Here is a 72,089-nt window from a genome sequence, read left to right on the forward strand (position 1 = left end):
AATGGGCTCCAAAAAGCCAGTTCATGAACCAGGAATAGATCCTAGTCCTACTGCCAGGGGCCCCACAAATAGACCAAGCTACACAACTGTAACCCACATTCAGAGAGCCTAGTTTGGTCCCATGGAGGCTTCCCAGCTGTCAATTGAGAGTCCGTGAGCTCCACTAACTCAGGTCAGCTGTTTCTGTGGGTTTCCCCATCATGATCTTGACACTCCTTATTCCTACAATCCATCCTTCCTCTCTTTAACTGCTCTCCAGGAGCTCAGTCAAGTGCTTGCCTGTGGGTTTCTACATCTGCTTCCATCAGTTACTGAATGAAGGTTCTATTATGACAGAACATAAGGTAGTCACTAATCTGACCACAGGAGAAGGCTAGTTCAGGCACCTTCTCCACTATTGCTAGGAGTCTTAGCTGGGGTCATCCTTATAGATTTCTGGGAGTTTACATGGCACCAGGTTTTTCCCTAATCCATAATGGCTCCTTCTGTCAAGATATCTCATTCATTGCTCTCCCCTTCCATCCCTCCCCCAATTCAACTATCCCATTCCCTCATATTCTCATCCCTTATCCTCTTGTCTCATTACCCCCAAATTTACCCAGGAGGTCTTATCTATTTCCCCTTCCTAAAGCAATCCATACGTGTCCTTCTTAGGGTCCTCCTTGTTACCTTGCTTCTCTGGGGCTATGGATTTTAGCCTGGTTATCCTTTGCTTTACATCTAATATTCACTTATAAGTGAGTACATACCATGTTTGTCTTTCTGGGTCTGGGTTACCTCACCCAGGAAGATTCTTTCCAGCTCCATCCATTTGCCTGCAAATTTCATGATATCAGGGGTTTTTTTTAAACCACTGTTGTATAAATGTACCACATTTTCTTTAACCATGCTTCAGTTGAGGGGCATTGAGACTGTTTCAAGGTTCTAGCTATTACAAATAATGCTGCTATGAACATTGTTGAACAAGTGTCCCTATGGTATGATTAATCATCCTTTGGGTATATGGACCATAGCAATTTTACAAAAGAAAATCATTTAATTGGGGTGGCTTACATTTTTAGAGATTTAGTTTATCATCATCCTGGTGGGGAACATGGCAGCATGCAGGCAGATCTGGTGCTAGGGAAGATGCTGCTACATGTTGATATGCAGGCAACAGGAAGTAGACTGAGACACTGGGCAGTAGCTTGAGCATGTATAAGACCTCAAAGCCCACCTCCATAGTGACATACTTCCTCCAACAAGGCCACACCTACACCAACAAGGCCATGCCTCCTAATAGTGTCACTCATTCTTGGGGGTAATTTTCTTTCAAACTACTATGTAACCAAGAGCAATGTCAATAGCCTGTAATGTTTGACAGGGATCTAAGGTGTCACAGTGACATAAAACTCAAAGTTAACCCACAATTGACTATGGCCTTTTTATTTGGAAAGAAGAAAGTCAGCTTCCATGTGGAATTTTCAAAAATCGTTATTCCATCCCATCCTCCCTTTGGTGTGCTGACCTATCATACATACCCTGCTCCATTTAGCCCTTCCTGGTCCATTCTTCCCCATTCCCCCTCCATACTGCTTGAATTCTATCCCTTGGTCAGGTGGATAGCTGGTGATGGTTTTTACTATTCTGTGGGCTTACAGTTCACTTCAATAGTAGTATCCTTTGCTATACAGGAGCTTTTCCATTTCATGAGTCCCATTTGTCAATTATTAGTATTAGTATCTGTATTACCATGGATCTGCTCAGAAATCCTTTTCTATGCCAATAAACTGAAGCTATTTCCCACTTTGTCTTCTGTGATATTCAGGGTATCATGTCTTATGTTGAGGTCCTTGTTCTGTTTCAAAAATTGATTTTAGTGAAGAATGAGAGATGAGAATGTAGTTTGATCCTTTTACATGCAGTTATCCTGTTTTACCAACTCCATTCACTTTTTTCCAGTGAATATTTGTGACCTCTTTATAAAAAATTTACATGAGATAGGAGCATGGACTTATATCCTGGTCCTCAATTTTATTCCACTGATCAGTGTGTCTTTTTTATGTCAGTAATGTACTATTTTTTTATTACTGTAGCTCTGCAATATAACTTGAAACAGGGGATGGTGATACTTTCAGCAGTGTTGCTGTCCTGAGATTGTTTTGACTATATTCATTATTTTGTTATTCCATATGATTTTTTTCAATTCTTTGAAAAAATGCATTATAATTTTGATAGGGATTACATTGAATCTATAAGTTGCTTTTGGCATGATGGCAATTTTCACAAAAGGGATCCTCCTAATGAGCACAGGAGGTATTTACATCTTCGGATATTGTCATAGTTTGCTTTCTAATGATGTGATAGCACACTTGCCAAAAGAAAATTGAAGAGGAAAGGGTTTATTTTAGCTTTCAGCTTACAAGTTATCATCCATTATGAAGGGAAGTCAGGGTAGGAATCTGGAAGCATAAACTAAAGCAGAAATGATGACAAAACATTGCTTGCTGGTTTTATTTCCATGGCTTGCTCAGGTTGCTTTCACATATGTGTTCAGAGCTGGCACTGTCCACAGTAGGTTGAGTGGTCTCACATCAGTCATTGATCAAAATGTGCCCACACACTTGCCTACAGGTAATCTGATGCAGGCAACCCCTCAGTTAAGGTTCTCTTTTACCACATGACTCTAGTTTATATCAAGTTGACAAAACTAACCAATATGCCTGAATCCTTGCTAACTTGACAAACACATCATTACTAAGCTACTACCTTCCCTTTCTTGTTCATCACCAAGATCATATATCAATATCACAACATAAAACATAATATAACTTTAAAAATTCCACATTTTTTTAAAATTTCAAGATCCTAAAAGTTAAGTCTTCTTTAAAAACCTTGTCTCTTTAAAAGTCCAAAGTCTCTCAATTATGGGTTTTTATAAATAAAAAAAAACTAGTTAATTATTTTCTCAACTAGCAGAAAGAACATGGCACAGTCACAATCAAGCCAAAGCAAAACCAACATCCAACAGTATAAACCAAATCCTGTAGTCCAATATCTTGCAGCTGGGATTCACTCATAGTCTTCTGGGCTCCAAAGGGCTTGGACAGCTCCACTTTCCCAGCTCTACCATCTGCAGGACACAGAGACTGTCTTATAGGTTCAGACTCACTCTACTTTATATCTGCCTTTATCCTTCACAGACATCACATGTTCCTGACATTGCCAGTAAGTATGCTGGGGTTTCCACTACAACTAGGCTTCATATTCCCTAGTGACATCTCTTCAGGGACTCCAACCTCATCAGATGGTAACATGCTTCAGCTTCTTTTTTGACCTTTTTACTCCTGGATTTTCTACCTCAACTGAGGCTGCACCTTCAACAATGACTTCTCCTGGCCTCTCATTATGCCAAGCATAATGTCTTTCCATGAACCCTGCAAGACTGCCATTCTTATGGTGCCCAGACCAGTAACACAGGGGAGACTCAAACTCATTACCAGCTTGACTGTTAGCTTAAGACACAACCTTGACCTCTTCTGGATCATAAACCTTCATGCTGACCTTGAAGAAATAAGATTTCACCATAATGTGTGACTGGCTAACACCTGTCTGCAACTTTAGCTCCCATGGAATCTGATGCCTCTGGTCCCAAGGGTACTTATGTGCACATACTCATACACAGGCATATACATGCAAAATTTTCAAATAATAAAACACCTTTAAAATAAAAATTAAAACTTTACATATAGAATAAGTACCACTGATGGATTAAGCATAAAGGCTCCTGTAAGCCAGTCTGGGTTTTTATTTAAATGCATGGCTCTCTAATTTCCCTCACAAAAAGTTTTAAGGTATTTGAAATTGAAAGTATGAGACTCCCTAGTTAGATACTGCCAGTCCATTGCAGTTTCAGAGACTTTATTAATGATGAGTCATTGACAGCTTTCAAGTAGACAACAAATGAAATCATTCTGTCTATGCTGAGTTGACTACTATCTTCTAATGTCTGGGTAACTGCTAATCCCACAACAAATCCTGAAGCTAGCAGCAAACACTTCCCGGCCTCCATAGTCAGCTTCTCTATCGACAGAATACCACCTTCAGAAATGAACTATTTAATGACTATGTGATTCTAAAGCACACCTCTAGTCCCTGTCTTCCTAATCATGCCCTGTAAGTCATAATGAGTCATATTTATTTCAGAGAACCACACTTCTGGATTGATCGGTACTGCTTGGGGGACTCCACCAACACACTAATTGTGAAGTTCCATCGACACAGAGTAAGTTATACATATTTTCCACAAGTCGGATACATTGGGGGGAATGTAGAAGCAATGACCTGTGGCTATGATCTCTTGCCTACTGTGGACATTGAACAGTCATGTGCATGCAATCAGATTTTCATAAGCAGCTCTTATATTTTTCAAACTGAAACATTGACCTCATCAAGAATTTATTTCACCAGGATTGGTGAAGAAAAGGAAAATATATGTGTTTCCGTCTCAACCATGTCACCTGTAAAACTGGATACTTTTTTAAAGAAGAGATTGACTCTAATTCTTCAAGTGTAGCTAAACTACATGGTTAAATGTGAATTTGGCCTGGAATGTAAGAGAAAATGAAAATTCAGTATTTCAAGTCTAAACTGTTAATTCTAGGAAACCAACTATCTTCATGTTCAAACTTCATGTTTGACCTGTCACATGACATCAATTTATCAGGCTCTTGTTGGGTATTGCATTGTTTGACATGATTTCAGTCCAAATAGTTCAGTGCAGCTGAAGACAGTCATATGTTCAAATACAATACAAATTTAAAAAAACCATAAAACACCAATTCACGAGTTTCAAAGTCATATTCAAATATGCACTTAAATATAAGCTGCAAGACTAGATAGACATTTACACACCTTTTGTAAAAATTAAGGTCATTTGTTTGTCTGTACATTAGCTTTCTGTCATTAAAACAAATATCCTAGATAATCAGTATGTAAAGAAAAATAATTGAGTAGTTGTGGTTTATAACTAGTCAGTCACATTGCTTCAAACCTCTAGTGGGGGTAGCAGAACATGGCTGGATCCTGTGGTGTATCAAATCTGCTCATCCTGATAGGAAAGAAATATAGTCAGTGAAGGGGCTAATGAATCTCTACTCTTCTCAAGGGAATGCCCCAGTTATAAAAAACCTGCAACTAGGCCACACTGTTTTAAAGTTCTACATCTCCCATTTGCTCTAAGATGTGGGCCAAGGCTTACATATGTGGGCCTATAGGAAACGTTTTACACCCAAACTATACCAGTCAGGAAGACCATATTTCTTATATGTCAGGAAGGTTGGTTCATTAAGAAAAGATTTAGGAGACCTAAGTAGGATGACTTAAGTAGGATGTGCCAGGTGTGGAGAGGAGCAAACAAAACAGGCAAAAAGTGGTTACAGATTTCTGAGAGGAAGTTATTGACTTAGAAGACATTGGATGTAGAGAGTGTATGACAAAGGATATCTCATACCCTTTTAAGTATGCAAAGCAGTTATATATGCAGTAGTTCATTTATGCTGCTCTAAGAAAACATCATGAGCTGGGCAGCTTTCATAATCTTTTATTGCTCACTGTTTTAGAAGCCGGGAAGTCCAGGATTGTGGCAATGAACATTCACCAACTGGCAAGGCCATTTTCTTGCTGTCAATAATTAACACAAGAGGAAGAGGCTCTCTAGAGATCTGTAGAGGTTTTAATCTTATTAGTAAGTGCTCCTCCATCATTTCCTAAATGCCCCCCTAAAGCTCTCTTTCCTTCTAACCCTCCTAACAGAATATTCTGACATTATAATGAATTCTTGGGGCCTCAAATATTCAGTCCAGAAATGTCTTCAAATGTAAGTGGAAAAAGTTATGGTGGTACCTCTCTTGATTTGTTTGATTTCAGAATATCATAAAGGCTTCACTTAGTGAATTAGTGGTTGTGAGTTTATGAATTGAATTACCTGTATTTGGGTTAAACCAACTCTGACAAAAAGAACAAATCAAAGTCATTCCGTCACAGAAACCTTGAATACAAAAGAATGCACTCCTGTTTTCTGAGCCATGTGGGTGTTTCCTGATATCAGTAGGTAGTGGAGTCAATGATAATCACTCAGGTCTGTAAGATGATGGACAAAGACCTGTAGACCTGTGATAAAGATATCTTAAAGCTGGATGAAATGGTGCTCACATCTGTAATCACTAGACTTGGGAGGATGAGGGAGAAGGATTGCTATGAAATTGAGTCCAATTTGGACTGCATAGTGAGACTCTGTCTCAACAAATAATGGAAATACAGTGAAGAAAAGAAAGAGAAGGAAGGGAGAGAGGGAGGAATGGAAAGATCAAAAAGGATGGAAGTAAAGAAGGAAGGCAGAAAGAAAGAAGGAAGGAAGGAAGGAAGGAAGGAAGGAAGGAAGGAAGGAAGGAAGGAAGGAAGGAAGGAAAAAGGAAAAGTTTTTTCCAGTGTTGCCAGAGTTCATTTATGTTATTTTTAGCTGATGCTGATGCTTCCTTCTTTCTGTGCTTTCCACTATGATGGACTCTATCACCTTGGAACAGTGAGCCTAGTAAGTCAGCATTGTGAATGCAGGCCTTCCCCTCCTGTCCCTGTGTCCTGATCAGAGAATAGACTCAGCCATTCCCACCACACATTTCCCTCCAAAGTGAACTGCGTTCCCTCTCACCTTAAATTACTTCTTGTCAAGTGTTTGGTCAAAACACAGATACAAAATTACATCCATTTCAAAGTTTATGAATTTTGAAATTATGATCTGGAAATGTGTTGTCTTTACTCTGTGTAAATTAGGTCTCAAAATGTTTCTTGAAGTTTCTTTGAGATTTGAGTGGCTTTTTAAATATTAAAAAGATTAAAAAGCACATGGAAGTTCTTTTGAAGTTAAAAGATCTTATATTTATTCTTTATTGCTGTATGACAAATTAACAGCTTGTTTCTTGAAACAAGACTCATTTATCTCACATTTTGGACAGGTTTAACAAGTTATTCTGGTGTGGTCTCCCACAGCCACATCATAATTTTAGCCATCCTGAGGCTAGAGTAGGGTCCATATCTACTTCCAAACCCACCCAAGATATTGATAGAATTAGCTTCCCATTGGTGGAGGGCTGGAGTTTACATTACCTGAGAAGCACACACAGTCCTTGATTCCCTTTGAATCTCTGTGTTTTACTTTGTACTTCCTCTTCTGCTATTAAGGGGCTATGTGACAGCACTGGACCCACCAAAAATAATTCTGATAGCTTATCAATGCACTTTCAGATACCTCCTTATTCTCCCAGATATCTCATTTTCTAATAGTGCTGGGTATCCTAGCTCATTATCACCTCTGAATGGATTTTAGGAAGCAGTACCTGGACTTGCATGTCCTAAAGAATGATTTCCTTTGTGGAACCTTACCAGAGGGGACATGATCTTCCCAGATGTACATGTATACTGCACTGCAAAGTCCCAGTACAGATTAGCGACTAACAGGAAAGTACCTAGGTACTTAACTAGACACACCTTGCTCATGGTGAACACTTCAGACTACTATTAAAATGAATACATAAATAATAATATGGAAATCATTTCTAAGACTTGCAGTATTAAACAAACAGTCTTTTCTTAAGCAAATTGAGAACTCACAAATGATGCTACACAAATGCTTTCTACTATGTCTTTCTTGACTTGCTAGTTTCCAGTCCTACAAATGTCCCTTCAAATGCCCATAGATTGATATACCACTGCAAATTACCCAGAGCTGGAGAATGAGTCTTGTCCACCCAGCTATTAGACAGCATTGTTCTCGGGGGGGGGGTGTTGGCTGGTAGCATTTATTTTAGTGAGAGATCATTTTGAAGAGACAGTAGGTTCCTGGGATAATGCACCAAGCAATCCCTGTCATTTCCCCAGCAACACAGCCAAGAAATTCAAAGGTGAGCACTCCAGATGCTTTCAATAACATCAGTATAGTGACCTGCTGGTATTAGCATAAAGTTTGACTTAATGAAGAAACAGTGAAAGTATTGATACAAATTTTAACTCTATTAAGACTCATCAAGTATGAAACAGTCTTAAAGAAGTGAAAGTCAGCATTTTCTTGGTATGCACAGGCCTTGCTTTCAAATCCCAGCTTGGACAAAAGGAAAGGAAGTTCAAGTTCTCATGAGTTTTTGCTCACAGATGAGAATATGTGGAATTCTCCAAATTTTAATACTACAAATGCTGATTCCCGTTTCCTGTTCAAAAATGCCCACAGTCTGACAGTCATAGGTTTTCTATTGATGTCTGTTCTGAATGAATTCAAGTCCTCAGTGCATGTCATGATCTATGGGTTACCTTTGGAGATCCAGCCTTTACTTTTTTTTAATGCATATTGATGTTTTTGCCATGGATGCTGGGTTCCCTCGAACTGGAGTTACAGACAGTTGTGAGCTGCCATGTGGGTGATGGAAACCCAGGTCCTTTGGAAGAATAGTCAATGCTCTTAACCACTGAACCATCTCTCTAGCCCTGTCCATCCTTTAAATATCTATAGATTGGCCAGAGAAGAGGCTTACAAGCCTAGTAGTGGTGAAATCTTGGTAAAGCATGGAAAGTTTATTACAAAGATATGGAGGAGGTGTATGGCCACTTTCCTAGTTCTCATTAGTAGGTTACAGCATCCTGGTATTTTGTTGGGAAAGGGAGAGTACCTACTGTCCCTGTGGTAGCTATGGAAACAGCACAGTTATCATAAGTCTTGTCAGAGAAGCTTACGGTGCAGCCTATGTAGACTTCAGTCCCACAATCCCATTGGATTTATAATTGGGTTCATGAAGTTTTAGAGAAACCAATGTCTTCTTTACTCATACTACTGACATGTTCATCTAATAGCTACTTACTACAGGCCACAACTTCATTTCCAACTTTTTAGGTTACATGTGAATTGTAAGAATCCTACTTTGATAAACCTTAAGAATTAGTTTATGGTGATATTTTATTTGTGCTGAAATGTGATTTTATTTGTATGTTAATAAATAAAGTTGCCTGGGAATCAGAGCTAAGAGCAAGCCATTTAGCAGAAGTTCAGCAGTGGTAGCACATGCCCTTAATCCCGATCACATGACAGGCAGAATCTCTGTGTGTTCAAGGACACAGCCAGGCAGTGACCTGAACCTTTAATCTCAGTACAAACCATAGAGACCTGGAGGTCTATGTAAACAGGCAGTGACAAGGAAGTCATATGCTTGGGTTTAGAACCAATGAGAAGGCAGAACAGAAAGGCAATAAAAAGATAGGACACAGGAAGAAGGTCTCTCTCTCAGGGGAAGGATGGCAGTGTGTGGTAAGATAAGGTGGTCTTAGCTCTTGGCTGCTGCTCGATCTCTGGGCTCTTTATTTGGCTCTGTGTTTCTTATTTAATAAAACCATTTAGAATTACATCTACATTAGTTTACCTACTGGTCACTTGATTGTGAAAAAAAAAATGTCTTGACTATATTAACACCAGTGAGGGCTGAGTGTGCACTTTGGGGAAAAGCTAGTTTGAAAGAAAGCTTTTCCTTAGTGCCCCACTCCCTTTAAGGACTCCACTGCAGATAGAAATCCCTCCCTCTGTGGTGTCCCACACAGGGCTCCACACAGAGATGCCTTGGAGAACCAGAAGGCAACATTTTTTCCTTCTCATTGCACATTTTCCTATCTGATTTCTGTTAATACAAATCCAAATTTGGGCTTGTTAAACTTCAGAAGTATAGACAAAGGCTAGACAAATGCACATAAAGACATTGATTAAAATAAATTTACATATTGGAATAGAGAATGTACAACATCAGGTAATTCACAGTTTAGTGCTGAGTGTTTGAAAGTTAATGCTCCTTGGCAAGAGGATAAATAAAGAGGATTTCATAGAAATATCAAAAGACCTATTTGAAGAAGTGTAATTTCTGATGGACAGAGATGAAATGTATCCAGAAATCCTGATGTTCAATGTTTGGTGGACTCTTGGTTTTAAAAAGAGGCTATCATCACAATATCTGAGCAAAAGACAAAATGACCACTAATAGCAGAGAATATTCAACTCAAACAACTGACTAAACTTAACTCCAAGCTTCTATCATTATTGCTATAAAATAAATTAGTAAAATTGAATTTAAATAATGCAGACAACCAAGCTCTCTGTTCCTTTTATTAAAGCAATTCCATATTTATAATACACTACAGTTGAACATCAATTCTATGATGTCATTTCCCAAAGAGCTTCTAAGTGCCTTCATCATAAAAGGTTCATGTTAAGAAAACACTTCCATCAAGTCAAGGTCTAAGTTATTTATCATGGCAACATTCCAAAGAATAGCAAGTCAAGGTAACCCCAAATTAAAGGAAACATTATAGCATTAATAGTCATTTAAATATAGCTTTTGTATTTAGAAAAATATCCATCTCAAGGTTTCTTGAACTTTAGAGAGTTCCAAGATCATTTCATGCACAGTAAAATTGCTGTCCAACACAAATGAACCACAATCTTTTGTTGTTGTGTTATCAGCTGACCTGATCTAAGTTAAGCATTCACACTTACTTGATTTACTCTTAGAAAGCCCTAAGGGCCACCGGGCTGTGGTGGTGCACGCCTTTAATCCCAGCACTCGGGAGGCAGAGCCAGGTGGATCTCTGTGATTTCGAGGCCAGCCTGGACAACCAAGTGAGTTCCAGGAAAGGAGAAAAGCTACACAGAGAAACCCTGTCTCAAAAAACAAAAAACAAAAAAACAAAAAAACAAAAACAAAAAAAAAGGAAGTCATAAGGGAAGGCAGCCCTGAGTCTGTTCATCTCAAGCAACTAAAAATTACAAATAGAAATTTCAATTTTATCTTAAATTTGATTAGAGGCCTGCAATTTGTTTCTGAAATGGAAGAAGTATGGATTTTAATTTTTCACAAAATGTGGTGGGTGGTCTGAATTATACTAGTGTGCTGACAAAACATGCCTCAGATAAATATACCCTGACAAAGATTTGCTGACAAGCTGCACACAATTTATGTAGATCTCTTTAGTCCAATTAGATTTTAGGAAACAAAGGAAATTTTTTTTCAAATGTTGCTCAATGGCTAAGAGATGCTTGTCTACTGTAAGCACTTGCCTATTTTTAATTTCAACAGGCTCCAATATTGACCCTACATTTTTTTTTTTTTTCACTTTACGGGAAAATGGCCGATATGGTCTGGTTGAAATAAGCAATTATCTCATCTGTATGTGCCATCAAGAGTCGTCCAATGTGTGCTGTCTTCCTGGATGCCTGGGCACACTCATTAATGTGTTTACCATCAGTCAAAGCTGTTTCCTAAGACACCTCACATGCCCATGGATTATGTCATTAACAACTGACAGCCACACCTACTCCCTGGCTTTTGCTTCAATTCAACTCCGAAATGTAGGGGGGAAATTCTATGATTTTATGGGAAAAAAAATCACAATATATTCAGTCCTTCTCATTTGCTTCTACTATCTCAGAGTTGCTCACTTTCTAGATTTAAGGTGGTCATTTCATATTGGTTAACAGTTCTCAGTTTTCTTTAGGGAGGCAAAGTCCCTGGTTCTTGGTTCTGGTTTCAAACAGCTTTGTAATTATTTCTACAAATAAAACTGTAAAAGAAAACCAGGCACTTCAACACTGGAACTATTTCATTTGGGGTTGTTCCTTATTCTTGGCAGTATTTTTCTATTTTCAGTTTGAAAAGGACATTATGTTTTCAATAAACTCCTGTGATTTCCCAGCCGTTGCTCTCTGAAGGTTCATGTTGAGATAGCCTGTTCATTTAGGTCTAAATTCAAACAGAGCACCCCATCTGTTAATGAGTAAAGCAGAAAGTACTGCAGTACTACAGATGTATAATGATTCTTTTATTTTTTAAAAAAACAGAGCCAGAACTGGTAAAACATTAGTTTTAATGGGATATATTTTTAAAAAGCAAGCTTGGGTTATACCCCGCACTTAAGTGGGAACCCATTTCCATATAAGAGGATGTAACTTTAATTAACAAACTTAAAATTTGACAGTGGCTTTTTGCAAATTTGACTGACAACCTCCACCTCCAAAGAGTGAGACAGAAGATGAAAGAGAGAGAGAGAGAGAGAGAGAGAGAGAGAGAGAGAGAGAGAGAGAGGAAGAGAGAGAGAGAGAGAGAGAGAGAGGTTCTCAGCAACACAGTTCAAGTCTAACTGTTCAGACTCACTTCTGGTGGTCAATTAGTCCTGAAGAAAATTCTCACACTTCGGCAAAAAGCCACTGTGACAGTTGTTTGAATGACACCTATTTCCCTCCAGCACTTCCACAGACCTCCTTGAAGACCCTAAATCCCGTCCAAAACATCTACATAATATGCACACCTTATTCTTAGACTTCTGAATATTTACATCGCAATCTTGAGGGACTGTGAACCAAAAAGACAATGACAAGTGGAAATTAAAAACCCCAACCTGGCAATCAACAGTCTGCAGAGCGCTAGGTTGGAACTCTGCAACTTGGACTGCAGGGGCTGGGCAGCCAGGGCTGGCAGTTCCAGCCACAAGCTTTTCTAGTCTGACTGCTCAACCTCCAGAGCAGGAGCCAATCTGCAGCAGGCCCAGCGGTTGCCATGGCTCCTCTGTGTGCAGGGGCCTCATTTATGTCTCGCGTGCCCGCCCCCGGGAGCCAATTGGTGGCCCTCTAAGGCGTTGCCATGGCCACACTATCTGTTAGGGCCGCAAATGCCAAGGAGTCTGCACCAGGCCTTTTCAGCCTGGAGCTTGTTAAGGGACCTGGCTCCAGATGACACTGAGACCTAATTATATGAGCACCCACCATGAACCGAAAGAAGCTACAGAAGTTGACGGACACCTTAACTAAAAGTTGCAAGCATTGTAAGTAAGAACCGAATGCTGGAGGACCCAGGACTTCTGGGCCAGGTCTCTTTCCTACCTAGTGCCTCCTTCCGGCTTCCACCACAAGGGCCCCTCCACACTACCCCTCAAGAGAAATCTGGAAGAGAATCCTTTTCTGGGATGTCAGCTACTCATCCAGTCCCAGGATCTTTAGAACTCAACCATATGGCAAGCGTCTAGTGTGTGCTGCCTACGCTCCCTCACACACACTCACTAAATTCAAAGACTCTTTTTTTTATGTGTTTATGTCAAAGAAGTGAGATGCTATGTGCCTGGGAGGTATGTGTCTTTAGCTTTAGACAGGTTGAAAAAGTTCTAGAAAAACACTAGAATCAAGAAAGTAGTACACTGTAGCTCTTACTAAGGGCTGCATAAGGGAAAACAGTCATCCATTCCTGGACACCTTTAAGAAAGAGACTTGAAGTGCTACAGACAATGTCTTGGGAAGAGGTAGTCTATTTGAAAACTGTATTGCTGAGTAAATTCAAGATGGTAAAGAATCTGTCCCCAGTTTCAGACACTCAATTTCCAATTACTAGTGGGTTTCAAAGGTGAAGGAGCTCCTCCAAATGACCAGACACCAGTGCATGGTACTCAGACTGAAAAACAGAGTTGTCCTTGTCCCAGAGTTTTCTAGGAGAATACCTGATATTTCTAAAATGAATACAAACATGTCTGACCAGTACAGAACAGATGCTCAATTGATTGAGTCTGTTTAATAAGTTCACACTGCTTCACTAACAAACACTGAGAACAATTGAAAAATTAGTGGTTTTTCCTTTGTATTTTAATCGCAGTACTAAGGACTAAACATGCTATGCAAGCCATCTACCACTGAGCTAAACTCTAAACTTTGTATAGATTTAAATTATGAGTAAAAACATGTCTGGAAAAAAATCTCTTGATTTTTTATCTTAAGTAAAAATTTTTACATAAATCCTTGAAACTTTAGTGATTATTAGTGAAATCTAAGTGGTATGTTCTGTTTAAACAGCTACAGCTCATGGACATTATGATCATTTAAAATGTCTTTAAATAGCAGATTATGACACAGTAAATGAGACAGATTCATTGTGTTGAACCAGAGAAGAAAGGGTCTTAGGTAGGCAGCTTGTTAATCCACCAGCTTCTTTCAGTTTTTTAATGTGTGTGCATGCTGAAGTAGAATCATTGGATCACACTATTTATTTTTAGGGACTGGCATGCTGTTTTCCACAGTAACTTACAGCTCATTTAAAAATCTTAACAATTATATTGTTTTATACTATCTAATTACTATTTTTTCCTTTTCCAAAGTTTTAAGCTTTCTCTTAAAATGTGATTCTTAAAACCAGGAACCACTCTCTATCTGTTGTGGCATGTAAAATAATGTGCAATTTCTCTATTTTCTCTCACACATAGACGTCCTTATGTATGAAAGTGTTCACCTATTTTCTTTTTGGTTTTAAATAAAATTTTACCCTCTCCACTCATATCTCACATTTAAATTAACTTAAGTTCTTTTTGCTAAACTGAATTTTAAAATGTTTTATCTGTTATTGTTGATGGTGCTAGTGTTGTTGCTGTTGCATAAGTTGTGTGTGTGTGTGTGTGTGTGTATTTTTAAACTTAAATCACTAGGCCTTCTTGGCAAGGCAAGTGTTTGTTTTTTACCAGCTGAGCTATGTTACCAGCTTTCACTTATGTTCTTAATGCCAGTAAGTATTCATTCTCATTCTCTCTCATTCCCTCTCTCTCATATTCTCTCTCTGTCTCTCTCTCACTCTTTCCTCTTTCTCTTGTGTGTGTGTGTGTGTGTGTGTGTGTGTGTGTGTGTGTGTGTGAGAGAGAGAGAGAGAGAGAGAGAGAGAGAGAGAGAGAGAGAGAGAGAGAGAGAGAGAGAGTTTTAAACTAAAAAGAAATTCTTCTACCAAAGTAATCCTGAACAGTTTATTGTTAATGTTCACACAACTTGGAGAAGAACCATGCTGGTTAGTAGAACTTGCTTAAAATTCCTTTATTAGAAAATAATTCTGATTTCAAGGTTCTGCCTTATAAATTCACTAGGCCTAAACTAAAGTGAAAATGAGTACATAGATATTTAGGAGCCTAAACTTCCAGGGAAATGCTCATTTGTAGCTGCCATAAACACCTACCATCAAATGCTGGCTGTTGCTAGCAGTCTCAAACAACACAACTGTGACGTGCCCTCTGTCTGTACTGTGAAGTCTCGAATCTGACACCACAGTCATTTGGATCACATTGCTGCCATCATCTTTCATCCTAAATGCAATGTAATCTATTTCTACTTAGCATTTGGTTCCACGAATAACTTACCTTCTATTAGTGTATAATGTGACGTTGGCATCATCTTTTAACTCTGAGGCTATGGCTCAGGATATGGGAGACTTGAAAGTGGCGACCAAGCCACTTTCATTCATTAGATGCTTTTGATTTTGAACATATAAACTCATTAATACAGTATTTGAATAGAGCCTAAGATTTTAAAGTATACTTTTGTTATGTGTCCATTTTGATCTTTTACAGTTAATAAATTTGAAGTGAACTGTCTTATTACGCTTTTCTATAACTTGGTGGGAGATGTAGCAGAAAGACCAGGAGTAGTCATTGGACTAGATCGTAATGCATTTCGGAACATCCTGCATGTGACATTTGGAATGACAGATGACATGATTATGGACAGAGGTAAGATGCACATTTGAGAGAGATTGCCAAATTAAACTGTAATTAACAAAGGTTTAAGTTTGGTTATGCTCTTAAGAAGAATCTCATGTTCTACATTTCCCAATTTCATTTGAATATATTTTAATCTTCCAAAATGTTTGGAGATGGAATTAGTCTCCTATTCCTTTTGTTGTTTAGAAAGAGAACAAAATTTTATTGGGTAGCTAGGTTTCGTACTCATACAAAAAGCCCCAAAGTGTTCTACTTCTACTTAAATTTTCTTACATGCTAGAAAATACTACATACCAGTTAAGATGCACTCTCAACATGTAACAACATAGCTTATCTTGAGGAATGAAAACATAAAATATTTTTTATTAAGAAGCTTAAATATCTAATGACTAGCATGTTTAATGTGCCAGTATATTATCATTTTACCCATATTTTATATATAAAGAACATTAGCTATTCCTACAACATATGAAGAGGAAGTTGAATATATAACTAAAAGAGTTTTCTCAGGTTATGTGTTTCAGTTTCTTTTGTCAAATGAGGGCATGGTGACCTTGGGGCTTGAAACAGCTGTGAAATGGAGAGTGAAGTTAAGTTTGATATATTATGCAGGATTAAAATTCAACACAACTATTACATTGTGTCATTTTTAGTATTTCGAGGTTTTGATAAAGACAATGATGGCTGTGTAAATGTATCTGAGTGGATTCATGGATTATCACTGTTTCTTCGAGGGACTTTAGAAGAAAAAATGAAATGTAAGCTTGCAGATGACCTGCTAGTTTATACATTAAGATAAACATAGCAAAAGCTTTTTATTTTTATAGTATTTTTATTTTATAATTAACTTAATTTCACATATCAGCCACAGATTCCCTCATCCTCCCTTCTCCCACCCCCCCACCCCCTCCACACCCCACCCCCGCCATCCCCCCAATCGACACCCCCATCCCCACCTCCTCCAAGGCAAAGTCTCCCCTGGGGAGTCAGCCCAGCCTGGTAGACTCAGCCAAGGCAGGTCCATTCCCCACCTTCCTACAGCAAGGCTGAGCAAAGTGTCCCAGCATAGGCCCCAGGCTCCAAAAAGCCAGCGCATGTACCAAGGACAGGTCCTGGCTCCACTGCCTGGGGGCCTCCCAAACAGTTCAAGGTAATCAACTGCCAACATTTTATTGAGCATTTTTTGCATCAATGTTCATGAGGGAGATTAGCCTGTAGTTCTCTTTCTTTCATTGTTTGGCTTGGGAATGGGGTAATTGTAGCCTCATAGAAGGAGTTTGGTAATGTTCCTTCTGTTTCTATTGTATGGAACAATTTAAAAGAGTATTGGTATTATCTCTTCTTTGAATATCTGGTAGAATTCTGTGCTGAAACCATCTGGTCCTAGGCTTTTTTTGGTTGCGAGAATTTTAATGACTGTTTCTATTTCCTTAGGGATTATTGGTCTATTTAAGTAGTTTATCTGGTCTTGATTTAACTTAGGTATGTGGTACCTATCCAGAAAATTATCCATTTCTTTTAGATTTTCCAGTTTTGTGGAATACAGGTTTTTGAAGTATGACCTGATGGTTCTCTGGATTTCCTCAATGTTAGTTGTTATGTCTCCCTTTTCATTTCTGAATTTGCTAATTTGGATGCGCTCTCTCTCTCTCTCTGCCTTTTGGTTAGTCTGGATAAGGGTTTGTCTCTCTTGTTGATTTTCTCAAAGAACCAACTCTTTGTTTCATTGATTCTTTGTATTGTTCTCTTTGTTTCTATTTTATTGATTTCAGCTCTATATTTGATTATTTCCTGACATCTATTCCTCCTGGGTGACTTTGCTTCTTGTTCTAGAGTTTTCAGGTGTGCTATTAAGTCACTAGTGTGAGATTTCTCCAACTTCTTTATGTGGGCATTTAGTGTGATGAATTTTCCTCTTAGCACTGCTTTCATAGTGTCCCATAAGTTTGGGTATGTGGTATCTTCATTTTTGTTGATCTTTAGGAAGTCTTTAATTTCTTTCTTTATTTCTTCCTTAACCCATTGGTGATTCAGTTGAGCATTATTCAGTTTCCATGAGATTGTAGGCTTTCTGTATTTTTTGTTGTTGTTGAAATCTAACTTTAAACCATGGTAGTCTGATAGAACACAGGAGGTTATTCCATTTTTTTGTATCTGTTGAGATTTGCTTTGTGGTTGAGTATGTGGTCGATTTTAGAGAAGGTTCCATGGAGTGCTGAGAAGAAGGTCTATTCTTTTTTGTTAGGATGAAATGTTCTGTAGATATTGATTCATTCCATTTGAGTCATAACATCAGTTAAGTCCCTTATTTCTCTGTTACGTTTCGATTTTGCAGATCTGTCCAGTGGTGAGAGTGGGGAATTGAAGTCCCTCACTATTAATGTGTGGGGTTTTATGTGTGATTTAGTAATGTTTCTTTTACATAATGACCTTGTGTTTGGGGCATAAATGTTCAGAATTGCAACTTCACCTTGATGGATATTTCCTGTGATGAGTATGTAATGTCCTTCTTGATCTCTTTTGATTGATTTTAGTTTGAAGTCTATTTTGCTGGATGTTAGGATGGCTACACTCACTTGCTTCTTAAGACCATTTGATTCGAAAGACGTTTCCCAGTCTTTTATTCTGAGGTAGTGTCTGTTTTTGAAATTGAGGTGTGTTTCTTGTATGCAGCAGAAAAGATGGGTCCTGCTTTTGTATCCATTTTGTTAGTCTGTGTCTTTTTATAGGTGAATTAAGTCCATTGATATTAAGGGATATTAATGACCAGTGATTGTTAGCTCCTTTTGGTGGTAGTGTGTGTACTTCTCTTTTTTGGGGTTTACTGCTCTGGGGTTATCTATTGCCTGTGTTTTTGTGGGTGTATCTGACTTCCTTAGGTTGGAATTTTCCTTCCAGTGCTTTCTGTAGGGCTGGATTTGTGGATAGATATTTTTAAATCTGGTTTTGTCTTGGAATGTCTTATGCACTCCGTCTATGATGACTGAAAGTTTTGCTAGGTATATTAGTTTAGGCTGGCATCCACGGTCTCTTAGTGTCTGCATTACATGTGTCCAGGTCCTTCTGGCTTTCAAAGTCTCCATTGAGAAATCAGGTGTTATTCTGATGAGTTTGCCTTTATAAGTCACTTGGCCTTTTTCCCTTGCTGTTTTTAATATCCTTTCTTTATTCTATAAGTTCAATTGTTTAATTATTATGTGATTAGGGGACTTTTTGGTGGTGTCTAGTCTGTTTGGTGTTCTATATAGGCTTCATGTATCTTCATAGGTATTTCCTCCTTTAAGTTGGGAAAGTTTTCTTCCTTTATCTTGTTAAATATATTTTCTGTGCCTTTGAGTTGGTATTCTTCTTCCTCTATCCCTATTATTCTTAGGTTTGGTCTTTTCATGGTGTCCCAGAGTTCTTGGACATTTTGTGTTATGACATTTTTGGCTTTGGTATTTTCTTTGACTGATGAATCCTCTATTGTATCCTCAATACCAGAGATCCTCTCTTCTATCTCTTGTGTTCTGTTGGTTATCTTATTTGTTTACTCAGATTTTCTGTTTCCAGCATTCCCTCTGTTTGTATCTTCTTCATTGTTTCTATTTCCCTTTTCAGGTCTTGAACTGTTTCCCTCACCTGTTTGATTGCTTTTTCATGGTTTTCTTTAAGGGCTTTATTGCTTTCTTCCAATTTTTTTGTCTTTTCCTCTATTTATTCCAATTTTTGTTTGTCTTTTTCTCAATTTCTTTATTGGTTTCATCCACTTTTTGTTCATCTTTTCCTCAATTTCATTTTTCATGAAAGGCCTCTAACATCTTCATGATGCTATTATTTTTTTATGATGTTATTCTTAAGGTCTCTTTCTTCTGCTTTTTCTGTCTTGTGATTTTCAGGTCTTGCTGTTGGAGGAGGGCTAGGTTCTGGTGATGCTGTATTGCTCTTTATGTTGTTGTATATACTTGATATCAGCCCATCTCCTTCTCTAATGGGTATATGAGATGCCTGTGTCTGAGTGAGTTGCTGTTGGCCCACTCTGTGCTTGTTGTGTCTGTGTCTCAGGGGGCCCTTCTAGGTCTAATCTTAGCTCTTGGTCTAATTGGACCAGGTAGATTCTGTGTCTCAGGGAGCTGCTCTTGGTTCAACCCAAGCTAGTTGATTCTGTGAGTCACAGATGCTTTCTTGGTCTTCTCAGGACTCTTGGTCCAGGCAGAACTGGCTGATTCTATGTTTCAGGAAGCCTCTCTTGTTCCATGAGAGGTGGGAGATTTTACTTCTCAGAAAGCCACTCCTGGTCTAATGAGGGCTAGCAGATTCCCTGTCTGCTGAGGTTACCCTTGGTGCAATGACAGCCCTTTGTCCAATGAGAGCTTTCTCTATAGGCCCGAATAGAGCTGGGGGTTGGTTTCCAAGCCATAGGAAGTAGCTGGGGTCTTGGGCAGATGGGAATGGGGGCAAGGCATGTAGATTGCAGGGTGTGTTGCTGAGGGGTATTGGTGAACAGGGAGCCTTCCAGTAGGAGCCCTGCCTGCTGGATGGGAACTGGGGCCAAGTTGGCCAGGTGTTCCCAGGGAACTACTGGAACCAGGGATGGATCCTAGGTTGACCCTCACCAGGTATGAACATAGTCACTCACCTCTAGGTTCAAATATGGCTGAGGGTTAGTTTTCAAGTCTCAGAAAGTGGCTGGGTTCTCAGGCAGATGGGCATGGAGGCAGGGCGTGTAGACTGCAGGGTCTGCTGCTGAGGGGTCTTGGTGAACAAGGAGCCTTCCAGGAGGAGCCCTGCCTTTTGGCCAGCAACTGGGGCCAAGTTGGCCGGGTGTTCCTGGGGAACAGCTGGGACCCAGGGATCAGCAAAAGCTTTTTAAACTACTGTTTCCAACCCACCAATAAAGTAGGGTTTGATTGGTTGGTTGATTGGTTAGTTGGTGAATCTTCATTGGCCTTTTTTATGGAGAAAATTTAAGTGAATAAATAATGGGAGTATATTAATTAACAGGAAAATCAAGCCATTAAAAGAATGTCATGAAAGGAAGCACCACAGGTTGTGATCTACAGTCCAACCATGCAACAGTACATTCATGTTCTAAGTAGTTTACATTGATAACAAACATTAAACTAGAAAACACAATTTAAGTTTTCTACTTCTTAATTCTTAACTGATGGAGTCATACTTCATTTAATATAATTAATATAAACATGTAATTGCTTTTCCATGTTTCCAGTCAATAATGCTCAGGTTAGTGCTCCTAGGAGTTTCTTTTAGTAGTCAGTTAAAGAAACATGTAAAGAGGAATGGGAATATTTCCCATGAAAGTCGACTAGCATCAAGCTAGTAGCCAAATAATGAAACAATAAGATATGACTCCCTTCTGACTGCTTTATCAGAAGAAAATGCCACCTTAGTGATAATCACAATCACACACACACACACACACACACACACACACACACACACACACACGCTGTGTGTATATACATATATAATATATGTAATTTTCTCTAGATTGTTTTGAAGTGTTTGATCTGAATGGTGACGGCTTCATTTCAAAGGAAGAGATGTTCCACATGCTGAAGAACAGTCTTCTCAAGCAGCCCTCTGAGGAGGACCCTGATGAAGGAATTAAAGATTTGGTTGAAATTACTCTTAAGAAAATGGTAAGTCTTACTAAAAGTTGATATGCCGTGATTTGTTGATATCCATGGGAGGTCTGCCCTTTTCTGAATAGAAACAGAGGAGGGGTAGATGAAGGAGGCAGAGGGGAGGCATGGGGGGCACTATTAAGAGTGGAAGGAGGGAACTGTTGTAAGGATATAAAGCATCTCCCTTTGTCTTAAGGCTGGACAAGGCAACTCAATATGAGGAATAGGGTCCCTAAATCCATTGAATGAGTCAGAGGCAGCCTCTGTGTTTTGCTGCCTGGGGGACCAGCCTCCAGCAGCCCAGGGCTCCAAAGGAATCCATGAAGTCAGCATAATATGACTTTTCTATCTGAAGGGGTAAAGGGAAAAGACACTTATACACTCTTGATGGGTTTCTTCTTTATTCTTCTTCTGTATTCTCTGATCCTTTATTTTTCCTCTACAGCTTATATACCAAACAAAATCCGGCAATATAGAAATTACAATGTGATTACATCTATTTTCCAAGTGAATGATCATAATGAATGTAAAAACATATTTTCTCAATAATTTTTTTCTTAATTAAAAAAAGAAAAATAAATAAATAAATAAAATTAAAAGAATTCGAAAAAAAGAAAATGGTAAGTATGAGTAACATAAAATTTTTATATTGCAACTTATAAGCAATGTGTGGGACAGAAGTAAGAATTCAGTGATGATGATTTTCAGTATTCTGCTTAGTTAAATGAGTCAACTTTTGTTTGTTAGTAGAGTGATTTCTTAGAGCTGCAGGTGTGGATCAGTGACAGAGCACTTGCCTAGCATGTGAGAGGCTCTTGATTCCATTAATAACATCTTGTCCCCCCCACAACTACAAACTTTATTTTTCAACTTGCCAACCGAATCTCTCATTCTCCTACTAACACCTGACTGTGAAAGAGAGTGTGCATTTGCAGCAAGAGTGCCATGTGCTCACTGACCCAGGATGTTCACCTCTCAGGACCAAGACCATGATGGGAAGTTGTCCTTTGCAGACTATGAGAATGCTGTGAGAGAAGAGACCCTTCTGCTGGAAGCCTTTGGGCCATGCCTGCCTGATCCAAAGGTAACAATATTCTTTTTTCCTTCAATAAAATATAGTTTGGAACAGTCAACCCAGGACTTCTCAGCATGGTGTATGGTAGCCAGAAGAATATGAGCATAGAAAGACCCCCATAGAAGTGACAATTTGTTTCAGGCTACTGATACAGCCCACTGCTATGTTTTCTTCATTCTTAAATGCATTAATCCATGTTAGAAAGAATTAATGAGGTTTAATGTGTGCCAGAAGCCCAGAGGAAAGGCTTAGTGGCTCCACTGGAAGGCAAAAAGCAACATGAAAATTGTTACAGAACATTGCAATAGGTATTATATCATCATAATAATATTTAAGGAGTTACATGGTACTTCTACTATGCCAGGCAATGTCATAAACACAATATCTCATATCACCTAGTTTATAGATGAGGAGTCAAACTTAAAGGATTATTGCATTTTATCAAAGCTAACTTAACTAATTAGTGGAGTACCAGGACGAATATGCTGGTGCTATTGTCCATAGAGAACTGGGTAGAGTGTGGTGACAGGCAGGAAAAAGAACATCCAGACCATCTATACCACAAGAAGACAGGAAGGCTTATCCAAAGAACCAAGTTTCAAAGAAAAACAGTCCAGTAAAAGTGGAAAAATAATCCAGGCAAAGGAAATGACACATGTATGAAAGAAATGGAGGAAGGGAGAAATCAGAGAGTGTATGACAAAAGGACCTGGTGTATACATAGCTAGAGATAAAGTAGCAAGTGCCTAGAAAGACTATGTCCTTCACAGCCTGCGTTTGTCTGGAAAATGGTAAGGGTGTGTTGGGGATTTAACAGGCAAGTAATGCAGTTTATGAATGTCCATATCCCCTGAGCTCTAGTTTGTATCTCCAGTTATCAACTCAAGTGTCTAGTAAGATATCTTCTAAAAATTCCTGGTTCCTATAATCTCTCCTGTTTCTCCAGTGTCATCAAATGGTGTCCTTTTTCCAGAAGTTTCAGTAACCTGAGAGCCATGTTTGGTTTCTCTGGCACTCTGAGCTACTCCTTCGGCATTTAGCTTTAAATATGGCCCATGCCATTGGCCACCATCATCTGTCTTATCTGAATTATCAGCTTTCTTATTCCTACTGTTTTCCCCCTACTGCCTTTCTCCTGCTACACCCACTGTATTTTAAAATACAGATTGCATCATGCCCCACCTTTGTCCACACCCTCCAGTGAGATCTCCAGATGCAGATTCTGTATCCTGTCTCTCCAGAAACATCTCTTCCCCTTCCACATTCTCTCACGACATTGGAATGGGGGCAGTAAACTCTATGTTCTTCCCTTTCTGCCCTTCTACCTGCTGTGTCCTTCCCATCTCTTCCCCAATTCTTCACAAGCCTCAGGATACTAGTCACCCAAGATCACTAGACTTACTACATCAAACAGACAACCTTTGCCTCCTGACCCCTGCTTCTCTGTGCTCAAGCTTCCTTTTTTCCTTTGTACTATTTCTTACACAGTACTTATTTATATGCACACTGTCTGTCTCACCACATAAATGTGAGTTTCTTAAAGTCAGGAAATAGATTCATTTGACCATGTTTTTGCACAGCTTACATATTGAGTGCACAGAATGGATGCCTAGAAAAACATGCATAGATGGATAGAGACATGGATGGATGGATAGAGGAATGAATGCATGACCTTAGAGGTCCTTGGTAGAAAGCTCTGGGTCTGTCTCCCTCCTCTATTCAAGAACTAGTTATTTTCTTCCCAACATCCTCAAGTTATTTCCTAGCTAGGAAAACCTTCTGGTTAGGATTCTAACAGCTTAAAAATGTTTCCATCTTAAAAACAAAACAAGAAGCTGGAGAAATGTCTTAGCAATTAAGTACATGTGCTTATCTTATAGATGACTCCAGTTTGGTTCCCAGTGCCCAATCTGCCTGTAACTCCTGCTACAGGAAAATTTGGTGCCTCTGACCTTTGCAGGTACCCATACTCCTATGAATGTACCCCACACAGAATCTACATTCTCTCTCTCTCTCTCTCTCTCTCTCTCTCTCTCTCTCCACACATGCACACACAGTTAAATATAAACCTTTTAAAAAGCAAGTGGAGCCGGGCGGTCGTGGCGCACGCCTTTAATCCCAGCACTCGGGAGGCGGAGGCAGGCAGATCTCTGGGAGTTGGAGGCCAGCCTGGTCTCCAAAGCGAGTTCCAGGAAAGGTGCAAAGCTACACAGAGAAACCCTGTCTCGAAAAACCAAAAAAAAAAAAAAAAAAAAAAGCAAGTGGAAACAGAAGAAAGAAAGGAGACAGAGAGGGAAAGTAGGTATTCACATGAATTTCATAACTACTTCTACTTGTAAATTTACATGTCTTGAAAAAATGTCCAATTTAAGACTATGTCATTCTTCATCTCCTAGAATCTTGTTGCTGAGATCATTCTGTTCCTCCCTGCATCCAGATATAAAATCTCATGAATGTCCTTGGGTCCTTGGCTGTGCCTGAGTCACTAGATGTCCAGAGTTCAATGTTGTTGATCCCCACTGAAGCCTCATACCAGAACTATACTCCCAATTCCTGACCTCCAATAAGTTGGATTCTACTGCAGAGCAATCTGAGAGTCAAAAACATATGAAGAAATTCTCAATGCCCATAGTGTTAGTCAGAATTCTCTAGAGCACAGGCTCTCAACCTGTGCATCATGACCGCTTGGGGCTTGAATGACCCTTCCACGGGGGTCACCTAAGACCTTCAGAAAACACACATTTACATTATGATTCCTAACGGTAGCAAAATTGCAGCTATGAAGTAGCAAAGAAAATAATTTTATTGTTGGAGGTCACCACAACATGAGGAACTGTATTAAAGCATCACAGCATTAGGAAGGTTGAGACTCACTGTGATAGAGAAACAAAATTGGTAAAACAAAAGAAGTGCACACACACACATGCATACACACACACACACTGCATACACAGGATTTTTTGTAATGGCTTATACTCTGTGGTCCAACTATCCTAATGATTGTCTCTTGACAGAAAGGCCAAGAATTCACAAAGCAGGATATATTATCTGATCTTCAATATACATTGGAATCCTGAAAAAGTAGGTTCTAATCTCAGTGAAGAAATCAACTAGCCAGGGAGAGTGAGTGCAAGTAGACAAAGAGAAAATTCTTCCTTCTTTCATGTTTTTTATATAGGCTGCCACCAAAAAGTGTGTTTAAGAATTAAGGTAGGTTTTCCCACCTCAAACAATCCAATCAAGAAAAATCCCTCACAAGTATGCCTAGAAGCTTGGGTTTTAGTTACTTCCAGATGTAGTCAAGTTGACAACCAAGAATAGCTGTCACAAGTCCACCCCTTGTCAACTTAAAATACAATTATATTTCCTATGCCATGTTTAATTTTCAACCAGCTAAAGCCATATGACTAGTTACAAAAATGAGGATTATAATTGACATAAGGGGTTTTGTAAAGAACATATTTGTGATTTCTTTCCTTGATTTTTTAAAACAATAACCAGGTCATAATAACACCTAACATGATGTAAATATCCCACATACAAGTACAAATACATATATTTTAGAATAGGTGGTAATCCCTTGAGGGACATCTTTTAGTAACTCAAATCTTACATGTGATAATCATTGATATTATCTCAATTGATTTTACATTACATGATAAAAAATCAAGGAAAGAAATCATAAATATGTTATTTACAAAACCCCTTATGTCAATTATAATCCTCATTTTTGTGACTAGTCACATGGCCTTAGCTGGTATTTTCCTCTACCTGTTTTGTATTTCCTCTATCCTGAGCAAGCACATCAGCAGGCTTTGATTCTTTTCCATTATTATGTCAGACCAGCTACTTGAGAATGGTGAGAAACAGGATAAGACCAATGTATTACATGAGCATAGGTCCACTGTGACACTTTTCTGGCTGTGAAGTGAGTTCCTTAGTCAGAAGCAATGCTGTGTAGAATACCATGATTGTGGATAATGCATTCTATAAGTCCATGGGTAGTGTTTTGGCAAAAACATTACATGCATGAAAGGCAAACCTACAACCAGAATGAGTATATATCACAAAAGGACAAAGTGCTGTCCTTTCCCTGAAGGAAGTGGTTCAACGTAGTCAGCCTGCCACTAGGTCACTGACTGGTAACCCCAATGAATAGTGCTATATTGAGGGTTCAGTGTTAGTTTCTGCTATTGGCAGATTTGTCACTCAGCAGCAGCTATAGTCATGTCAGTCTTGGTGAGTTGAAGTCCATGTTGTTGATCCCATGCATAATCCCCATCTCTGTCACCATGGCTATTTTGTTCTTTGGCCCACTGAGCAATGACAAAAATGGCTGGGAAAACAGGCTGACTGTCCACAGAATGGGTCATTATATCTATTTGATTGTTAAACTCTTCCTTAGCTGAAGTCAACCTTTTGATGAGCATATACATGGGAAATAAGTATCTTCCCATGCTGTGTGAAAGATCTATGAACATACTTCTTCCCTAGATGTCTTTCTTACCAATTTTCCAATCATGCTCTTTCCAAGTCCCTGGTCATCCAGCCAATGAATTGTCTATGACCCGTGAATTGGTGAACAATCACACATTTGGCCCCTTATCCTTCCAAACAAAATGTATGAATGTGTGATACCTGAATTCTGCCCAATATAAAGATTTCCATTTGCCAGTATCTGTTAGGATACTCATACACAGGATTGTAATTCTCTAACTGTTTACCTTTAGGTGGTACCTCTATACCATCAGTAAACCAGGCCGTAGTTTCTTCTTCTTCAGTCAAGTCATCATGGGACACACCACATGAGTCTACAGGTGCATGCTAGGGGGCAGATGGCACTGTAAGAGGAGTAGAAACCACAGGCATTTAAGCAACGTCTTCATGTAACTTGCTTGTACCTGCAGGACCTGCTTGGTCTGATCGTGTATATACCACTTCCAGTTCATAATGGATTGCTGCTGTGAATGTTCTGCTTTGTGGCTTGGTGTATCAGATAACACCCAGATTATGATTGGCAGCTCAGGACTCAGGGTAATTTGATGGCCCACTGGCAAATGTTCAGTTTCCACTAAGTCCCTATAGAAGGCCAAGAGCTATCCCTCAAAGGGACAGTAGTTGTCTGCAGATGATGGTAGAGCCTTCCTACAAAACTGTAAAGGGCTCCTCTGTGATTTCCCTCTAGAGACCTGCTTAAGGCTCCAAACAGCATCAGTATCTGCCACTGACATCTCAAGTACCATTGGGTCTGTTGGTTCTATGCTTCAGATAGTAGCGCAGACTGCATAGTGGTCTAGACCTGTTGAAGAGCCCTCTCCTTCTCCAGCCCCCACTCAAAACTAGCAGATTTTCAAGTCACTTGGTATATATTCTCGAGTAACACATCCAAGTGAGGAATGTTCTGTCTCCAGAATCCAAATCGCCTCTAAATGCTGGCCTTCTTTTTTGGTGGTGGGAGCAGCCAAATGCAGTAATATATCCTTCACCTTTGAAGGAATACCTCTGCATGCCCCACACTACTGCATCACTAAACTTTTCACTGAGGTAGAAGGCCCTTGAGTTTTGGTTAGAGTTATTTCCCATTCTCTGATGTGCATATGTGTTTTCAACAAGCCCAAAGTGGTTGCTACCTCCTGTTCACTTGGTCTAGTCTGCATAAAATCATTAATATAGTGGAACAGTGTGGTATTTTGTGGAAGAGACAAGTGATCAAGATTCTTTCAAACTAAGTTCTGACACAGAGCTAATGAGTTAATATATCTTTGAAGTAAAACTAAAGGTAATACTACTAGTCTTGCCAACTGAAAGCAAAAGGTTTTTGGTTGTCTTTATGGACAGTTTACCAAGAAAAAGGCATTTGCTAAGTCAGTAGCTATATACCATATACCAGGAGATGTGTTAATCTGCTCAAGTAAGGACACTACATCTGGCAAAGCAACTGAATCACTACTTGTTTAAATTTTTGAAAATCAACTGTCATTCTCCATAAACCATCTGTCTTTTGCCCTGGCCAGATAGGAGAGGTAAGGGAAGAATTAAACCCCTGCACCTTTCAAGTCCTTGATGGTGGCACTAATTTATGCAGTTCTTGAGATACAATGCTGTCTTTAGCTCACTGTTGTCCCTGGCAGAGGCAACTCCAATGGCTTCCATTTGGAATTTCCAACCATAATAGCCCTTACTCTACAGGTCAGAGAACCAATGTGAGAATTCTACCAACTTCTAAGTATTTCTATCCCAATTATACATTCTGGAACTGGGGAGATAACTGTAGGATGAGTTTGGCAATGTACTAGACCTATTATGAATTGTACTTCAGCCAAAACTCTGTTAATCATTTAACCTCCATAATCCGTCATGGATGGCCACAATGCTTCTTGAGGTCTCCCAGAATCACTGTTAATTCTGAACCAGTATCCAATACACCCTGGAAGTCTGATTGTCTCCCTATTCCCAGTGTAAAAAGGTCATAAGTCCCTCTGGGGAAGCATTCAAGAAAGGCTAACAGTAAAACTCTTAGTTATTTTAACAAAGACCTGGCTGTGCCTTCATTCAAGTCAGGTAATTGGCTCACAGGCCTCTTGCCACAATCCAATGTAGCTTTTCTTTCATTTGTTTGAGAAAATTTTTGCATATACAGATCAAACAAAAATGCAGTGGGCTTCTTATCTACTTTATGACTGGAAACATCATGAACAATTAACCAGTATCAAATATCCATACAAGTTATTCCACCATAAAAATCAATTTGCCCATGCTACTCACTATAGAACAGGCATTATGGTCATTGCTTTGCCTATGCTATCTATTACAATAACTAACATCACCTTGTCTTTGGTGATTCAATACTGCCTACTTTCAAGCTCAGTTAAACCCATTAATTTAAATTCATCCAACTGCATAGCAATGTCTCTGACCCCAAGGTCTGGCACAAGGAAAAGGGTGAAGACAATGCTCTTTGAATGTGTTAGTGCCCTTCTCATCATTTTGCGTCTTATAGGAAGGACCAGTGAAGGGCGTGTCTTCTGGGACTTCTCATTATGGAGAATTAGGTTTTACACAGCATACCCACTCTAGCATTGTAATTTCCCTGAGCCTTTAAATACCTTCATCATCACTAAGCTTAAGGGATATCAGACATCTCCAACTCCTTTTCAGGAGGCCATCTTTGACAAATGCTTCAAGCAACTATTCAAGCAGACTTTTGGCACCTTTTTTTTTTTAATTCTGTGATCTTCCATACCAAACCTAGAATCTCCATTCAGTGGGCCTATATCAATAAACTCAGCTTGATCTATTTCTGTGTCCCTCCCACCATTATCCTACATCCTTAAAATCCATTCTCATACACATTCTCCAGACTTTTACTTAAATGAATTAGCAAACTCACTAAGCTCTTCAGTGGTGTAGCACATGCCTCATGGACTACACTTTCTAGCTTTCATTTAGGAGCCTGTTTAGCCTTAAGTCTGGTCATGGGTCGAGAGGCATCTATTGGCCGGACCTGAGAGACATCAGTACTGTCTTGCCTGGCATCTCCTTCTGGGAAATTCAGTGTTGGATTGAAATATAATAAAGGACTAATGTCCTTATGAGGAAAATACAGTACTTTAGGGAGTAAGGGTAGGGATACATCATCTGCTAAGTGTTGAGAGACTTCTTCCTCAAGGGAAATAAATCTTCAAGAATCTGAGGGGTCAAAGTTCTAAGCCCCAGTATGATACTCTCACACATCTGCATTCCAAGTTATAGGATCCTGTTCTTTACTAATTAATGCCCTTACTATAAACCCCAAACCCTTCATGGCTAGGACTTGAATTTTCCCTGTAATTCAGCCAAGCCAGTCTTACAATGAGGGCTTTGGCTTGATTTTCTTCAAATTGAGCTCTGTGGCTGCTGGAGAAAAGATTCTCTTCCAGGGAACACTTAGACACCTTTAGACTATTAATGCAGTCAATTTTATCCCTCAGTTTACTGCTATCCTTCACCGTATTTCGAGATGCTAGAAGTTGCTTAATTTATCACACTGTTTTTTCTTTTCCTTGGTCAATTCATCTATAGATGCTAAGAGCAACCAGTCAGCATCATTATTTTCCTTATTTTTCCACAAATTGTCAGAAGTTTAATAGACAGAATTACTAAATATTTTGCTTCTCACAATAGGTAAATCAGAATAATCAAAAGCATTTATTTTAATGAGTTTGTTAAATAGTTTACACTATTAGTTTTCAGAGCTCTCCAAGCTTCTAGCAAAGGTTTCAGTAACTGTAGGTGCTGGCAAATTGAAAAGCCTATTTCAAGTACTTATATAATTCATCCTTACACTTCTGTTGCTCTAGAACCACTCCTGGCACCAAAATTTGTATTAATCAGGGTTCTCAAGAGAAACAGAACTGATTAGATATATATGGTATTTATTAGAATGGCTTAAGGTTTGTAGTCCCACTATCTATTAATGACTGTCCTCTAAAAGAAAGTCCAAGAATCCAATAGTTGTTTATTTTACAAGCCTGGATATCTCAGCTGGTCTTCAGTATTGATTGGCATCCCAAAGAAGTAGGTTTGAATCTCAGTAAAGCTATCAACTGGCCAGGGAAAGTGGGAGCAAGAACACAAAGAGCAAAAGCTCCTTTCTCCCATGTCCTTTTATAGGCTACTACCAGAAAGTGTGTCCCAGATTTAAGGTGGGTTGTCCCACCTCAAATAGTCCAATCAAGAAAAAGTCTTTTACCCAGCAGCTTAGTGTTAGTTAATATCAGATATAATCAAGGTAATAACCAAGAACAGCTACCATACCTACCTTCCCTGTGAAAATGTCTCTACAGACATTAGAGAGGCACAGAGTGCTTTTTTTTGGTTCTGTCTCTTTTTTAACTCTATACTAAGTTCAGTAATTTTATCTTACAGAGCCAGATGGAATTTGAAGCTCAAGTATTCAAAGACCCAAATGATTTCAATGATATGTGAATTCGTAAATGTACTGTTTTGAGGAAGTACAAAAGAAGCACATTAAGTTCATCTGTTCTTCTCAGTTCAGGAGATGCTATGGTGAGATTCGGATCATTTGTATGTATTCTAGTTCAGGCCTTCTTCAGAGATGCTAGATTTGGCAAGAGACGTTGACATTGCTAGAGCATTTTACCACATGGACTCTCTTAAGACACATACCTGTCATAAACCTCCAGATTAATCAAAGCAATGAACAAATTATGTGGTCATCACTTACGGATACAAATAGTCTTCATGTAGAAATAGTTTGAGTATACACTGAAATATTGTTGAAACTACAGAGCTTCCTTCATAGCAGTAAATGATGAGGATGGTTCTCACAGAATAAGAGCATGGCAGACACTAGGGGCTATAGCAATATGAAAGACAATGGAGCCTATTTATTATGCTTTCTTCTGTTATATAAGGCTTTACTTCACTAGCTCATAGGCATTGCAGGACAAATATTTTGTCACACACACCTCATGGCCACCATGGCAGTTAGCCTTTTGCATGTAATGGGCCCTCAATAAATACTTCAGATCGGATTGAAAACAGTAACGTTCCATACAGTTGCCTCCTGTCCAGCAGAGAGAGAGGTCTGCTGAGTCCAGGGGCCCAGTATTCAGTTATTCTCTGGATGAGCAGAGAGAGAAGTCTGCTCTCTCCATGGGCCTAGCTTTCAGTTAATCTCTAGAGGCATGCTTGACCCCTGCATTGCAGTCAGATGCCAAGGCCCTCTCTGCTATGACGTCTAGTGTCACACCACTCTAACCTTGCTGCAGCCCCTTTACTACCACCATATGCAATACAGTGTCATAGTTCCACACTGCCTGGATTTCCAGTGTACAACCCCTTAATAGGGATCATATCATATTATATCCTAATGATGCCTGCCAGCTGTGGCATTTTGAAGACTCCTGTGGGTGCTGTGGGCATCATGGGGCACTGAAATAGCTCCCCTCCCCAGGTCTCTGTAAACTTCCTTATGCCCCTTGGTACTCACAGGAGAGCAACTGAGAGGGACAACAATGTGGGACCTACTTCTGAATATACAGGCTCTAGAGAACATGTTGAAAAGCATTTCCCCTTTCTTGTTATATATGCATTATTAAGTTTGTGCAAAGGTTATATTGTATACAGAAATTGACTATTACTAATAAGTAGAATAAGCAATTTTATAAAATTAACTATATTGATATAAGGGTCTTTACATAGACATTCTGTATGAGAGTTATAAATAATAAAACACAATGTTCTTTATATTTCTGTCTTCATTCATTCATTGGGAAATGTTAGCCAAAATAATGTATAATTAGGGTGTACATAATGTATATATGTGTATACGACTAAAAATCACTACTAAAAGTTAAGTAACACACCTGTCTAGTATGTTTAGTGTGATTGCACTAAAATTGCATCTCTTCCAGATGCTGCCTTGGGAACACTTTTCAGGTTGTTTAGGGTATGTCCTAAGTCTGACTTGTCTTGCCTTCCATGTGTCAGTGCCACAGCAAGCATCGGGTCACACTGATCATTGTGTACATTTAAGTTATTCTAGTGTTTGCTATTATAATGACTAACAATGAGCACCCTGCATGCTCATCTCACATGCCTCACCTTTGATTCTCTTGGAATGGATTCAAAAGGTAAATTGTTGTATTGAGGTCATGTGTGGTCCTATGGTTCTCACAAAGCTGCTCCTGGACTATGAGAACATCAGTCTCATCACTGATAAGAGCTGTCTTTTTACCTCCTCTCCAAAACCATAAATGATTTGTATCATTTATCACTGTAGCTGTTCTCTGCATTTCCTAGTTTGCTTTCTCCTGCTGTGGCAAAGATCATGACGAAAATCAACTTGGAGAAGAAAGGGTTTATTTCATGTTATATTTCCAGGTAACCATCCATCAGCTAGGGAAAACAGGATAAGAACTCAAGCAGAACAGGAATCTGGAGGGAAAACTGAAGCAGAAGCCATGGAAGAACGCTGCTTGCTTACTTGCTCGTCATGGCTTGCTCAACCCAATTTCTTATATTACCCCAAAACACCTGCCCAGGGGTAGCACTGCCCACAGTGGGTTGGGCCCTCCCACATCAACCATTAATCAAAAAAGTGTCTCACAGACTTGCCTGTTTTATGGAAGCATTTCTCCAATCCTAATTCCAGATGACACTGGTTTGTGTCAAGTAGACCAAACCTAAACAACATACTGCATTGAAATTTGTATTGATTGTATATGTGAATAACCCTCCTTTTTATATAAAATGATTTAAATCTAAAAACAATATGAATAAAAAGTCCTAAATAAAGTCAGTAAACCTTCAGATGATGCTGGCACATGACTCAAAGAACACATATGCCTTTTCCATTGGCTTCCCAATATGCATGGAAGCATACTCTCTGTTAAGATCACCAGGTGAATGAAACTTTTCCTTGTTACTATGTTAAATTTATGGGAATCTCTTAATTTCATTGCTGTGGCAACTCCAATGATTTTAACCAACATCTCCTCCCCTGATACCAGGCATATCTAAACACACAAAGTTCTTTGGAGGACCAGCTTTCTCCCTACTAGCTCATCCCGAGCCATCATTCCTCGCTACTCAGTTTGGCTTGACTTACTATCGAAGCATAACCAGCATTCAAGCTAGTCCCCTGTCAGCCCTAGGGTGACTGAGTTGGAATAATGGAAAGCATTTACAACTGGACAGGTTGGGGTACCATTCTTTTCATGGGCCCCTTAAAGTTTTTGCTTTCCCTTTCCTACTCTGTTCTTTAGAACCACCAAAAAGCCACTCTGGGCCCTTCTAGGATAGATACACACTACCGTGAAAGCAGCACAGAGACTCTGTTTGGAAAAGTACTTTTTGGTACCTACAGGATTTGAAAACCACCACTGAAAACTAGTAGCCCTGCATTCTTCCTCACAGGTATCTCTGTGTACAAGACAGTACTTGTAGGAAACTAGCTTGCAATTGCTCATACCATGAAGTCATCCAACATGCGTTATGTTACCACTTTGAGTGATACAGTGAGAGTTGATGTGGTCTAAATCCATTTTCTGGCCTCTCATCTTTTGTGTAAATGATGACCTCATACCAGGCATTGGCTGTATCATTACCTGTCATGGGGTTCATGCGTGATGACCCCTCCCTTCCAATACATACAGGCACATCTGTTTAAACCTAATGTTGATAAGAGGAATAAAAATCAATTATGATACAAGCACGGCGAATAACTTCAGCCACAGCTGAGATCTTAGTGGCTCCTCAGGAATCAGCATAACTCTTGCCAGAGCTAATGGTCAAATCTCACCAACTTTGACCAAAAGAAGTTTGGGGATTATGCTGTGGGTGGTGCAGAGAGGAGAGAGAGAGAGAGAGAGAGAGAGAGAGAGAGAGAGAGAGAGAGAGAGAGAGAGAGGAGAGAGGAGAGAGGAGGAGAGGAGAGAAGAGGAGAGGAGGAGAATAAAAGAGTCAGAGATATGAGTGTATTATTCATAGTTTGAAAAGCTGTGACTTTGATGTCATGTTGCCTTCCCAGTTAGTGAGGCAGGTAGTCACTGGAGAGATCTTCCAACCTGTGTTATTACACAGTTACCAACCCAATTGCATATGGAGCACATTTCAGGAAACATGCTTATTTCATAGGGAATATGAAAGCTATCACAATTGAGATGCTTTGGCCAGGGTAGCATCACCCTTGGTTGTAATTTATAGCCTTCTCTGTATCTCTTGCTTCCTACATAGTTTTCCAAGAAAGTATTATCCCCCTAAGACACACATTCTCTTGTTTACTTTTACTTTCCTCCTGCCTGCTCAATTCCAGACTGGCCCTTTTATGTGGCCCTGGACAGGCAGGCTCACTGGAGTGGAGGCTTGTCAGCTTAATAAGTAATAAGTATATGAATGAAATACAATCTGTTTTCCCCTTAAAGTGAGATGCAGCTTCCTACCTTCCGTCCATAAGTGGATGGATACTGAGGCCTTTGCAGCTAGGAATTGCATCACATGGAATCTGGAACAACAAATGGCCCATGAGGCAAAAGGCAGAGAATACAGAAATCCCCTTGGGAGCTATAACCTTCTGGGAGAAGCTATCTGCTACTTCCACCAGCAGGGAAGTACAGAACAGACAAGGACACACAAACCATTGGGGAAATGTTTCTTGGTGAACGCTTCATAAATATGCCAGAAAAAGTCAGAAATGAATTAGAAGCAGTCTCTCAGCCCCAACTCATTATCTCATCAGTTTCACACAACTAACAGATATTAACATTATTCATTGTTTTCAGCCACAGATTGAGGAAGCTGGACTTCAGATAATCTAGAAATTGGATATTTGTCCATTACTGGCAATAAATATGCCCAAGATTTAGACTTTGTCTGTCTAGTTCTAGCACTATGAAATGGGATTACCATTTCATAATTGCTTATTACAGCTAGCACAGTGGAGACCCTGGCAACAAAAGTAGCTACCACAGTTAGTTAATCTTCCATTCTATTGGGCATGATAAATTTAATTCAGTAGTTATAAAAATCTCAATTGGCTTTGAAAATTATAAATTTATAAACTCAAGTTCCAATTGCTTTTGGGATACTATCTTACAAGGACTGCAACGTACAGTATGGCTCATTAAGGAAGGGAATGGTTCAGTTGCTTTTAGCCTACTGGCTATGGGTGAGATAGGACCTCTGTTGGTCTTTTCTGTGTCTAACAAACAGATTGCAAGCCCAGTGCCACTTTGAGATCTTTGGCAACAGTTAACACTGCAGCTCACGCATGATTGAGCCTGTATGATAATGAGTATTCAGAAACGGGTAATGCCTGGGGGGCACCCACCTACCTAAGACAGAGCACCTGTGTGGCCTGGGCAGGCATCTCCATGATGGGTAAGGTGACCTACTGACATCCCACGTAACCCAAGTCAGAAGCTCATTTTTTAGTAAAAGGGGGACCCCCGTTTTGGGTAACTGTTGCCTTGTTTGCGGACCTTGACCTTGATATCCTCCCTATGCTAATTCCCTGTCAGGTTCTACCCTCCTGAATGCTTAAGGGAAGTTCCTTGTCTGTGTATCCTGAATAATAGGCATTCGCAGCTTAGATGCAAGATTGTAAAACATCAGTAGCGAACTTCTGCCCTCCGGGGTTCTCCCATTGTGCTGTAAGCCTGTATTTAAGACCTCCTCCCTCCTTCAATAAATGACATTCGGCATTTAAAATTTAATTCAAATATATATATATTTGAATGAATACTGCGAATGTAATCTATGAATACCACAAATGTGATTAATATCATGAGTGTAATTAATTAATATCATGAGTGTAATTTAAATGAAACTCAGAAAAACAAAAACAAACAAACAAAAAGATTTATCTGAAGTAGCATCTGCTCCTTGTAGCCTCATGCCTCCTAGTTGTGATCACTGAATATTCTGTATTCCTAAAGAATTTTCAAATATACCCTCAAGGCTGCAGTTTGTGGCTGCACTAAAATATACATGGAATGGGAGTCATTGCCTCTTCTTACCTTAGCACCCCTTAAGATTGCCTATTAGGAACCAGACATGAAGCTGGGCCAGTGCCTTACCAGGCTTCCAGATGAGGTAACTTCCATGCAGTAGTCACCAGGCTGTCACCACCTTGGTGAATTCAAAGCCATGAAAAGAGATAATAGGCTGGGTCATTGTTGGATTATGAAAAGAATAGAGAAATTAAGTTGTGCTCCTCCATTGAAGGATAGGGAATATGCCTCTATGGCTAATCATTGGTGATAACACAGGGATTCTATCTGGAGAGGAAGGTGAAAAAAACAAGAGACTTTGTATACTAACTGACAAACACAAGAAACTATGGTAAGGTGTTTGCTACATGCCAGTAAGAAGCCAAAGATACTACTAATGAATACAGTTTAAAAACCCAAATTCAAACTTTAGTGTATCACTGAGGATGTAGCTCAGTGGTAGAGCACTTCCCTAGCATGTAGGAGGCCTTAGGTTTGATTCTCACTATAACAAAAACAAAATAGGTCAAGTGATTAAATGTGCTTTTTGCACTGACTCCAGTGTATATTACAGAGAAAGAAATATAATGTATGATTTGTACAAAAGCATATAAACCTAAAACCCCACATGTACTTGTACACAAGTTAGTGAATGCCAATGATCCAAATCTGGGCTGCAGTCTCTTTGCTTAGTCTTAATGAGGTAGTATGCATTTGATCAAGTGAAATGCAAGCCACTGTACTCCATGGATTTCTAATTACGTGGTGTTGTATTTTAGTCATTTAAATGTAGAGGAGAGCCCAACAGCCCTGAAACACTCTCTGTTATATACCAGGAAGTGAGCAGACTCCCTATTTCCAGGTTCCTGGAATCATGTCTGAATTTCCACATGATATGTGCTCACTGCAACTGTAGACAATACTAAATGGAAAAAGCATGTACAAAAAGTTTTCTTCTTGCTTTTAAGGAATGCAGCACAGGAAATCACTGTGGTGGTTGTCTTATAAAAGGAGGGGAAGGTAAGAGCAGAAAGGGTAAAGGTGAACAACGATGAGGTAAGGAGTAAGAGAAAAAGATTAGTAAGCAAATGACATGATTTTCTTACATGACTTTTCTTCTAAAGAGCATGGGAGAGAGGAGTAGGAGAGCTAAGGCTGCTGCTTTTCTGTTCCTTCTGTGGGTTCATGATTAGAGGACATCAGGTGGCTGGCATGACAGACTGGCCTCTCAAGACTGTTGAGCAGGGCGCAGGAGGTGGAATGGAGCAGCAGGATGTGGAGCAGGCCAGGGCCTGTACAAGTCCCAGGTATGTGCTGAGAGGCAGGCGCTGGCCCGCAGCAGGTGCAGCACAGCCAGTGCCGAGCAGCCTCAGGAAAGGAAAACCTGCAGGTGCAGTCAGGACATGCCCTAAGCCTCCACAGCCATGCGATTTTTCTGAATAGCTGCCCCATCCTCATTGTCTGTCTTCAAGATTATGGTTTTCAGTGGGAGGAGATGCAAGAGAGGGAGTGGTTTGGTGGAGTCTCCAGTTCTGGCAACTTTGATGACACACAGGTTGCTACAGAAGTTGGAGGTGCCTGAGGGGGTGGAGCAGCCTCAGACTCTTTGACAAGTTGGGTGGCTTAGGCCACAGCAATGGAGATATCCCATATTATCCCCCATGCAAAACTCCCCTCTCATTAACCCATGGCTGTGAAACACAGGACAAAAATGACATCTTTCTCTGACCTGGAGGTCACTGTCTTCCACACCATAGACTCTGTCTTGTAACCTCATCTCAGTAACCACAATGCTGGGATTTTCCTGTGGCTTCCTAAACACTGTTAATCCAAGGAAGAACTAGGTCTAGCAGCAGATGGAGAGTGCTGAGCATTTTGTCAATCTACATCTCAGTCCTCATGACCTACAATCAGAGGTAGTTTTACAAATAAGTGGTCATTTTCTACAGCTGGAAACAGGAGGGCATATGAAAAGGGGTCTGGGGACTCAGGAGATGAGGGAACTCAAATATAATCATTGTTGTAGCATTGATGTGACCAGCTCAAGGTGGTAGAAAGAACAGAAACTAAGACCTTCTACCTCTGGAGAAGCTGGAGCTGGGGTGGGGGTACAGAAAAGGAAGTGTTAGGTCATGAAGCAGGTTCCAGATCAAAAGACAGAGAATGCAGTGAGCGAGTGCGTTCTTTCAAAATGATGCCTGAAAGAAAAATGCAGATCCTGGAAAATCCCAAAAGATACAGCCTGGAGAGAAGCCAGAGGGAACTGCTGGAGGGACAAGTTGCTGAGGAAGCACTTGTGGGTGGGGGAAGCTGCATAGATGCTACCTGGTAGAAGAGGTGAATGGAGGCTTGATAAGAAAGGAGAAGCTAAGGCCAATACCCTGTAGGTGCAGATGTCTGGGAAGTGACACTTGACATCTAGGCAGCACCAGGGGAGCTTCAGAACATCCATGTCTGTATGAAAGGGCCAGAGTTCCTTCAGTCTCATCCCTTCTTCCCTAGGCTTCCTTACACCCTGCTGTATACCTTCCTGGCTGCCTCAGTCTACTGGAAGAGCACACAGTGAAGCCTACAGAGTCTTGCTCTTCTGAGAAGAGTGTAAGAATATGATATACTGGGAAATAAACTCATACTAGGAAAAATAAGAATAATGACATTTTATGAGCTGACCCCATGATGGAGAGGGAATGAGGGAGGGAGAGAGGGGAAAGGAGATGGGGAGGAAAGAAAGAAAGAGAAATAAACAAATTCTACCTCCAGTCACAAGAAACCAAAGATGGATGAACTGTTCTAAACTGCAGGTGAACTACATATAAGACACATTCATTTCCCCTCTAGCTGGAGTAGTTTCCTTTGCTGGGAGATTGAAATTTGTACCATGCTTTGAACCCTCATGACTAGATCTAAGCAAGATCTCCTTAGCATCATCCTAGGGGCTGAGTACCCTCTCCTAACACCACATGACTAACCTCAACCCAACCAAAATCCTTGGTACATGGGCCCAGCAGCCTTGTGAGACCACAACACTATTCAAGTGCCTTGAGCATTTAATGCCTTGCCTTATACATGTAGTTGCAGTGTTTGCTATGAAATTGGGAGTTCCATCAGAATACCAGTCATGGTAGAGCAGTTTTAAGTGATAAGATTAAAAACACTCTGAAAAGGGGGCTGGTACATACAAGATGCTGTGTAAACACTAGCTTCCATGACTATTAAGTGTAGATATTTCTCATGAAAAGATTTGTGTGCTTTGGCACATATTATTGTTTTGACATATCTTCCTATTCAGTGTCACATTACCAAGAATGGCTATGATTTCAGCAACTAGCTTGGTCATTTCCTAAAACTTTCTGACTACAGAAGGCCACCTGCTGCAAGCTCATCTTCAGCTCCTTAACAAAACTGGAATTCCTCCAGGAATCAGCACTCTCCTTGGGCATGCCTGGAGGGAGTCAAGACAGGTGGAGTTTGGCTTCCCTGAGTGGGTGATTAAGACATTCCTCATTACATGTTGCACAAATACCTTCCCTACAAAAGTACTCAACTCAGAACATAATGGTCCACTCTCAGAGAATGCTGACTCCACATCAAATCAATATCACTCTCAATCATGCTGTCTTTATTAAAATAATGCCCCAGGCACACACAGGTTGTTGTGAAAAAGAGTCTTTTCTCCACCTGTTCCTAGGCACTTAGCTAAAAGACTATGTGAAATTTTGATCATTTTAAAATCTGCTCTTAATTTAAGTTGTGGCTGCCCCTTCCTTCCCCACTTCTCCTCTGTGTGTTTGTGTCTGTGATGTGTATATGTGTAATGTGTACAGGTACATGCACAGATATATTAAATTCACTTTTACGTTCAGTGAGCCCCTCTCCTCTAAGACGTCAGTGTCCTTGGTTCCATCTGATGCTACAACTGCTTTCATGTCCTGCAGATGAAGACAGTATATTTATCCACATACTCTTTTTTATCATTTTGTTGACCTCTCTAGATAGCTCATGGAAGAAATAGGTAAGTTGACCCAGTAGCTAGATAATATGAACTAGTTACTTTCTGAAGAACAAGGATGGCAGATAAGCCATATCCTTCTTTTCTACTCTGGCCAGCACTGAAGATGGACACCAACATGGACTTCCTACTTCCATTTATGAGTGCAGCAGGGAACCTGGTGAATACTGACTATGGGGATCCAGAGTGGGAAAGTGTGACATAAGTCTATTAGGCTGTAGCTTCTTCTTTCCATTTTTTTTAACTTTTAAAAAATTTATTCTTTGTGTCTTTCACATCATGACTCCCAACCCCGTACATACCCCTCTACCCAGCAAATAAAATAAAATGAAGTTTAAGAGGAACATGGAAGAAGAGGAAAATCTCATCATGGAAACTACAGTGTAACACAGTCAGTCACACAGTAAACCCCTTTATCTATATATTTTTTACATGCAGGCGTTCATTGAAAAAAATCATTGGTCTGATTCAAGGCCCCTGGTCTCTGCTACACCATCGACACTGAGTCCTCACTAGGATTCTTCCTGTACATCCTGTTGCTACCCTGTGTCATGAAGACCCTGTACCCCTGGGTCTGCAGGACACCCCTCCTAGATGGAATGGATATTGGGGTGGGCCAACATATAAGCCTTGCTTTGGGCCTGGGTAGTTGCAGGTTTAGTCAGACCACCAACTCTCCTCTGTTCTTACCACCAGGATAAGCTCTCCAGCATCGCCCTGGCTAGTTCACCCCTTGCAGTGATGAGCAAGTGGCAGGGCCAGTTCTCCAGCCTTCATATCCTCAGGGTGGGTTATCTCACTCCTACACCTTCAGGGCCAGCTCTACTGTGTTGTCCCAGGGAGGTATAGGGGCCACTCTTCTGAATGCAATGCTGCAGCTGATGAGGGGCAGGAACAGGTCTCCTGCTCTTATGAACTCAGGGATAGGTCTTTCACCTGCCTCAAGGCATTGATGGGTAGGAGTGGTGGGGGCATCTCTCCCCTGACCATGCTGCCACGTGACAGATGAGTAATGGGGACAGCTCTTCCCTGCTCACAATATTAGTGTTGGCTCACCCATACCTCTACCAAAAGGGTTAGTTGTGTTGCCCAGGCAAGGAGCAGGGTTCACTTTCCTGAGTCCTGCAGCTGGTAACAGGGAGGGTCAGCTCCCTCACCCACTATAGGTGGTAGGGTCAAGTGGGGGACATCTTTCCCTTCACTTCACCACCACATGGCAGATGAAAGGGGTGTTGCCAGCTAGTTATCTTATTCTCATACCTTCAGAACTATCTGACCAACACCTCTACCCACAGGGTTGGCTCTATTGTGCTGCCCAGGCAAGGTGCAGGGTCTGCTCTCCCAAGTGTTTAAACTGGTAGCAGGGCAGGGACAGCTCTTCCACTCTTATGACCTCAGACTGTAGCTTCTTAAATTTAATGTCATATCACATATGGTGTCACATAACTGAACTGTGTGTTACTAAATTTTAGCAACAGTTCAAGATCATTTATTAACTTAAACATGAAGTGTATCCAAGTCTTTCAGAAAGGTCTCAGCCTTGTGTCATGCAGCTCCACTGCAAACTTTGTTGCTACCCTCCCTTCCTCAGCATGCTTACTCTGTGTATCCCTGAAAGTTGCACAGTGCCACTGAACATTTCTTGAACCACTTCATCTCGGTTTAGTGACTGTGAAATGTTAGGGATTACAATGCTTTTACTATACACCCCAGTGTCTCAGTTCTTACAGAAGAATGATGGTTTAATTGTGGTAAATAAAGACATTTAATACTTTCCACATCATTCCTTAGTATATAGGATATCTTTGAAATGTATTGTGTTAGAATGTTACATTTAAAATTTTCTACTTGCATTGTTTGAATTTCATAAAAATATTATCAAATTAATTTGGGGTTGGGATTGGGATAGAATTCAACAATTTATGAAATAGTCCTAAATATGCTTTTGCCATCGAATGCATGTATGTATGTATGTATGTATGTATGTATGTATGCAAAAAGGCATTCTTGGCATTGGTGATTATAAAAATCAAAATATAGATCAACTCTAGAAGCAGTGAAGATATTCAGCCACAATTTAATTCTATATGTAAAAATGTATAAGCATGTCCATAAGTAGTAAATATACTTTCTTAGATCTTTTATAAAGGGCAAAACTATATATGTGCCAACAAACTATTTTACAATAAATTTCTAATTTACCAGTAAACATTTGATTTTATACCTGTTTTATATACCCATATACCTAGGGCCACATACTAAAAATTTCTCAGATGAAAAAGAGTTGTGAATGAGAAAGGAAGCCCTATGCTAGAACACACAAACCCTCTGCAGTCATTAAGTTTGTTTTTGCAAACATTTATGGAAGGAGAACTATTATTGACCACAAGTCTAATCCTACAGAATAGATAGAAACAAAATCATCCTTTCATGGATACCATCAACACAGACGAATGTGAGCAGAAGAGAGGGAGGCAAGGATAAGAAGGTAACTGAATCCTGAGAAAAGAGGACAGTGGCAATCTGACTTCTATTGCTAGACCCACAGTAAAGCAAACAATGAGCTTTCCTTGAGGAAAACATTGCTCTAATGGCAGGAAGGGAACAGCTAAGGACAAACACCAGAAAAATCAAGCCAGACTGCAAGCTTGATGGGAAGCAGACAGGAGCATCTACAACACATCAGTGTCCTGTGTGTTCTGTCCATGTGGCACATAATCAAGCTCCCTTCTCTAGAAGGGTAGCAAATTGAGCAGCTGCTTTGGGGATTAACTTTGTTTTAGTTGCTCCTCAACTGACAAGTGGCTGGTAGAGGTGAGTGAGGAGCAGCTAAGCACAGAGCAGACACTAGGAGCTTCAGAGGGGGCTGTCACATTAGGGACCATGAGCATCTCCAGTCTAGGCTTCAGTGAAGGCAGAGCACATATGGATCCAGAAAGCTGTCTTCTCTCTGAAGGCAATTCATTACAAACTCACATAAACACATGAGAAGTTCAGATCTGGACCCCCAAATCAAGACTTAAGCTCTGGCATTGATATGACAAACTACAAGAGGAATCACTATATCACAGAGAATAATGAAACTGAGGATTAATTTAGTTGCATCAAGTTCTTAAAGAAAAGCAGTCACTCTCACAACAAATGGAAGTTTTTTAAAGGCAGACACTAGTCTAATTTTTTACATACCCAAAAAAACCTTGTATAATAGGAATTGGTCTTTATTACAGATAGAAACAATTAAGTGGATCATCATCAGGAAGAGCACCTTAGTGGCTGATAGCCCTGTAACAGGAAAGCATTTCTTTCCTTGTAGGAATACAATAAGACAGTCTGATATATAGCTTCTGGGAAAGATGAGACCACCAGTGGGGTGTGCTCTTGAAGAACATTGAAGAATGTTCCAGTGGTTCTTAACCTGTGGGTCATGGTTCCTTTGGGGTCTCATATCAGATATCCTGCATATACAATTTTTCATAACAGTAACAAAATTACAATTTTGAAGTAGCAACAAAATAATTTTATGGCTGGGGGTCATCACAACATGAGGAACTGTCTTAAAGAGTTGCAGCTTTAGGAAGACTGAAAACTACTGGATTAGGCCCAATGTGTCCATCAGGTGGGCAGAAGTCTTGTACTGCCTCTTATTTCCAGATGCACTCCTAATTGTGGAAGGCTGCACAGAAACCTTGGGAGCTACAACAGGGAGTGCCCAAGACATGCACTAATCTCTTCAACATGTCATTACATCTGTATGCATTTGCCTGCAGCCTGTAGGCACAGAACAACCCTCTCTGCCTCAGTAATTTGTGGCTTGCTGTGTACCTCAGGCTGTCATTTAATCCATCAAGAAAATTTTCCTCCCCCTGATGTACACTACCTTTTGTTTATTTCTGCTTCTTTTGCTCATCTTACCCTACTCTACTCCAATTAGATGTTCCCAGCCACTGGCACAGTGTTCTCTGCCCATAGGCTTGTTGGGTGAAAGGGCATTTGAATGTGGGGGAAGAACACAGCTCCACCTCCTCCCTTCACCTGGGGGTGCTTGCTGTCTTCCCTCTTTGCAACAACAAAGTTCCTTGACATGAATGACTAAACCTAAAAGCCAATCACCCATCATCTGTGCAGCAAGTGTGATCTTCTCCAACAGATTTCTGGAGAAACATGAATGCCCCCTATGGAAGGTTCAGGAAGACTTTCAGTTGCTACCACAAAAGTAATCAGAATATGCACATTACTGTGTTGGTCAGGAAAGTTAGTAGAACCTGTTGTACCATTTACAGCAAAACTTTCTCATTTCTAAGTACTGACTGACAAATCATAGGAACAAAATTATTGTATGCCATTGAAAGCAAGTCTCATTAATGATTCAGACAGTGATGGGAAAGTTCAGAGGAACAGGACTGGTATGCCCTCTATCTCTTCTGTTCCTTCATGTGAGTGGTATAATGGGTACTCATTTCTTAGCATTTCCCTGTCTCTGTGAATAAACTCACCTGTAGATATTAATTCGAGCTTGCAAATGATATAAAAAGTTTGAAGATATAGCTGCAAATACCCTATTTTTTATAGAAAGCTTGCATGTTGGTTCTAGTAAGAACAATTGACCTCAGAAGGGCACATCCTTATTCAGTTGGAGAAATGGGCTCACTACTCTTCCAGACCTGTCTGGAAAGTACCAGTAAACAAGTGCCAGCCCATAACAATGAGACTGATTTGCTGAATAAAGCATCATAATCTGGAAAGGACACTGACTGAAGCAAACAGAATCATGGCAAACCTACCGTGCTTGTGACAGTGAGAAAGAGGCAAAAAGCTGCTACATTTCTGTTTCTTCTGTGGGTACATTAGAAGACATCGGGTGGCTGGTATGACAGACTGGCCTCTCAAGACTGTTGAGCAGGGCGCAGGAGGTGGAATGGAGCAGCAGGATGTGGAGCAGGCCAGGGCCTGTACAAGTCCCAGGTATGTGCTGAGAGGCAGGCGCTGGCCCGCAGCAGGTGCAGCACAGCCAGTGCCGAGCGGCCTCAGGAAAGGAAAACCTGCAGGTGCAGTCAGGACATGCCCTAAGCCTCCACAGCCATGCGATTTTTCTGAATAGCTATCCTATCTTCATTGTCAGTCTTCAAGATTATGGTTTTCAGTGGGAGGAGATGCAAGAGAGGGAGTGGTGTGGTAGAGTCTCCAGTCTGGCAGCTTTGATGACACACAGGTTGCTACAGAAGTTGGAGGTGCCTGAGGGGGTGGAGCAGCCTGGACGTCTGAGGGTAAGTATGTGTTAGATAACTGTGCTGAATGAGGGGTGTTAGTGAATACCCTAGCTAGCCTCCGGGTAGCCCCTTGTCACCAGAGAGAATACTCTTCTCTCTTGACATCACAGACTCTTGCCTTTCAAAGAGGGCTTTTATCCTAGGCAAGTGTCTAATATGTCTCCCATTTGTTTTGTGAGAAAGTGGAAAACAGTACTCAAGCAGGCAAAGTATTCAAAAGTAAGTGTAAAAGTGAACAACTTCATCAGTGTGGTTTCTTGTACTGAATATTTCAGTACTATTGAAAGGGGACAAGGCATGTGATCTCTTTATACAAGGGAGCCAGGAAGAAGTTTTGTGGTCACTCTGTGCTTTACATTCTTCTTTTTGCTTCTCATACTTTCCTTCTCTCAGAAAATAAATCCATGAAAACACAAACATAATCATCTCTCTCGGTTGCTGTTTCCCACATCCTGATACCCAGTAGATAGTCTAAATTTGCTGAAGGAGCAGAGCAGGCCTAGATCCCAAGGCATTGTGGAGTAGAAAAGACCACTCTGTATCAGATCTCATTTGAGTTCTTATGCTTAGGACATATTGGTTCTCAAGAAAGCTGATGGGACACCACTTTGAACACAACAGTATCAATCAAGGCACCAGATTATTTGTTCCTCAAAGCCTGACACATCCCCGAAGGCCTGTGACATATTACATGAAGTCAAGGAAAGGAATCAGCATTTTTATTCCATCCATAACTACATAGGCTAAAAGAGCTTTCTGTTGATTTTGGGCTTCAAACAAAATTAAACATACTTCTGAGAAAACATCAGAGGTCAACCATGGACTTTCCTGTATCTGCAACTGTGATCTGCTTTCTTTTTCCAGAAGAAAAGCACAGTCTGAGCACAGTGCATGTAAGTTGATCCAAGTGAGCTTAGCTTGCTAAAAGGAACATACCCGAACATATTCCAAATGACAGTAAGTTTAGTTTGTTGTAAGCATGTACTAGATGTAATGTCACAAGCTGCAACAGTCAACCAAGCAGTAACCATTTGCAAAACTGCTGCATTGTTTTGATGAGAGCTGCACAGAAGCTGGTAATCAAGGGGGGAGGTGTTAACTGGAGGAATGAACTGATTGTCTCAGTTCTTAGTGCAATAGTGAGGGTTTCAAAACTCCTTGCTGACCACACATTCCGAACTAAAGCAGACATGTGTGTTCAAGTCAACTCAAAACAGGGTGAAATTACATGATGAAAATGACTCTGGCTGAGAAAGCTTTTCCTTCTTCAGCAGGTCACCACATTTTAGATATGGGCAGTTTGTGCCATCCAGGAAAGGTTGTCAAAGCAGGATGGCACTTCTGAAAGGTGGCTGGTTACCACCACCTATAATATTCTAAGAAATCACTAAGTTTTAAGTCCTTTAAGTCATTTCCTTTATGATACAATCTGATCTCTACTAAGTCAGAGCACCTCAAGTCCTATGTGCAAGCATCACATCCTCAACAGAAGATTTTGTATGACCTGTCTACATGAGTACAGCTGAGGCCCCAGACACAATCACCTCATGTCTTGTCTAGTGTATAAAAAATAACCATTCAAGGGATAGGTCAACAATGAGTGTTCTCAAATAAAATTCATCGATTTTATAGGTTCTAAAATGCCCCAAAATGCCCCTGAAATTCAGTGACTCTTTCCTTGTGAGGAATAAGCATTCATACAGATAATCTGGTGTACTGCTTTAGTGTACAATGTACAACTAGAGTGCCCCTCTAGGGGCTGACATTAACTGAAAGCATTCCCTTTGATATCAGTCTCAGCTTTTTAAACCTTAATCATGATTTCCTGGATTCTGTGTCTAAAGTTCAGTGTCCCTTGACATTCTTTCATGTCATACTCTCATGTCCAGGATCCCAACATTTCTCCCTCCTATCTTTTTGGCCTTCTCTTCCCTTCTATTCTTTTGAATAACATTTCAAGCACCAGACTTGCCTCCAGCCTAGTCTCAGAAATGTCTCTAGTGCTCTGTGTTCCTGTGGTGTTGGCCTGCAGTATTGTCATCTCATGCTGTACTTAGCTCTCTATAGGCCCTGTCCTGGAAGTGTCTTGACATTCTACAAAAACATAAACTTTGCAGTGCACAGAATAGATATGATTTATATGCCCTCTTCACAGAAATAAGTGTTGTTTATCTGTCACCTCCTTAAGATACTATTTACTAATAAGTAAGCTAGGTAAAGCTGAGGGCTTGTTGGAAGATACAAGGTATCCTGCAACCTTGGGAAATGGAGAACTCTAGAAACATTGCTAAAACTTAAACCATTTTCCTACCACTGTTAGCCTACACCAAAGCTTCTCACCAGGACTGCAGGGGACTCAGACTCAGCATAAGATGTTGATACCTGGAGAAGCAGTCAAGGACTGTGCATCGCTAGGCATATTCTAAAAGATAGCTCACATAGGTTCCCCTCTCTATAATTTTTAACCCATTTGTCTTTCTTTCATAGACTGACTCCACCCATCCTGCTCCATTTCTTCTATGACACTTCTTCAATACTAGGATTCAATTTGAGAAGAACTATAGGAATTCCCTCTTTCCTACTTTGAATCCTGGACCTTCTGTGTCTTTACCAGCAATGTGGCATAATTTCCCCAAATTTTAAGGAATTGGAAAGATTGTATGAATCAATGCCCCTATGCTTGTGCAGGTATATGCACTGACTACCTCAGTATGACTAATACCATGCAGCAGGTGCTCCAAGAATATTGTCACATTGATTAGGAAAAAGAATTCATTGTTTACTGTTATAAAGGAAATGTATCCTTTAATAATAATAATAATAATAATACATTAATAATGTAATTCTGAAAGCCAGAATTTCTAGTAAGACAAGACAGTTATATTATAGGTTTATCTTGGTCCATGCAATCTAATTTCCTAAAATTAACCCATTTGTTTTTCTTTCATAGACTGACTATGAAAGAAATTTCCTAAAAAGTAATGGTTACAGAGCTTCATTGTGAGTCCAAAGCTGACAAGGTTAGAATCCCTGTGCCTCACCCCAGGTAACTGCAATATTTTTAAGATTTGTGTGGTATTTTAATACTTTGCAGATCGCTTTTATATCCATGACTTCATTTGATTTTACAGTCAGCCTGGAGGTAGATGGAACAGATGTGGTGACTAACAGATGAGTGGACCTAGGTCCAGAGAGGTCAGAAGACCTTAACTCCAGTGTCTACAAAAGAGAATCAAAGTCTGTGCTTACAGTTTGATAGAAGAATCAGATTTCACACATGACCAAATAGAGGCCTATATATCCTGAGTGCTGACTCACAAGTGGTTGATTCCCTTTCCAGTGCTTTCAGACACCAGACAGAAGACTCTGGAGAGGGGCCTGACCCCAAGTAGCCAGAGCCAGAGACACTGGAGTACAGACCTTCTCAAATACTGCAGGTTCTGGAGGGATGAAAGAGCTTTAAGTAAGTGAGCTACAGTAATTACATTGCTTTAATGGGGCAATTCCTGCTTTTGTTGTGCTATGGTGCAAAGACCTAATTATTCAAACACAGCCATTAGTTCCCACACAGCAAAGATGACGGCAGATGTTATAAAGATACCATCTCTTGGCCATTTGCCCACCAGGCCCAGCTTCTAAGACTCTTCAAATACAAATGCAGCTCTTCCAGAAATATCTATCACATATCCTAGGACACCAGAGCCCAGAAGTGGCCAGCAACATCTGGAAGAAAGGAGAATAGAAGTGGCAGTGAATGTTCTTTCTTCCACAGCTTCCTAGTGAACCAGAGAGAGCTGGGCTAGTTTGAATGGAATGGCCTTGACAACCTGGGGCCTACTGTGTCCTGCTCAGTTTTTCACACAGACAAGCAACTTCCACCAGGGCACAGGAACCCATTTCACACATCTTTACACAAAGATGAAAACGAAGTATTCATATTATCAGATGACAAAGTGTATTCAGAACTCAGAAACCTGTCTAACTTCCTGCTGCCACCACCAGGAGGGGAAAAGAGTGACTGGCTGAATTGTAGGTACACTATTGCTTAAACTTGAGCACTCAAAAGCAGGCACCAGCCTGCCTGCATTTTTCCTATACCAGTCCTTCAATGAGTAACTGTTAGGAAAACACAAAGGGCTTTTAAAAGTTCAAAGAATTTTTAAGTGGCTGCATCATTATTACCACCAAATTTCTCAATACTTTGACTTCTATAAACTAAAACAAATAAATAAATTTATGTTGAGAGAAGACCAAGGGGGTTTCTCTGCACCAACCATAACAACAAAATTTCCTAGAAGTGGGGTCCCTCAAGGCTTTCTCATTTTCTCCTGTGTGTGCGAAAACACACATATGTATACACACATACATTCACACACATTCACCCACACATATGTACACTCATACTTTCTCTTTCACACACATCTACACATATGCACACTCACACATATGCACACACACACATACACTCACATACTTATACACTCTCACACACACATACACTTAGACTTTCTCCCTCTCTCTCCCACATGTACTCACATACATGTACACTCACACTCATACACTCTCACACACACATACACTCACACTTTCTCACACACACATACTCACACTCATACTTTTTATCTCTACACACACACACACACACACACACACACACACACACACACACACGCACACACACACACACAGTCTCTGTAATGTGCATCCTGCCTAGAAGCTGGAGAACTGAAAGAAAAGCAGGAAAGTCTTTGGAGATGCTTCTCTTAGCAAAGCTTTTGTCCAAAGTCTTGGGTTGGATTTCCAGCTGGCTTCTTTCATATCCACTAATAATAGGAAGAGTGTCTATTTGTCTGAAAAAATGCAGGCTGAAGTTCTAGCTGTAGAAAGAAAAGCACAAAAGGGCTACAAATGCCTCTCAGTGGTAAAATACTTTCATAATAAATATTCTGAGTTTGATCACCAGCACTGAAGGAAGGAAGCCTGGAGGGAGGGATTAGAAAACAGATCACTTATAAGTCATATCTTGTCCTGGAATCAAGAATTTGGCATGGACAATATCATGTAATGCTGAGCAAAGAGACTTATACACTCCAAATGGAAGGAAGCAGCACAGCCCTCCACATGGCACTGGCAGGTCCTGCTGGTGAGGAATGCCCAGCTCAGTGTTATCATTGTTGGAATATCAAATCAAGCCTGCAAGGATGAAAGATGAGTGCTTGCTTCTTAGGAGAACTTGAGCTTCAGGAAAACTGCAGTGGTCAAGAGAGCTTTCCAAGTATGTCAGCTCTAAAATAGCGCACAGTAAAATTGACTAATGAATTAAATTTAACTAAATATAGTCAGAATGGTAGCAATGAAAAATAGCATGAACTAAGAACAGGAACAATTCCCCATGTCTGACAAAGACCTGAATTAGCACCTAAATTCTTCGTAATTGTCCTTAGAGTTCAGGCCAGGGAGGAGATGAAGCCCTTTACAAATCAAAGGCTGGTTCTATATACAGGTAACATGGAACTCCATAGTTCTCAGGCCTTGAAGCCAGGGAGCCTCTGGGAGCAGGCCTGAAAGGATATAGAGCCAGGGTCCTTTCTTCCCAGACTACAGAAAAGGGATGAGGCAGAGGAACAAAGAATCCAGAGTCTTCAGCTAGAAACGTTCCAGCCATGCTTGTTGCCTACAGAAGCACCTCTTGCAATCGCACAGTAAAAAAGCCTCCTCTGTGCAAAGGAGAGAGCTCTTGGATCACATCTCTGGATCACATCTCTGAACTCCTCACCATAAAGCCATCTCCTCCCTTACTGGTCACAATCTGTCCTCCAGTTCAGTCAAATCCCTAATGCTACCCAAATAACTAAGCACCTTAGTTTTCTTAGGTAATCTTTTTCAAAAACCAAGTTTGCCTTTTCTCTTTCACCATGGAACATAGTAGAGCAAAGCCAGAACAACCCTGGTATCTACATGCAAAGGCACAGCCCTAGGCAAAGTAAAACTTCTATGAATAGAGAGAACAAGAGGACACTTTCCATCTTCCATGCTCTCCGCCCCCAGGCTAGGTGTGTGGGACCCAGCCTCTGTCTTCCTGAATGTTCATCTTAAGAAGCATGGCCTTAGGTTACATGGCCCACGTAACCACTTACTGGAACCAAAGGCCAAGCCCACATGTCTGCAGGGGATAGAGTTCCACTGCATTAGGGGATGTTTTCCACTGTGTTTTCACTAGGAGGGTAACTCTAAGACCAGCTGAAGTAGTGAAACAGACATTCTGTGTGGTGCCAGGAGCCAGGTTGAGGCCGGCTCCCAGGGAATGAACTGAGGGGGTGCAGGGCTTATGGTAAATTTCCAGAAGCTTCTGGCAGGTTTTTAGGGGACTAAGGATATCTGAGAGCATGTTTTGCGACTTGTAGCCTGTCTCCATGTGGACTGCTGAGCTTCTATGGAGCCTATGAATTCATTTTAAAACTAGTGTCATAAATCCTCAAAATACATGGGATCAGAGAAAAGCAACCCTACTGTAGCAATTATAGCCAAACACTCCTTGATGAAGAACTCCTAGGAAGTTTGAGGAACTACATTTTGGCATAGAATGTAAACTTGGAAAAGCAAAGGCATTGTTAGGTGCATTTTGCTACCACTCTCAGACTATCACAGGCTACTTGACAGTCACTTGTGCTGAGAGACATCTGGTTCCATGGAGAATCCAATTCAAATTGCCTCTGGGCAATGAGTACAAGTCACTTAGATATTTGTATTATGAGCAAAGGCAAGTAAAAAATGTGGCTTCCACATGCAAAGACATCTCTGTAGAATAATATTTTGATAAAACTTTTGAACCAGAATTGCTAATAAAGGAATCAATATATTATTTTGTGTCTTTTTAGAGAAATACAAATAAACTTAAGGTTATTCCCTCAGAGACATGGTATTTTGTTTTGTTTTATTTTGTTTTTTTGAGACAACATAATTCTATGTAGGCAAAGCTAGCATGACCTTTCCAGTGCCAGGACATCAGGCATATTCCACCATACTTGGCTCTCAAGGACTGAGTTTTGGTAGTTCTTGGTCTTCACAGAGGTGCCCACTGGCCAATGCTGCCATTCACATAAGACATTTATTTCTATGATGCCTGGAAGCGTGTTAGCACAGGGTCTCAGTAAGAATTACCCTCATCTGGCTAAAGCACTGCTCACCTGCTGCAATAAGGTGCTACATCCCCAGCAGGCACCTGCAGGTGAGGATGTTGTCATTACCCTCAGCTATGTATACAAGCGAGTCCTGGCCTGCTGAGTGTTGCCTCGGGTAATCACAGACCCAGACACACAGCTCAGTAGAGGAGCCAAGGAGCCAAGTACCACCTACACCCTGCATCCCACAACCAGCTTCAGGAGCATTCCAGCTGCAAGAGATGTGACCCTAGTGCTCTACTCCAGACCCATCTGACACATCTCACACTGTGGGCTCCAGGCCTCTTGCCAGTACCCAGATTTCTCTAGATCAAAGAAGGGGGGTGTCTAGAGTCTGAGCTCCTCCAGGACTTTTCTGCCTCATTCCTTCAAAGCAGCCATTCCCCTTTCGTTTATAACAATGCTTTCATCTTCTCTGTTCAGTTAGCAGCAGCTCTGAGTACATGAACAGCCTTGTTCTGAGTGACCTTCTTAACTACACCTACTCCAGACTTGCAACCACCCCTGCAAGGAGCTTCTACCTGGGTCCATGGCCTCCAATCACCATCTCCCAAGCCCACCTGATGCCTCAGAGGACTGGTATCTACTCTTAGGGATTTGAAGCCCAAGAACCCTGCTTCTCCATGCATCCCCAGAAAATTATGTGTAAGGAATGAGTCCTGGTCAATGCAAAGGGATTAATATTCTTAAGTACAAAGAAGTGATGGAAGACACTATTCTGAGCAGTTTAAGTAGGAAGTATGTCACTTCTTTTAGGGGAAATTGTCAAATGGAGATAATATTTCATTTGACAGATCCAAAGGTAAGAGAACAAATTACTCATTTCTATGAAAATCTGGTTTCTAAAAGAAACAAAATAATGATGAATGAAAGAAATAAAAGAATGGCAAACTCAGAGGGCTATTTCATACTATTCATTTTCCAGATGCAATTTTGTGCTAGCTACAGCTTCAGGGGCACTCCCTTTCTTATTACTTATTTCTACAGTGCAGGAACACTTGTTCAAACCAGCCCTAACCCATAACTGCATTATGTCCTTACCTCCTGAAACTGGCCTGCTGTTTGTGCAGGGAGCTGTATGAGACCTAGGTAACAGTAGTGATTTCGAAGTAGTATGGTAATTCAGCCCTTGATAAAAACAACTGCTCTGAAATCTTGCCCAGACTACTTTGGTTTCAGATATTCTTTTACATAGCTCTACCCTGATGCTTCTGAGTAGCACATACTCCAAGCTGTTTATGGGAACATGTAGGCCTTCCTTCTCTGTAGTTTCTACCCAAGCAGCACTGGCTTCCCTGCCTTCCCTGCCTTCCCTCCATAGTGATGAATGACTCTAAACATTGCTCAAGCAGAGTCTAGAAGTCCCTTCATCCTGCTTCCTTTTCTATGTGAGGTACATAATCCCCCATTGCTCTACTATATATATGAGGAAACTATGGCCATCATATGCTAGTCTTCCAAGGTCTACCTCACCTACTTCCCCTCTGGAGCCTAGACCTTGGGTCCCACACCAGGATTTGTGGTCCTGACTCACTCACAAGAAATGTTTTGAAGAATAAAAGAACAATTTGCCTGTGTTATAAATTTATTGTATCATTACTTTTATGTAGCATCATCCTTATTTATACTAGTATATTATTTCTTTTTTTTAATTGAATTGAATTGTTGTGTATGCGTGTTTTGCCTATATGGTATGTCTGTACACCATGTGCTTGCTTAGAAACTGTAGCCAGAAAGGGGATTGGATTCCCTGGAAATGGAGTTACAAATAGTTGTAAACTGCCATGTGGGTACTGGGATTTGAACTTGGGTCCTCTGGAATATCAGCCACTGCTCTTGAACACTGAGCCATCTCTCCAGTCCCAAGTGTGTTATTTCTTTAAAACATTTTCCGACCGTTGGGTGCCTGACACACTATTTCCGTATGTTCATAATAGATTTTATAAAAAAAAAGTTCAGTTTATTCTGGTACTTGGATTTAGCTTAAATTATCTAATTTTCTTTTTTATCATGCTTACTTAGAAATCACAGCCATTGAATGAACTTTGCTGAAATGAGGCCCTGTGTGTGCTTCTAGATGTGGATTAGCACAGAGACCCACAGCTACTCAACTTTCAGAGAATGAGAGTCTGTGAAGGGCTCAGATCTAAATAGGACATCAGTATCACTCCTTCAATGTTTAAGGATCATCTTGGAAGAGGGAGCAGAAGTATTGTAGAGGTCATAGGGAGGGTATATCTGCAGTAAGGCAGTACTGGCAAGCCCATTGCACATAAGATTACACAGCTTCTGTGACTACAAAGATGAAGGCAGCCAAAATCACAGCAAGGATGATGTGGGGTTCATTAAGACCTGCTCCTACCTGAGGAGCTACTGAGAATGAATGGCTGTGGGGTGTGAAGTCAGTTTTCTTCATGTGGGGCTAAGAGGCTGCCCATCCTCCAATCTTATACCCCAACACACCCTGGCAGCACTAAGTGAACTCAGTGGACTTACTATAAAATAGGAAAACAAGGATTGGAGATGAAAGTGGTAAAATAGGGAAGAAACTGGATAAGAGGGAATGGGAGTGAGATTTTTATCAATGGCATTATAATTATGTATGAAATTTTCAAACAATAATAAAAGCATAAATAAAAATTCAGTATCTCAGGTAAAAGAAATGCTACTAATGAAACTAAAGCTGAAATTGTAATTTAATTCTAACCTTTATTTAAATAATCATACATAACTAGTGGTTAAATTACACTATACTGGTAACACATTGAGAATGATAAATGAAAGAGGTCAAAGTAAAAAAAAAATACTAAATTGGTCATTGGTCATGTTAGACTTTACTGTGCTGTGAGAAATATCTAAGAAAAAAAAAACAAGAAAAAGAAGAAAGATTTATTCTTTCTCCTAGTTACAGAGGTTTCTTCATCTGGAGACAGTGTGGCAGGGCAGTGGCCAAGAGAGGAGTAGGAGGAAGACTTTCTAATAAAGCCCTGTCTTTAGTGACAGTCATTAACTTCATCTAGGACCCCAGCCTACAGGCTGCTGTCTACACTCAGGGCTGGTTTTCTTCCTTAGCTAGCTGTCTTAGAGTTACTATTGCTGTGATCAAACACCATTGCCAACTTGGGGAGAAAAGGGTTTATCTGGCTTATACTGCTATATCATTATTCATCACCAAAGGAAGTCAGGGCAGGAACTCAAACAGGGCAGGAACCAGGAGGCAGAAGCTGATGCAGGGGCCATGGAGGAGTGCTGTTTAGTGGCTTGCCCTCTATGGTTTGTTCAGCCTTCTTTCTTATAGAACCCAGGACCCCAGCCCAGGTGTGGCACAATCTACTGTGGGCTGGGCCCTCCCACATCAATCACTAATTAAGGAAATACCCTACAGGCTTGCCTATAGCCCAATCTTGTGGAGGAATTTTCTTATTTGTGGTTCCCTCCTCTCAGAAGACTTTAGTTTGGGTCAAGTTGACATAAAACTAGCCAGCACAACTGACCTCCTGTCAATTTGACAAATAAACACCTAACTGTTAAGCCACAACCTGTCCTTTATTGTTCATTCCGAAGATCACATATTAATATTAAAATCACAATATTAAACCTTTTCAAACTTTAAAAGTCCCCCAAGTCCTACAAATTCAAAATTTAAAACTTCAGTCTCTTTTAAAATCCAAACTCTCTCAAATGTGGGTTCCTATAAAATCAAAACTAAGTTAAAAATAAATAAATTATTTATTAAATAATAAATACTGTTTTATTTCAAGAGGAAAGAACCAGGGCACAGTCACAATCAGATCAAAGCAAAACCAAACTCCAACTGTGTACATAACCTCAATGTTCAATGTCTGAGATCCACTCTTGAACTCCTCTTATGTCTGAAGATCCTGTAGCAGGAATCTTAGAAGGTCTTATTAAAATCAAACCTGAGGCCAGTTATTGGGATGAAATGCTGGAAAATCAGAGTGACAGAACAAACCACAGCTACCTCACCTCACCAGATTCTCAGCTGGTCTTGTTTCCTCAGACTGGAGGCCTCTGAGTCCTCATCCAGAATGGGTCTCAGCTGAACTGTGCTAGAAGCCTGAATGCTTAACCAGCCAAATGCTTAACCAGGCTAAAATGCTGCTTGTTTCTGGTCTTCACGCCTTATATATCTTTCCTTTCTACCACCACTCCCTGGAATTATAGGCTCGCTTTCTGAGATTAAAGGCGTGTGTCACCATGCTTGGCTGTTTCCAATGTGGCCTTGAACTCACAGAGATCCAGAGGCATTTCTACCTCTGAAATGCTGGGATTAAAAGTGTAAGTGGCACCATTTTCTAGCCTTTGTATCTAGTGGCTGTTCTGTCTCTGACCCCAGGTAAGTTTATTAGGGTGGACAATATTTTGGGGAACACAATACCACCACATTTCCTTTTTTTTTTTTTTTTTTTTGATCCACTTATGAGCTCCTCTAAAAGGCTTGAGTCGCTCTGCCCTCTGCAGCACACACATCTTGTCTTATAGGTCCTGGCTGGTTTCACTCCACTGCTGCTGTTCTTAGTAGTCATCTCATGGTACTAGCATCTGCAAAATGCTGGCATCTCTTGCTGCAACTAGGCTGCACTTTCACCAGTATCCTCCCCTGGACTCTTTTCAGGGACTCCAGCCCTGCCACACAGTGCCAAATCTTAGCTGATATTCATGACCTCTTCATACCTTCAAAATCAGTACCACCTGGGTGACTGTTATACTACCAAGTTCAGCTGCCAGCACAAGATACAACATTTGGACCACCTTTGAACCCCAGCTTCTGTATGCTGACCCTAGGAAACACTTTCCAGAAGATTTCACTCCAATGTTTTTGCTCTATTCTTAATCATGGCTGATTGGCCAGTTTCCATTATCCCAGCAAAGTAAAAGGTTTTACTTTAGCGGTTCTGGTCTAATCACAGTTGATTCTTCAGCCCCAAAGTATTTGCCTGAGTACAAAGCACTTTAAAAACTATCATGCTTTGTCGGAACACAGTTTAAGATTGGAGTCATGTGAGAATTCTGAGTACTTGTAAGAAAACTCAAAAAAAAAATCACAAAAGTCTTATTAACTCATTTTCTTCAAAACACAGAATTCTTCTTGGAATGTGTTTTCATGTTCCTCCCAGGTGTAGTGGATAGGAGTGAGTTAACTTTAGCTGTTGCTATTCATACGCCTCTTTGGAAAAGCATATTTTCACATATGCACTTGTCCTTGTGATTGTATACTTTACTAGTGTAACTCTCCTTAACTTTCAGAATATAAAATGTCTGATGCTCTGAATAAAGTTTACTACTACATAAGACTTTAATGTGCCTCATTTATTGGCTCAATTCTTCCAGGTATATGCCACCAACTAGAGTGGCAAACAGTGGTTTATTATTAAATTTTGTTAAACTCTTCCTGTGTGTGACTTACATTCCAAAGTTTATAAAATACATATGCACAGGGTAAATATAGTGTTTATGGTGGTGTTTGGCACTATATGATTATGGTTAAATATGTGTTATACTACAATCATACTTTGTTTTAAACTTTAAAATGTGCATAGCAACAACTACTAACAGTACACTTTTTCAGAAGAGAGAGAGAATAAATACCCCACCATAGTTGTTATCCAGCTTCTTCCTAGAGACTCAGACTGATCCTTCAGCTCAATGGGGCTAGGAAGAGAATGAGATCTCAGTGCTGCTTTCATACCAACTCTAGCCTGGCATGCCCAAGAAAGCACAAAATCATCCTCAAAAACAAAGTCACAAAAACACTGCGAATGGAATGACCAAGACAAGGAGAAACTAAGTCAAGATGAAATGAAGGTGATGCCGAATGAGCAAGCCACAGTTGGAACACTGCTCCAAAAACATAGCATAGGAGACAACCAGAGTAAGATGCTAAGCAAAGCACTTCTCAGGAACAAACCAATTATGAGAGTGAACTGATGTTTCTAGAAAATTCATTTGGAAAGGAGCTTGACTTTAAGAAAGACCTGTATCATTCAAGAGTATGTGGATGGGTTAAAGAAGGATGTGGTGTGCCCATTTCCAGCTGTCCAAAAGCTTGAAAGCTGTGTGTTTGGAAAATACATCAAATGAAAATGTTCTTCTGGTACTGAGTTTGAAGCATCAAGATCTATGCCAACCATCTAGGAAGAAGGAGGCAGTTCTAGTCTCAGCTTCTAGCCCAGCCACCCTCTGTTCCTGTGAATTGGGTTTTCCTGGAACACAGCCATACTTGTTCCCTTCCATGTCTCCATGGCTGCTTCTACACTGGAACCATAAGCTTGAATAGCTGCAGTGGAAGTGGTATGTCTGCAAAGCCTAAATATTTACTTTGGTCTATTGGAGAAAAATCTCAAAGATTTCTCCCTCAAGGAATCAATGATATAGGCAGAATTCTTCTGGTATTTTCCCCTTTTTATATGGTTTCATGGGGGAAAGGAGTGATTGAAAATCTGGCCTGCCTAAATGACATTTACTGAATGGCTTCTCTATTTCATTGGGAATAAATAAAATATCTCTCCTGTTCAGGAATTCTAGTTGTCAAAGGAAAAAGTAGATGTCTATTATTAGTGACATTCCATGTGTGGTACAGGATAAGACCACAAATCTGAGGAAGGTACCCATGCTCAGCACATGGGAGGGACAGGGGATGCCAAGAGAGGAAGGCCTTAGGCTTTACAAGGCAGATTATGTTCCCTAATGACTCTGATCCTTTGATACAAGTAGGGTTCAGCTGTCTCAGCACAGACAAGAAGAATGAGGATGACCACCTGATAGGCGTCTGCCCAGGTGTAGGGAAGGGTAAAGCCACAATATATTCATTTTGGCTATGGACTCTTGTTATAGCCAAACCTCCTGGTGCAGGAGGAAAGTGACAACCTGATTATCTGGAATACTGTGCTCTTTTAAACCTTTCAGGATCTCCCCTCCCCTCCCCAAAGTCCTATTGGTACAATCTCAGCAGGTCTTCCAGTTTCATAGTGTTTCAGAAAAGCAAAATTATGTGGACACCAAGGCACCTAACACCTGGAAACAGGTAGTGAAAGAAAGACTAGGTCTTCCCAACTTTCAAAGCCAGGCTGTGTGAGTCTGCAGGCTGAGGGAGAAGGGTGTGCCTAGGAGTAAGATAGGGTGTCATAAGTACAGCCAGACACAGCCAAGAAGAGGAAAGCAATGGGAACACATAGGACCACTCTGCATTAGACCTAAATGTGGAGAGGCACCATAACATATGCAAGACTCTGCCTTCAACCAGGTAGTTTTGCAGAGTAGCAGTTCCCTGATCCTGTTTGTGTCCCATCTTGTCCTCAGAGCTGAGACTGAGGTTAGTACAGGAGGCAGCAAAAGGTGGGATAAAAAGAACTCAGGAGCTGCTGAATAAAACCTGACACCAGGCTTATTTCTGGGCTGCTTTTTCTGACAGCATACATTTTTTTCAAGCCACATTATAAGATTTTATTAAATAAGAGCAATTAATTATATAGAATAATGATGAAAAACAGCTATGACTATTACCTTCTGAGACAGTATATTAAGATAAATATTGTTTGGACTCATTTTACTATCTTACCTGTACATTGCTAGTTCACATAACTGTAGCACTAATCATCACATTCCTACACTTTATTTAGCTCTAACTTTCTGCTCAGTATGATGAGTACCACTTCGGCATAGAAGGGATATACATGTTTCCAGATGTTTGCATAAAAATGTCATGTGGCTATGTTCCATGAACCACTGGAGCAGTGGCTCACAATGAAAGGACATGTGCCTTGTCAGGGACTCACTAAAGTTGTGTACAAGTAATCCAGTAGGCTAAGGTCAGACCTTCTCCACTATACCATATGTGCAAATGTCTTGAGGTGGGAAGGACAGAATTCTTGGAGTTGGAACAGTGGGATGGTGGAAATGGGGCCACATTTCTTTGTGGTTAAACTTTTCTGTTACAGCTTCATGAATCTCTTTAATTTTTGTACATGAGTCAGAAGCATCTAAAGCAGTGTTCTAATCTTATACAAAAACCTGCATTGTCTGACTAATAAATCTCTATGGCTCAAAATGCCATGATCACATGCAACATGAAGGTAAAGTCGTATCTCTTGGGCATTGAAAATGATTCATCCCCAGGTCCAGGGCCAGTACAGCTGTCACAGGCTGAGCTCCAAGCACATTGTCTCCTTACTCATGAGATTGTGAGAAGTTCCAAACAGAACTGTTTCTACCTCCTTGCTTTGTTTTTAACCCCAATTTATTTCTCTAAGTTACTAAAACTCTCAAAAACAACAAAATTAGAGGATGGAGGTAGGAAAATGGGGCCACTTGAAATGATTTCCTGGTACAAATATGGGCTACCCTTACTGGGATGGCCTCCCCAAACAGCAATCCACAAACAGAATAACTTGGAGGGGACAGCATCATAATTAATGATGATTTTTATAAGGATAACTTTTATGTGACTTATAAACTCTATTATGTTATTTTATACCCACATTATAGCAGAGTTGAGGAATGTGCCAGAAGGTCAAAATATGAGGCCAAAACAAACAAAACAGACAGACAAACAAACAAAAAAGATTATTGCTTTCTTATGGTGAAAAAAATATAGTGTTCAGATAGATTCAAATAAACATGAAAACCCACATATTAATGTAATGAAATGGTGAGGAACATAAAGAATATTGTGATAACAGATGAAAAAAATCTCCATATCCCAGAGATGCAAGAGAAAGCAAAAACAGTTCATCCACATAAAATTTGACATTCTGAGCACTGCTAAGGTCAGTGAGACCCAGAGTAATCAACTTTATCTAAAGTTAATTTGTTCACTGCTTTTCAGAGTTGTCTCTATTCCTATTCTTGTCTGTTTGTCAATTTTGTGATTACCCAGAACTGTTCAACTCTACCTTCTTAGCACATGCTTTGTGATTATCCCAGAAAATAAATACCATGCATAACAGGGATAGAGGAGACAGATAGTGAAGTTATTGATATTCCTATTTTCTGAACTAATTTTTCTCAGCTCCTGGACCCACTTCCTTGCTTCTGTGTGGTGTCACTTCCAGCAGTTTTGGTGTGGTTGGTTGAATAGGAGTGGCCCCATAGGTTCACATATTTGAATGCTTGGTCATCAGGGTGTGGCACTACTTGGGAGGAATTGGGAGATATGGCCTTATTGGAGTAGGTGTGGCCTTGTTGGGGGAATTGTATCACTGGGGGTAAGCTCTGATGTTTCAAAAAAAAAGCGCAAGCCAATTCTCATTCATTCTCTCTCTCTCTCTCTCTCTCTCTCTCTCTCTCTCTCTCTCTCTCTCTCTCTCCTCTCTCTCCTCTTTCTTCTCTCTTCCTGCTGCCTGTGGATCTGGATGTAGAACTCTCAGCTCCTTCTTCAGCACCATTCCTCCCTACAATCCACCATGCTCCCTATCAGGACGTTAATGAACTAAACCTCTGAAAGTGTAAATCAGCCACGATTAAATGCTTTCCATTATAAGAGTTGTCATGGTCATAGTGTTTCTTCACAGCAATAGAACTTTGACTAAGAAAAATGGCATGGACACATGCCTTTTAGTTCAGATTGCCAGAGTCTTTTTCACAAACTGGTCAGAGATTTCCTGACCACCTCCTGTCTTCCTATGGTTCTCTTTCTCTGGGAAGGTTTTATAAGCTTTCCTCCTCCACAGATAACATGATCTCACCAAAGTCCAATTATAGGTGAAAGAGTATATAGCTTTAATCAATGTTTCAAGTTAAGTTTTTAAAAAGTAGAATCTAAGTGCTTTAACAAATTTAAAAGTTTGCTGGCAAGGATTAAGGCAGTAAACTTCAAGATTACCTCCTGAAAGAGCAATTGTTATTATTCTCTGGATATGCAATTGACAATTCCATACATCTTTCGGAAATAACGATGTTTTGAAAAATTTGTATTGTCATAGAAACAAGAACTAAGTAATAAGTTTTAAAAATCATTTAATACAGAATAAAGCTTAGTTTCAGATCAGAAACAAATGAGTATATGCTTCAGTTTCTAATGACACAGATGATAAGAGAATAATTTAGGAAAAACAAAGTATCTGATGCAATCCTACTAGGAGAGAGAGTTAGGGGCCAGGCTGCATCATTCTTAGTAGGAACAATTGTCCTAGCCTGTGCTGCATCTTCTGTTCAAGTCATTTATCTCATTTGGCCCTTTGTCTATAAGTTCATTTAAAAAAAGAAGGTTATATTTTTTCCTGAAAACTTTCCATGCTACAATTTTCTGTTTCTCTGGGTGTCACTTATTTACATTTTGGGAAAATCTTTGGAACATTTGATTGAGGGCTTTGGATTTTAGGGAAGCATGAAGTGGAAGAAGCACAAAATAGTCCACGCCTGTCTTAGCTGGTGTTTTATTTCTGTGAAGAGACACCATGACCAAGGCAATTCTTATAAAAGAAAGCATTTAATTGGGGCTGGCTTATAGTTTCAGTTTTTTATTATCATGGCAGGAAGAATGGTAGTATGGTGCTGGAGAAGGAGCTGAGAATCCTACATCCAGATCTACGAGCAGCGGGGTGGGGGGGGTGGGGGGGGGTGGGGGGGATATATGGTCCTGACTAGGGCTTTTGAAATCTCAAAGCCCACCCCAAGTGACACAATTCTCCCAACAAAGTCACACCTACTCAACAAGGTCACACGTCCCAATTCCTCCCAAGTAGTGCTACTCCCTGATGACCAAATATTCAAATATTTGAACCTATGGGGGCCATTCTTATTCAAACCACCACAATGCCCAAATCTTTACATTTATTTTCAATTTAAATCACTAATTGATGAAGAGAACCAGCTGTATTTATTTAGACATTACAAGGAGGAAGACAATTTTATAAAATAACTAAGCCTAAATTCAAATTTTTTGTAGCTATTAATCACTTCCCAGAATCATTCCGGGCATTTCTTTCCTTCCCAGTTCTTCTGTTTATGTCCATGCTTCAATTCCCTGAGAATAAATGCTAAGAAATAGCTGTGTAGCTCATTAGGCCATGTATTTATAACAAGGTCCTCCAAGGACTTAAAGTTTAATCACACATATGATGCCCAAGTTACATCTGTGTCCACAGAATAATTGGGTACAATTGGAGAAGTGGCTTTGCCACAAGTTTAAGAAAACTTACGACTTGTGGATGAAACATACTTCTGGCTGCACTGGCTCCATGTTTCTTTCTAGAACTTTCCAGAACCAGGAAACTGTGAGGACATGATCCCTAGTACTGTGTTCTTCTCTTGAGTAGTCTGTTTTTCTCGATAGTTTTCAATGATTCTAAATTTCATGCACTTCATACACAGATTTTAATTAAATTTATGCTTCCTATTTATAGTGTCAATCCACTGTCATCAATTGCATGATCATCTAGTATGATTCCTAGGAATGCAAGCTTCGCCTGTATGACCTCAGGCCTCCACTGAAGAATGACCGACTACTACTCAGACCTGAGAAGGGGAGCCTTGTTTCAAAGTTTACAACACTTGCTACAGATTATGTCCTTGCCAATGCCAAAATGTCTGTTGTCCTCAAGCAAGAGTGTCCCCACTGCTGCCTGGGCCATGCTGATTTCAGTGGTTCATGCTGCTACCTAGGGCTGAGCCGCTACCTAGGGCCGTGACTAAGTTCATAACCCTGCAGCAGCCAGGGTCTGAGTTGATGTCTGTGTCTTTTGTTATCATCAAGGGCTGAGTAGATGCCATCGGTCTGGTTAGTCACCTGAGACCACATGGTGTCTAAGGGCCATGCTGCCACCAGGGTCATACTGATTGTCTGGTCCCGAGCTGCTGCTGAGGGCTATGTCTGAGTCTGTAGTCCTGCTGCAGCTGGAATCTGTGTTGATATCTATGGCCCTTGTTACCACAGGAGGCCATAAAAACCATGCATGTTGAAATCTGAGTTATCCTTCACTGGCCCTCAGATAGCTGGACCTGCCCCTCATTGGACACTTTAGCAGGAGAACTGGTCCCACACTCAAGAAGAGATGACCCCACCCCTTTTCTGAGGGTGGTAGTCCCAGGGACCTGGACTGACCAGCTCAGCTACCACCCAGTTCCACATCCTGGGCCTTGGGTTGACTCACCCTAACATCTCTCCCATCTATGACTTGCTAGAATATGTGAAGGGAAAGGTCCTGTGAAACGATACCCGAGAGCAGTTTTGGTAAGGGTCCACTGATGATGGTGTGCCAGAGGACAGGGTATTTGAACCAGACCAATGACTCATTGCAATGAACAATTACAGGTAAAGCTGAGAGGACAAAAGGGTATTCTGCCTGACACACTGCAGCTCACAATGCCACTAAGACCAATGAAAAGGTTTTGGAGAGGCCAGAAAGATGGAGGAACAAGGTGGTTTTTTGTTTGTTTTTAATTAATTTGGGGAGAGTATTCTTTTGTGGGGAGCCATGAAAGGGTGAGAGGTGGAGGGTCTGGGGTGCAAGCAGGATTGGGGTGCATGATATGAAATTCCCAAAGAATCAATAAAGAATTATGTTATAAAAAAAATGAAATATTTTTTAAAAGTATCCTAAGAGCTTGTAAAAGGAAAGAGGAACCCAGAATTGAAGGGAAGGCCCACAAGAAACCATTTCTTCATTGAGATGTAATAAATTGACTGGTTTTACAGAAAAAAAAAACAAACAGAGAAAGTTATACAAACAGGAAGGAGCAGATCTTCATGCAATAATGGCACTATCTGACCAGATGAACAGCTACCTATTCCTAATGCAACTAAAAAGCTACCATCACAGCCTTCCTTCAGAGAAACTTCCCAGCACTTCAATGAGCTGCCTTCTCCCTCCCTTCATGTTTTTCCTTTTTCACCTCCTTGCCTTCCAAGTACAGCATTTGCACAACCAGAAAGATTTCTTTTCATTGGTGATATTTGGCCCTGGGGTTATATTTCTTACACTCACAATGTTTTGATTGTGACATTTTAAGCCTAACTTGGCCCTTTCCTCCCAAAGCTTCATTTGTTAGATATGGCTTAGCAGACAAACCAGGCAGACATGCCTGCAAGTTTATTGCTACAAAAATGTGTATTGTTTTCTTCTGCATATGGGGATTTGAAGTTATTGAAAAGTTTCAGATTTTTTTGAGCACTTAAATTTTGAACTTTCACTGAGGCCTCCTGGGCTCATATTAACTTTTTTCAAATTATTGAAATATTCATGGTCTAGTTAAAATATAAAGGTACTAAATTAGAACTATGAAGGCAAGGGGCTGGAAAAAAGAGAACATATTTGAAATTCTTAAGAAATAATCATGAAATTATCATGGAGAGCAAATAAATAAAAATATGCATATAAGTAGGCTCCAAATAACCTGCTTGTTTTCAATACTATCCAGGGGCTGCATAACCTGCAGAAGGAAGGGCATCATGTTTTCTGCACACCTACCCAACCACCTAGAACTCATAGTTTTAGAAACTACCAAGACTGCACTAGGTGCCTTGGCCCCCAGAGACCCTTCCACAGCTGGAGACAGCTCTCTGATCTTGTAGCATATGCATGCTGGAAGGGAACCTATATTTGTTTTTCCAGGTAGGTCTTCTAATTTGAAAGTTAATGATGACAGCAATTATGCACCAGCCTTTCTACAACCAACATCTTCTGGCCATAGGGCCACATAAATTAAGCCACAGATCTTTCATGTTGATATAATATTTCAGTCTCTGTGAGTTTTCAAAATTTAAGAAACTTTATGCTCAGGTTCTCTAAAACATAGACAGACACATACTAACAAAACAGAAAGTCTATCTCTTAAAAAAGAGGATTTGGAGCTTTCTTAGCATTAAAAAATATCTGAAGTTATATTCATCAATAAATTATAGGGTAAAAAACATCATAAAAATGAATTTGCAATTATGTAAGCCTTGTTTTAATTTTGCAATTTAAAGAACATTTTCTTTTGCTGTCATCTCCATCCTTTCCAACTGTTCAGCCTCTCTATGACAATTTTCCAATTCCTCATTGCAGAGTTACAGCCCTTGCAGCAGAGGAAGCAGCACCCAACTCACTTTCCAATGCTGATGTTCTTTATTCAGAGTATCTGCTGAATCTGTTACCATTTGCAATTTAAGATTAGGTCTAGCTTTCTCATACTCCCCTGTTGCGGTTAAGTAAATAACACCTAGGCTGAGCCATCCCAGTGGGCATGCAGGACTCTGCTGGGTGAGAAAAGAGGTGAGGAGACTGGGGAATCCTCCAGACTGCAGCAGGAAGGTAGGCTATTCATCCAGCTAGTTACCTAGAACACTTGAAAGGTCCTCTAAGAGTGTGGATGGATGAAAGATCTTCAGCAGTTTTGATAAAGAAGTTCATAGAGTATTTGGACACTAGCTTTCAGCGGTGCTGTGTAATAATAGGATTCGATCAATCAGAATTTTGCAGAAGCAGTTAAAAGCACAGGCAGTCTGCTAGCAAAAATGAAAGCTATTCTCTTGCTTGTCCCTTTTTCACAGCTGCTGTCCACAGACCTATAAAACATGTAGGCTTGAAGCTAGAAAACATACTCTACTGCTCTGAAAAAGATCAGGAAACGTTTCATGTAGCCAAGATTTTAATTAGTTTTGTCAATGTGCTATTGATGGTGTTTATTATTGTGCAACCCTTATGAAAGACCCAACAGAGTTCTAAATCTCTAAGCTAAAAAAAGGCCTGTGTACACTACAGGAAGTAGCAAGGCATAATGATGATGCACGCCTTTAATCCCATAACTTTCGAAGCTCAGACAGGAGGATCACAAGTTTGAGGCTAGCCTGGGCTACACAGTAGGACCCTAACTAAAAACAAAGTATATGTCTGATTGATGGAGAAAAGGAGTGACAATCCAATAATCATCATCCTAAGAGGAAAATATGCCAGATGAGCAAAGCAAGTGTTGATATTCACTATAATTTCACAATTTTGAAGACAAGGAAAGTGTCTTCAACATCAATGACCGTAAGCAGAGAAATAAAAGAAGGCTGAAGATGAAGTTTGCTGGATTTCACAAGGCTGCAGGCAGACATCATGCTGTCCCAGACAAGGAAGTATGCCCCCTGGAGGCCAGCCACATAAAGCCAGTCCTCTGGAACTTTGCCTAAATTTGCCTTATCTATTCAAGTCTGAAATGCAAACTTTCTCCTGTATTGAGATCTTTCTTAACATCTTTTATTTTCAAGTTTTATATCTTCCATTGAATAGAATCCTGTGACATACTGAAATGGTGGTTACTCTTCATGTTGAAAAGTAATTAGTTTGTTATTGCTTTGTTCTCACTTTTCAAAACATGGGGAACAAGAATTTATTTTCATGGCATCGCTCACAGAGCTCAGAACATTGTGGTTCACATACATTAATTATCTGAGTGTCTGCAGCTTAACTCTAATGCTCAGGCTGCCTTCTAGATTCTGTTCATTCCATGGAGAGGAAGGAGACCTGCAAACAGCCCCTCAACCCTGTTCCTGTCTTCAGCCAGGATCCTTCCCAGCCACGAGAGAGCCAGAGGGCATTGAGGGCAGAGTCACACTCTATTTCTGTAGAAACAGCATCAGTGGGAGGAAATGAGCTGCTTGGGCCAGCTTCCCCTCTCAGCCATCAGATTATTGGCTATTTTCCAAATTTTATGATTTTTGTAAGAAGGGTGCACTAGTTGACTTTTACTAATGTGACAGTGCTTATTGTCTTCAAATTGTTAAACGGCTGTGAACTCCTGTGTGACCCAGTGTAGGAAGACTATATTTGTTCTCTTGGGAAAAAGTTGTCTTAAAGCCCTGTATAGGGACATACCTTAATAAGACTTCCTTACAAGAACAAACTATGGAACAGTTTTGCTTTTAGTTTCCAGAAATCCACACAACTTTTAAGACAATCTGCACCCATAGTTTTTAGTGTGTGTATGTGTGTGCATATATTTGTGCTTATATGAGTAGGGGTGTATCTGTGTGTGTACATTAATGTGATGATAAGCATTGCATCCAGGGCCTCATGTATGATAACCAAGTATTCTACCACTGAGCAATGTTCCTTAGACTCACTTTAATTATCCACCAGTAATTCCATATATTTTGTCTTTTTTTTTGTAAAATATAAGTTAATTATAATTCATCATCCATATATTTGAAAACAAACAGCCGTTTTTCTTCTTTAGATGAAAATAATTTATTATGTGAATTTGTGTGCAATTGAAATATCCAAATTACTTCAAGCTTTTCTCATGATTTTCCTGAGAATTTCCACAGGACTTACCAAACTTGAAGATTAGCACTGAGATCCTGTCTTAAGAAAAAACTAAAAATGCTCCTCAGCTGGTATTTGGAGAAACAGAATTAATTACATTAAGAAAATATTTGGAAGCTGGATTTCAATTGTTACAGAATGTCAGGTTGACCAGTGATTGGGAATTACATTCTGTATGTTGAAAACTGTTGTACACCTGTAATGCCAAGCACCATTTGGAGAAAGGGATTAATTTAGCACACTCCCTACTGAGGAAAAGGATTCGTTTTCTCATGGAACCATGAAAAAATAAAAATAAATGTAAAATCTGCTCAAAAGTTCTAAACTATGATTAGTGCTATTAACTTTACTAATTATTTACTATATCAGTAAATATCAAACAGGCTGAACATTACTAATTCAAATATCTGAAATTAATAATACTCTTAAATCTGAAACTTGAGTACCAACAGAATACCACAAGTGGAAAATTCCATACATGACCTCATTTGTTGGGATATACTTAAAACAGGAGCAACTGAAGACTGCTAGGAGGAGAATTAACCAGTCCCAGACATAAGCACCCTTACTGGACTTTAGTGTGGTCAGCCTCAAATCCTATACACACAATAAAAACAGACTCAGGAGTTGTTTTGTTTTGTTTTTCTGTATTTATGCTTGTGTTTGCTTGTGTGCATTTGTGTGTATCAACAGAGGAGGGGCTCAGGGGAGGTATCTAGGAGACACTTAAAGGTGGAAAGGGGGGCAGAAAAGGATGTAGTTCTATTTCAAATATATATATGTGTGTGTGTGTGTGTGTGTGTGTGTGTGTGTGTGTGTGTGTGTGTGTGTGTGTGTTGTGTGTGATGTTTTTTTCAAGACAGGGTTTCTCTGTGTAGCTTTGGCACCCTTCCTAGAACTCACTTGGTAGCCCAGGCTGGCCTCGAACTCACAAAGATCCACCTGCTGCTGCCTCCAAAGTGCTGGGATTAAAGATGTGCTCCACCACCGCCTGGCTCAATTAAAAATATATTTAACAAATTAGGCTGGGCATGGTGACACACATCTTTAATTCTTGTACTCTGAATGGGGCAAGGGGATCTCCATGAGTTCAAGACTAACCTGGTCTATAGGTGAATTTCAGGCCATTCAGTACACATAATGAGATCCTGTCTCACAAAATATTGTATAAATTTACCTTTAGGGTATGTTTATAAGGTGTATATGAAACAAATTAATTTTATGTGTATAATTATATCTCATTATGAATATGAAAATATTGTAAAATCCAAACACTTCTGGCTCTGAGCATTTAAGGTACAGATGCTTTCCTTGAACTATATTAATTATGTCCAGCAGAATACCTGAATTCTGAATCTGAAAGGCAAGTCACATGCCTGGATGCAAGAAAACCAGGATTGGTGTTAGGAAAAGGAAAAAGAAATTTTGAGCCCCTCTGATCAAGCACGTCAGTATATATGGTCCAGATACTCTTCCATCCTTTTCAGGGTATACCAAAAAGAGGGCAGAAGTCAAGGACTCCCAAGTTCCATGCTGAACCCTAACTACTAGATCCCAGGGACATGGACAAACACTGACAGTGTGGCCTTGTTCTCTATAGGCTCTTCACCCAAGAAATCTTTCTCTTCCTGCACAATGAACACACCTATGTCATATATTAGTGACTCCAAAGTTTTTAGGCTCCAAGCCCTTAAAGGATTACACATCCAATGATGGACAGGTACACAGTCTCCTTAGTAGATTCATAAATACCTAACCAAAGCCCCATGTCTCATAACACAGGGGGAGAGAGAGAGAGAGAGAGAGAGAGAGAGAGAGAGAGAGAGAGAGAGAGAGAGAGAGAGAGAGAGAGAGACATAGTTGCCCCCACTAGATGTGGAGGTCCTTGGTTAGGGAGGAGCTTATCATGGGGGAAGATGGGCTATGCAAATTGGGGTAGACTGAGTCAACTTCATCTAGAACAAAGTGAGCACTACCTCTCAACAATCTGGAAAATGGTGGGTCTGGTTGTATATACTGTGCACACTGGTCTTCATTTTGGTGTCACCCAACACAGAGTATTTCTTAATGTAAAATTCCCAGTTTTTCCCATCAGCCAACCAGAAGAAAATGGGTTGTGTTGTTATTATTGTTGTTTAAAATTTGCTTTGTTGGCCTACAATTTTTTAGCCAACTAATTCTGGAACTTTCTATTCCTATGTTTACTAAATTTATGTAACCCTTGGCCAAAATGTTTACCCAGTTTTTTCCTACCATTTGAATTACAGATCAACATATGGCATCCCTTCCTAGAGCATAATATCTGGGGACAGCAATCTTGGTGAGATTCCCCCTAAAGAAGTTTGCTGGACCCTCAGAAGGCTGCTCGTGTAAAGTAATTGCCTTCTATATATTACTATTATGATCTTTGCTGCATTTTTTCTAAGTCTAGTGCAAGTCCAGTGACACCTGACCATTGTAGCCACTGACATCTGGGAGAAAATTGTTCCCAGATCAAGGAAGAGAGGTTAATAATACATCAGTGGTGGCTTCTCGGCTAGCTTTCCAATAACCAAAAGAGCCTGCTTGAGACTCTTCTGTTGCTGCAGATCCAAACAGGACCTGGG

At 40.3% G+C, this 72,089-nt stretch overlaps 1 protein-coding gene across 2 annotated transcripts; it reads left to right on the forward strand.

Annotated features, from left to right (window-relative positions):
• The first annotated feature begins 12,700 nt into the window (after positions 1-12,700).
• On the forward strand, positions 12,701-31,488 carry Clxn (calaxin). 2 transcript variants are annotated; one of them, XR_013043620.1, is made up of 7 exons: positions 12,701-12,882; positions 15,430-15,588; positions 16,233-16,337; positions 21,070-21,221; positions 21,652-21,826; positions 22,186-22,290; positions 31,189-31,488. XR_013043620.1 is itself a non-coding variant. In XM_006996934.4 (6 exons), the coding sequence occupies exons 1-6, from the start codon at positions 12,825-12,827 to the stop codon at positions 31,246-31,248; spliced, it is 639 nt and encodes a 212-aa protein (XP_006996996.1). In that variant the 5' UTR covers positions 12,702-12,824; the 3' UTR covers positions 31,249-31,488. The 2 variants fall into 2 exon arrangements, 1 of the variants encoding a protein (XP_006996996.1); XM_006996934.4 differs by lacking the exon at positions 21,652-21,826 and having other exon boundaries at positions 12,702-12,882.
• The last annotated feature ends 40,601 nt before the right edge of the window (positions 31,489-72,089 follow it).

This window comes from Peromyscus maniculatus, chromosome 12 (assembly GCF_049852395.1).
Source record: "Peromyscus maniculatus bairdii isolate BWxNUB_F1_BW_parent chromosome 12, HU_Pman_BW_mat_3.1, whole genome shotgun sequence".
In the NCBI taxonomy this organism is placed as follows: Eukaryota; Metazoa; Chordata; class Mammalia; order Rodentia; family Cricetidae; genus Peromyscus; species Peromyscus maniculatus.

Coding starts and splice junctions, on each gene's coding strand:
- Clxn (XM_006996934.4), top strand. CDS start 12,825: ATGAACCGAAAGAAGCTACAGAAGTTGACGGACACCTTAACTAAAAGT. Junction 15,589..16,232: donor TGACATGATTATGGACAGAG/GTAAGATGCACA, acceptor TGTCATTTTTAG/TATTTCGAGGTTTTGATAAA. Junction 21,222..22,185: donor AAATTACTCTTAAGAAAATG/GTAAGTCTTACT, acceptor TTCACCTCTCAG/GACCAAGACCATGATGGGAA.